Raw genomic sequence first — 71,120 nt, forward strand, 5'->3', positions numbered from 1 at the left:
GTGGAGCCCGGGAGGGAACCCCCCCCGCAAGTCCCTACTTAGCTGAGCCCCCCCGGGAGCCCCGGGAACAGAGCGCACGAACAGGTGCAGCCCAACTGGGAAGCAGCGGTTTGCACAGGAGCTCGTGCAGAAGGGCACGTACAGGGCGCCCAGAGGGCTGCTCCAAGCAAGCGGCCTGAGCCCACGGGCCTGAAGAGCAGCTGCTGAGACCAGGTAAGTACGAGACGTAGTTCGCAGCCGTGGCAGTGGATCACCATGCCTGTCAGCTTCAGCTTCCCCGCACCCAGACCCCAGGCAGACAGAGCGTGCAGCCCTGGCCCTGCACGGCGGGGGTGCCTGGGGTGGCAGCGGCGCTCCCCCACTTGTGGGATGTGCTCCTTGCTGGAGTCCCTGGAGGGCCGAGTGCAGTAGCCTGAGCAGGAGGGACGCCAGCTGTGCACATCGGGGCCTATGAAGACCACATGGACAACTACCGCCGGGCCCTACTCCAGGGAAACGGCACAGAGAAGAAGGATGGGGAGGACAAGGGGGAGGAGGTGGCCACGAAGAAGACTGGCCACAAAAACCCCCTGGAGCTACCTGGAAAACAGTCGTCTCCAGGTCCAGCGCACGCAGAGCTGGGCCACTCCTCCCTGGCACTGCACTACAGGTAGCTCCCCACCCCAAGCAGGAGACTCCGACAGAGACACCGGAGGAGGAGGTAAGTGCTCAGGGGGTAAGTATTCCCACCCAGAGGAGGGCACGCTGGGTGGGGGGAAATCTCTCCTGAGGGGCACGGAGGGACCTATCTGCCGTCCGGACCCCTTAGCCCGAGAGGTCTGCCCGGGGACTTGCACCCAGGAAAGCTGCCTTGTGCAGGACACGAACAAAACTTCTTTGCAAAATGCTAATGGCCTGGTTCTCTCACAGCGTCTCAGGACATCGAGGGGGTCAGCTGGGGCCTCAGCTGCCTGGACGCCAGTGCCAGGAGCATGGGGAACAAGCAGGAGGAGCTAGCCCGCCGGCTCCTAGTGGGCAATATGACCTGGCAGGGATCGCAGAGGGGAGGCTGCAGGTGCTGCCTGGGACAGGCGGCAGCAGCAATTATCGCTGGTGCTCGCTGCGCCCCATGCCCAGTGCTGGTCCCAGGTGACAGGACAGCCTCCTCTCGTCCAGGGCACAGATCCAGGGGATCACACCACCGGGAGGGCTACCGAGCTTTGCTGGACTCCTAAGAGATTATGTTTGCACTTGTGCCTGGCATCTTGGGCATCATACTCATGCTGGCGCTAGCACTGGGCCTCCTTGTCCACTATCCCCATCTGCGTCAGCTCCAGCTCATGCTTGAGCTTGCACTCCTCAGCTTCCAGCTGCAGCTGGGATTTGCACAAGTCCCACTCAGAGGACGGCCCCTCGGGTTCTGCATGGACGCGCGGAGGTGATCTTGTGGCCTGGTTATCATCACACAGGATCTGAATCAGGTCTTCTCTCCTCTGCTCCTTCCTCTCTTTCATCACCTCTTTCAAGTTGACCACAGTCATGTGGTCATACTCGTCAGCCATTCCAGCTATCTACACTGCCCACTTGACCCAATGCCAAATGAGAGATTGTTTGCTCCAGGGTTTCCAGCGACTCTGTTCCCTTCCCCAAATGATGCCTTCAAGACAGCAGGTTGTCAGATCCCACAGCTACCATGACACGTGGTGGGCCGGTAGCAGGTATTCCTGTGTTGAGCCATCTGCCTCACTGCGCCCAACCACCTTCCAGGCTCCAAGTGCCTCAATGGGGGCACCTCACGTCCAGCCGACCCCACTCCTGGTGCACACCTGCAAGCCTGGGGGTCATGAAGCCACCATCCACAATCTGGACTGATGTTTGCCCTGTGCCCCATGGGAAACACAGGCCTAGTAGTCCTTGATGGTATTTGATCCACTGCAAGAACTTGGGGTGCTTCCCTGTCTGAAGCAGAAATTGTGGTCCCCCTTACTCAACCAAACCAAGGGGATCCCAAGGCATAAAGTACACCCTCTCCCAATGTGTCTCCCATGCTAGGTGCAGAGGAGAACTTTATTGGTTACAAGGAGCAGGATTTAGATAGGGAACAGGATAGAGCAATATCAGAGAAAGCCCTTAAAGCAAACTGTGACATGGTAGCCTTTAATCACACATCTGAGTCACTGCACGCAACGTATTTAGTTAATAGGGCTGTGAGAAATGTCATGGGGTGTTTCATTTCAAAGCTGTTTCAAAGTGTTTCAAGCTGAAAAGAGTGAGATTGAAACAAGACAAAAGGATTCCAAATGAAAGAAGAAGCCTCTCGTCCAGGGTGGAGATCCAGGGGCTTGCACCCCTGGGAGGACTGCTGGGCTGTGCCACACTACTCCTGGGGGTGCAAGCTCCTGTATCTGTGCCGGATGAGGGGAGGCTGCAGCTGCTGCCTGGGACAGGAGGCAGCAGCATTTATCTCCAATGCTGGGTGCAGCCTGTACCCCCGGGAAGGCTGCCACCCTGTGCCGGACTCCTTCCAGGGATGCCAGCCCCAGATCTGTGAGCCACATGAAAGGAGGCTGCCCTGTCACCTGAGAGTGGTGCTGAAGCCAAGTAAGCCCAGCTTCGAAACTCAAACGACTTTGAAACTGTCTAAATGTTTTGAGTTCCCTCGTTTCCTTTTGAAGCTGTTTCAAATCCTTTTGTTTTGTTTCAATGTCACTCTTTTGAGCTCAAAACGCATTGAAACAGCTTTGAAATGAAAGACCTGGGAAAAATGTGCACAGCCCTACTAACGAAATATATAGCCTGCATTAACCCAGATGTGTGATCAAAGGCTACCATGCCACCGAATGCTCGAAGGGATTTCTCTGATACTGTGCTATCCTGTGCCTTATTCCAAGCCTACTCCTTGTAACCAATACATTTCTCCTGTGTACCAAGCGTGGGAGACTCGTTGGGAGAGGGTGTACTTTATGCCTTGGGATCCCCTTGGTTCAGGGGAATAAGGGAACCCACTATTTCTGCTTCAGACAGGGAAGCACCCCAAGTTCTTGCAGTGGATCAAATACCATCAAGGACTACTAGGCCTGTGTTTCCCATGGGGCACAGGGCAAACATCAGTCCAGATTGTGGATGGTGGCTTCATGACCCCCAGGCTTGCAGGTGTGCACCAGGAGTGGGGTCGGCTGGACGTGAGGTGCCCCCACGGAGGCACTTGCAGCCTGGAAGGTGGTTGGGCGCAGTGAGGTGGATGGCTCAATGTGAAGCACCATCTACTGGCCCACAACGTGTCATGAAAGTTGTGGGATCTGACATCCTGATGTCTTGAAGTCATCATTTGGGGAAGGGAACAGAGTCGCTGGAAACCCTGGAGCAAACAATCTCTAATTTGGCATTGGGTCAAGTGGGCAGTGTAGATAGCTGGAATGGCTGACAAGTATGACCACATGACTGTGCTCAACTTGAAAGAGGTGATGAAAGAGAGGGAAAGGAGCCAATGAGAGAAGACCTGATTCAGATCCTGTGTGATGATGATCGGGCCGCAAGATCACCTCCACGTGTCCATGCAGAACCCGAGGGGCCATCCTCTGAGTGGGACTTCTGCAAATCCCAGCTGCAGCTGGAAGCTGAGGAGTGCAAGCCCAAGCAAGAGCTAGAGCTGAAGCGAATGGAGATGGTGGAGAAGGAGGCCCAGTGCCAGCACAACGAGGCCCAGCGCCAACGTGAGCATGATGCCTGAGAGGCCAGGTTCAAGTGCAAACACGGTCTCGCCGGATTCAGCATGCAGTCAAACACTGGAGTCGCAGGAGCTTAGCCAGCCCCAGCTGCTCCCCTCAGCCCGAACACCCCAATCTTCTCTCACAACCAACACGGAGATACCCCAGAAGCGTTCCTAAATCATTTTGAAAACAAGCACGCCAATGGAAGCTGGCAGCCAGCGAACAGGGACTGCAACAGGGGAGCAGTTTGCGGCAGTTTCCAGGCCAGTCGTGGGCAGGAGCACGTGGGGGCTTATGACAGAGACTTCAGGTAAGTGAAGGAGGAGGGGTGCTATTATGGGGTGACACGGAGCGCAGCCAAGGCCCCTGCCCTGCTGCTGCCTCCAGCCAGCAGCTCCTGGGAGGCGTCCACCCAGATAGGCCCCTTGGGTGGGTCAACAGTGCCCAGACCCCTGTCTGCGGGAGGTGCCTGGAGGGACCTCTCAGGACTGGGGGTAGCGTGGGGGCTGGGGGTCCCTTACCTGTCCCACCCGTGCCCAGATTGAGGCCCTAGAGGGGCAGGAGAGGGGGCTCCAGGCAGAGGTGAGCAGGCGGCAGGGGTTCGGGGCAATGGCAGAAGAGATTGATGTCCTCTTTCATTCTCTGCAGGACAAGGGAGGAGCACCAGGAGGTATGTGGGGGTGGGAGAGGGGCTGTGGGTTGGGAGTGAGGGGCACCGGCAGGGCTGGGGGGGCAGAGGGAAGGGAATATACCCCTTCCCCCACCCGGGTGTCTGCTTCTTTGCAATTGCAAACCCTAACCCCATCCCCCGCTTCAAACAAACCTCCCTCCCATTTCCCCCTATCCCTCCCATGCCTGCACCCCAACCCCCCGCAGGTTCCCAGGGTCCCCCAGCCTGACAGCAGGATTTATGGCAGTTCTTCGTCGGATTCTGACTCTGAATCATCTCTGTAGGTGCTGCCTCTTTTTTGTTGGGCATGGTACAAACTGAAACGTGCCTTTTTTTTGAGTGAAAGGGCTGCAGGGCATTTGCTGCTCATTCCATAAAATACATTGGCTCTTTCTGGGAAGACGAGCTCTGCAGAAAGAGAAAAGCAAAGAAGCATCGAGTGATTTACTCTGGATAGTAACACTACAAGCAAAAATGGGGGAGCGTTCAGAGGTGCATTCTGGCTGGGCACGTGCCACTTGGAAGTCTAAATGAGGTTCTTTAATTGGGTTTTTACTAGTTATAACACCTCCTTTCCCACCAGCAGCAAAAGTATGAGAAGATGTTGGACCATCCAAAGTCATGCGTCTGGAAGTCTGAGAACACCAAACTTACCTGTGCACTAAATGAAACTGTTTTCTGGCTCGGAGATCACTGACTACAGACAGTAGCACGATGTATACACACAGCGCTGTACGTGTAGGTTGAAAGACAACCGTTTGATTTGCTTCCTTAAAGCATCATTTCCATGTGTGGTTGTCTACAGCTTGCACGTGTTGGGTTCTTTATTCAACAACTAGGGCAAGACAAATTCTTTTCCATTCAGCTGAGACACCCCCTTTACCTCCTCATGCACCAAGAACAGGGGTTGGACTTTGCCTTTTGGCAGCAGAGGAGATTGCTGCTCCCGGAGCTCACAGGTCCCTGTCTGCTAGCAATGGGAGACAGCTGTTTTCTGGAGAGGGGTGTGTGTGGGGAGCGGCACACTGGGGCGCTGGGTTGCTGGGTGCCAGAGGTGAGCAGAAAGAAGCCTGCTCAGCCTGGCTTTCTCCCCTCCCTTTGCATCCTCCCTCTCTTCACTGGCTCTGAAAGAGGGCTGGTAAACCCAGGGCAAGGCCTGATACTGCTGCTGATTTGATGGTGATGATATTTTGACCTCGCAATGGTCAGGGATTGATGGTAGACTCTCCTCCTGCCACTCAAGATACCCAGCAGGCTTAGGGCTTGCCAAACACTGCAAGTGCAATTCCTACAATCCAGTAGCCCTCTGTGAAGGTGAAGCTGTTCTGTGGGTAATGCTCTGGATTGATACAGTGCTTTCCCTAGTAGGGTCTTTGACCATAAGTATGGCTTTTGGCATGACAATAGTTCAAATAAATAGTAAAGATTAGCAGGGGCATGCACAGGCTCAAACAACTGGTGGCCAGGGTCCCATGGAACGTAAGTTTAAAGGAAAAAGGAATTGGGGAAATTGGTTGTACCTTCGAGGGAATATTAAGGAAAATGGTCTTACAGTAATGAAAGAATAATATAGTAGTTACAGGAGTCGAGCACAAGCTAAATCTCAGTCATCCCTGTAATATTGTTACAAAACCCAAACAAGAACAAGAGCGTGTGGGGCTGTGTTAATATGCATGTTGTATGCAAAGGAGGTGAGCCGGTTTTCAATTATGTTCAGCATCGGGGAGGCCTTAGCTGGAGAACTGGGGCCAGTTCGAGGCATCATGCTTCCTGAGAAACCGACAACCTAAAAGGAGTCCGGAGAAGAGCAACAACAACGAGGAAAGGTCTAATATTTTCCTAGACAGGAAAAGTTGGAAGACCTGGATTATGTCATCCTGAGAAAATGGAGCGGGTGTTAGAAATCTTCCAAAAGGGTTGTTACTTGTAAAGAGGTTCTTTAGTTTTCTGTGATTGTAGCGGGTACAGTAACGGGCTTACTTTCCAACAGGGGACATTGAAGCTGGAAACGAGGAAATACTTCCGAACTCACAGGTGGTGAAGTCCCGACACAGATGACTGAGAGAACTTGTGCAACCTTTGTCCCCAGTAAGGACAGGTAGTGTTTAAGTGCCAATCAGTCAATGTTTGTCTGGAAAATCCAGGCCTAAATGAAACCCTGACGGGTCTCTTCTTGGGTAGCTTTGACTAGCCACAAGGACTATTTCTCATGACAAGCACTGCCCCATCTTCAGTGCCAAGGATGCTGCCAGCGCTTTCTAGACTGAGCCCCTAAGAAGTTACTTCATGGAGAAAATGAGCTGGAAAGCAACCAGGGAGCTCTGCGTGCCAAACAGTGTACTAGCAAGAGGGAGAGCCTGCCCCGATGAGCATGTTCAGGCACACGAGGTGAAGTGGGATATAGCCCTGTGACCCAGGTCACCTGCAGGGGCAAGAAAGAAGCCATGCCCATGGCAAACATCTAGGAAACTTCAGTCTTGTCCAGGAAGTTGTTGAAGTCAAGGACGGAATAACTCACAAGGGCACTGGACATATCAGGACCAAAATTGGCTTCCGCCAATACTAAACTAAGTGGAGAAGAGGGAGGCTGTACTGTGCTGCGCCACAATGAATGCTGCGATGCTGAGATGACACAAGTCATCCCCAAGTCCTGGTGCAGAGGGCGTCGAGTTTCGAAGCAGGATGGCTTTCAGGGAGTGGATCTGGCCTGTGTCGTCCCTGTGGCTTTCTGGGCACCAGTCAGTGTACGGGTGATGCTCCCAGCTCTCTCTTCTTTGTCATTTGGCCCTGACTTCAGACAGCTGGACACATGTCAGCGCTGGATCTCCCATTGCAAGTCTTCCCCACCTGCACCCGTGCCATCCCAAAGGGGAGTAGAGGTGTGCTGACTCCTCCAGGTAATCAAGAGGGAGGTCTCCTCCACCTGGCTTGGAGGTGAAAACAGCCCACTCTTTCTGAAATGGAGTCATATGCATGTTCTTCTGCAAGCACAAGCAGGCTATTTTCACTGGTAAAAAGTTTTGCTTTCTTACCTTTGTCCTTTGACAGCACCTGCACAAGTTCGTAGTTGGCCAAGTCCTCCATTCCTCGGTTGTTCGCCTCCAAGATTTTTTTAATTACGTCTGCCGTCCTGTCCTGGCAAGTCAGCTGGAAAAGGGATTTTGCAGTGAATGATTTTGCTTCTTTGTGTATGGAAGTCTGTTTTCAGTTTCCCTTTGGATCTGGCCCTAAGTTTCAGAGTAGTGAGAAAAGGTCATGTTTTTGGAATGACTTTGTAGCTGCCGCTGAGCAGAAAACTGCGCTACACCTGACAGTGCAGTATGTTTGCATTCAAAAAGACAGGGCATGCACTAGCTGGGGCACCAGCAACTCAGAGTCATTCCCTCGACCAAACATTTGGAGACGTGACGTGCCCGTCTTCCTAGCCATCCCCTTCCACGTAAATCCTTGTCCTATATGTTGCTCCCAGGCACCAACTGAGTTACAGTCTGAGGTGGCAAATACTTTCTTTGACACCTGTGAAGTTTTTTGGCCTTGTTTCTTGCTTCCACGCTCCTGTGGAAGTGCAGTGGGTTGTGAAAAAGCACAGGGCTCAATGCAATCCCTTTTGAAATCAGCAGAAAGATTCTTCCCACCTTCAACAGGATTTGGGTCAGACCCATAGTTCACTTGCAGGGATTCAGGTCTTTAAAACTGCAGCCAAAAAATACTGCGAACTACAACTGTTCCTGTATGTCATTTATGTAGCAGGTTACAGTTACCCTTGGTGTTTGGGGCACTGGGAATAGCGGTTGTGTGGGAGGTTGGTTTGTGCAGGATTAAGACTAGCTTAGACATAACTTGAGTGGGAAGGTTGAGGCAGAACTGGTCCTGCCTTCAGCAGGGGGTTAGACTAGATGACCCCCTGAGGTCCCTTCCAGCTCTCCTTTTCTAGAAGAGAAACTGAAGGAGAATACATGAGGATATCTAGAAGTTCATGCCCTTGAGGATCCTTGTATAACTACATACTATCTATTGCTATACAGCATCTTTCAGTGACTTGCCTTCAAGCTGGTCTGCAGTGTATCTGTCTGCCTACCTGTGCACACACGCCCATTCCTACCAGTGGTGTGCGCTTTAACATCTACATTGTCATCCAGAGTGAAAATACATCCAGTAATAAATTTACACAACTCTTCCACATCACTTACCATGATTTTGCTTTCAGCGCCTTCGCTGTCATTTATAATGCACTGCACAATGCGGGTGTCTTTGTTTTGCTGGTAGTAAAATGCAGATGCAGTTGATGTCATGGTGCACAAGGTGTGTCCATGGAGGTACAGATGAACACGGTGATGAGCAGTGAGAGAGGTAAAGAATAAAAAATAAATGAAGAGAAGAAGTCAGAAACATGATGCAAGCAGTAGGAACAAAACAGCACAAACACAAGCAGGCATTTCGGGGTCTATACCTGGTTCTGCGATGTTGTTAGTGGTGGTGTCCTACCTACAGGAGGAACTTGGTCTTTGCAATGAAGTATTCATATCAAGACATCCACTTACAACTAACACCCCTGAAACTTGGAGGATACCGAATTTTCCTGTTTGCAATGGATATTTAGTTGGTGTCATAAAAGATACCACTTGTACCCAAAGAGCCTCGTCTGCTGAACAAAAGAGTGGCTTTCCAGGCTCCACAATGTGCTTTGCTCAGGAAGGAGCTCCTGCAGAGCGGATGTGCCTACTGACCGTCCTCTATTATTACATATTGGGCAAGGCTCCTCACCCAAGGAAATGGGCTGTCTCGTGATCTGAAAAGTCAAGCCAATATTCCAAACCACTGGACGCTCTGCTTCCATCTCCTCCACTCCTTTGTGTTTGCAGACTCCTCTGTCTTTTGCTATTTTTCCTGTTGGTTGCCCTTTAAATTTCCTCAAGTTTCCACTCTGAGCCTTGCCCATACAGAGCGCGGCTCACTTCATTGGAAGGTGTGAGCTGGTACCGCAGAGTCACAGAGAGAGTCCTAGAGAAGCAGGGCTGGAAGGGACCTCCAGAGACCATCTAATCCACCCCCCGCCTGAAGCATGAGCAGCTCTATCTAAACCATCCCATGCAACTCTCCTCTCAGCTCTACATAAGAAAACGGTCAGCCCTGACACAACATAGACCTCCCACCCCCACCTGCCAGTCTCTGGCATCTAGAAACCTCCAGAGGTCCTAGACAGAGGGCCATGCACATACAGGGTGTGGGGGCCGTGGGATGCAGGTACTGCTGCCTCTTGCCCAGGCAGAGTGTGGGGAGCACCGGATATGGGCGCTGCTGCTGCTTGCCCAGCCGGGGTGGTGCGGGCACAGGATGTGGGCATGGTAGTAATAGATGTGGGGTTATGCCCTGCTGCTGCTTACCCCCGTCTGCCTGGAGCAAGCCATTTCACCCTTCACCCCCATCTCAGACTCACACGTCCTCATGCCCCGGCTGGGAAGCTTGTCCAAGCCCCAGCCCCAATCCCTCCCGCACAGTGGGGGCATTGATCTGCCCCCCCCCGTGCCCTTTCCCTACCCACTCATCCCACCACAACAGACTCACCAGCTGGAGGCAGATGTGCCCAGCATCCTTGAGGACTGCTGCCTCTTTAGTTTATGGCCGAATCTCCAAATTGGGCCGAAATTTTTCCGAATCGATTTGGAGGCTTCCTATTTGATTTGGTCTCTGGCAGTGAAGATCACGCTGCCTGCTCAGAGGAGATTACAGGGACCCAGGAGAAGTACCCCGAAGACAAGAAGGAGTGCCGGAGCAGGCGCTCCAAGCACAACCACTTCTCGCCTGACGAACCAGGAGTGAGAGCTTGGGATGCGGGAGGATGAAAGACGCCCAGATTCATCAGTTCCCGTCAGTTCGGGGTGGCTGGTGCGGGACGGAGAGCAGTGACAAGCCGCCCCCAGCAACAACCGGAAGGAAGAAGGAGGAGGAGAGAGAGAGGCGCGGAGAGAGCTCAAAGGAAGTGGGTTGAGAAAAGAAAACAGGGACGATGCCCCGGAGGGGAAAAGGATGAGAGCAGGAAGCTCTCTCCTTCTGAGGCGCCGAGGAGTCTCCGTACTTACCGGGACCTGGAAACAAGAAAAAATTCTTGAGAAGATGCGACGGAAAGCCGGTTGCCTCCGCCGCACACAGACCTGCAGGGGCACAAAACCAACCGTGAGTGGCTGTGGTGCAGTACAAGGGCACCTGGAAGAAACCAGGGAGCTATCCTTCTGCAGCCCACCAAAATTAATGATAAGAATAATATAATAAGTCAGGAGTAAAATGGAGATAGAAAGCCAGTAGCCTCACGTTAACAGGGCCATGCCCACAAAGTGGAGCTAACCATGGTAAAAAAATCCAAAACAGGCCAAATGTCAACAACCATCGAAAACAGCAAGCCTCCCTCTTTTTTCTTTCTTCTTACACAAAGTCGTGGCAGCCGACGCTGCCTGGATGTGCTGGGTGAGGACCTTCATTCAAAGATTGGCTGTGGCGTAGCAGCCAGCACGCTCCAAAATCTTGACTGTTCCGTCACCATAAGATCAAATTTGAGTAACAACCCCGCTTATCTGGACCTTTTAATTGGTCTCCTGTTTTGATTTGGATTTGGAGATTCTGCCGCTGAATCGGGAAGGATCTCCTCCAAATTGAATCAGCTACCGAAGCTTCACACAGCCCTAGGAATAGTGCCTGCGTGTGTGGACGTGTCCTAAGGGTGCAGAGAGAAGTGGAGCTCCCAGCTGTAACTCAGAGCAATGTTTGCAAAGCGGTCTGAGTGACAGCGTTACCCGAGACCAAACAGAAAGTCACTGTTGGTCCCGGGGGTGGGGATCTAGCTGCCTGCTGGGAGCCTGCAAGCAGGTTCCTACAGCAAGGGCCAGGCTCTGTGCAGTGTTGGCTGTTTCAGCATGGCAGGGGGGAAAGGAAGCGCAGGGAGCTCGTTCTTGGGGCTCCTCAGCTGGTGCTGAGTGGTGGAGTGGGGGAACTGGAGCCCCCCACCTTGGGAGGCCTGCAATACACTGGGCCCAGCCTGCAGAGGGGGGCTGAAAAACCCCAAGACTCAGCTCCTTCTGCTCCCTTGTCCCCTCCCACTCTGAAAACACCCACAGGCTGGGAGCCCCAGCACACGCACGTTACAGAAGATGCCTCATTTTGAAACATCTTTATCTGACACCACATGCAATGAGGGGTCAGATTTTCACCCAGTGGGCCACTTGTGCTGTTTGCAGCCATGCACTTGTGTTTGGTCACAGCTCTGAACAGCTTTCTCGGGGACAGGAGTGAATACTGGATGTGGAAAGTCTATTTTCACATAGAATACAAATATCGGCAGTTCCGCATACCCTTTTCATATTGAATACTTGGAACAAAAGCTTCCAGACCATACCTTTTTCTGAGGCTGGACTCTGGGCTGGTCCTCAGGCAGGTCCCCGGGCTGGTCCTCAGGCAGGTCCCTGGGCTGGCCCTCCGGCAGGTCCCTGGGCTGGTCCCTGGGTTGGTACTTGGGCTGGTCCTTGGGCAGGTGCCTGGGCTGGCCCTCTGGCAGGTCCCTGGGATAGCCCTCTGGCAAGTCCCCGGGCTGGTCCCTGGGTTGGGACTTGGGCTGGTCCTTGGGCTGCTCCCCAGGCTGGTCCTTGGCCTGCTCCCCGGGCTGGTCCTCGAGCTGGTCCCTGGGCTGGCCTAGATACACCAATTATTTGGAGCTAAATGAGGCGAGTGAAAATGGCTGGACCAGCCTTAGTTAAGTGTGGATATTTGATGAAAAGAAGCCACAGAAATGACATTTTATAACAATTGTTTACAAAAATCTTCTCCCCGACAACTGGAATCTCTCCTCTCGCTCTCTTTATCTTAACTTTATGGAGTCAAATCACATCTGTCAGAGCCCTTTGGAATATCTCTTGTCCCAGCCTTGCAGTCTAATCCACATGGGTGGAGGCTGCATAGAGTCGTCAAGGGGGTCTGTAGAGTTCAGGCTGCATATAGAAAGCTCCGTCTACATGTTTCTCACTAAACAAATCCCTTACAACAATGACTCGGCACCGAGTCTTTACATGTGCTCACGGAGAAGCATGATGAACTTTTGAAAGAATAAATTGTTCAGCTTTGTATAAACACAAGCAAACCTGATGAACACATAAAATAAGTGATCGCTATCAAACTGTTCCTATCGCACTCGCAAATGAGACACTGACCTGCCCTCTCCGCACTCCCTGGCACACAGACAATTTAATGTAATTACTCTCCGTTATTTCAAGATTTGGATCATTTCATTCTCATTCAAGTGAGGTGTCTGTCGCTCAAAGTTTAAGGACCTTTTTCAAATATGACTACAAGAAATAAATGCAAGAAGAACCCCGCTGGAAACTTGTGCTCACTTTGAGCAACAGTTGGATCTCAACGTAGACCTGAACATTTTCTTGGCCCACTGAAACCAAACCCAGGACACAACCTCATTAGACACCTATTAGCAACCTTGGCCATCTGAATGTTGGTAACATTAACCCCCCAAAATGCAATTCTTTAGTGAGGTTTGGGAGATTAGGTAGTGATAGCTTGAGCAAAAATATAACTTACTCTCATTTTCAACTTGTTCTCGCTGAAACGTAACCAGCAGTTGTTCTGCCTCTTTTAATGGCTGGGAGGCAGGCATGTTCCTTTCCAGGTATGCCACAACTTTGTTCAAGGTATTAAAACTTGGTGGCTCCCTAAAATCCTCCGCAAAGTTGTGCAGCCACATGGAAAACAGCAGGGCTAGTGGGCTGAAAACAAATACATTGACAAAATCCCGTCATAGTCAGGCTTTATCACAGTGATATTTGTCATTCAAACCTGTATCAAGTAGATGAATATATCCCTTCTGCTGTGAGCCAGCAAGGAATTGTGATCTGGGCACCGTTTTACCTAATCATGGTCTGATCTCACTGACACCCGTTTTACCACTCCTAATTACTGATCCAAACTAGGGAATGAATACTGAATTGTATCCTCAAGACGCAAAATATAGGACAATTATAACTTTGTTTAGCTATAGCAGCATCCTCCAATTTGGTCCAGTATTATGGCAAACAAGTAGAGGAGACACAGGCAAAACACAAACATCCTGCCCCAAACCCAACCTTTACACAACACAAATCGCCTGGCTATTCTCGCTTCCTACTTTTCTTGCTTTCTTTTTTCTTGCTACATTTGGGCCACGTTTATTAGTGTTGAATGCTTTGTTAGCTCTCCCAGAAATGATGGATCCACAAATAAAAGACTACATCTGTTCAGTTTTGGGGCAGCATCCCAGTCTCTGGCAATTCGTGTAGGCATCATACAGTTAATTCTTTCTTTATACAAATAAGGCTGGCTGTCTCTCTCTCTCTCTCTCTCTATCTAGATAGATAGATTTCTAGATAGATAGATAGAGCCAGATAGAGAGAGACAGCCTATGTAGATAGATAGATAGATAGATAGATAGATAGATAGATAGATAGATAGATAGATAGATAGATAGAGCTGATTAAGTTTACCACATCCTCTGCATCCTGACTGAGGTTTTGCTGTACAGCAGAAAGCCACACTTACTTCCCAAGTTCTTGTCTGGCCTGGCTGGCATCTCCCGCTGCTCGTGGGATCTCCAGGTGCCCATGCCTAAATATCAAAATGGATACTTTCAACATTTATTTAAAAAACGGTCTCTGTCAGAAGAATAAGACGGTCTACGTCAGAACCTTGCCCAGACAATGAAACATGAAGATTTCTCTAGTCAAACTATGTTAGAGAAAAAAGATGAAGAACATCATTGTCTTTCATCCCCTTCGTCCGGCTCAGCCAGGGTTTTCCCTGAAAACCAAAGCTGTCGGTCTGCTGTCTCTCCACGAGAGCAGAGCTGGGGGAGCATTGTGGCGCAGGGGGAGGAAGGGACAGCGATGCTTTGTGCCTTTAGCCCTGTGAAATCCCTCTCCTGATCCAGCAGAGCCCGATTCATGGAGCAAAGAGTTCTGCGGAGGGACAGTGACCGCCTGCATTGGTGACCCTGGTTTTTCCAGCGGTGAGTCCAGCTGTTCGGAGGACTGCTTGCCTCCAGCTGTCCTACCTTTCCGCTAAAGAACCAAACCGTCCATTTTACTTCTCGGTCTCCTTCTTTGATAAATTGCTTGGATGGGGGAGGCATTTTCAACCCAGTTTCAACTGAAACACTGAATTTGTCAGGCTTGTGAGAAAAACATCCATATCATTTGGCTTCTTAATTACGCCTTCTTCAAAACTATCTGACATCATTGCTCGCAATGCCCCACCTCTCAAGGCTATTACAGCTTCCTCCACAGCTCTTGGCTCTTACCTGCTGAGGAGAAGGTCCAGGACTTGGCCTGGTGGCAGGAAGGCCCGGTAAGATTTTAAAAACCCTTCAGCATGGGTCAAATCCCTGAGGATGAGAAAGATGTCCTTCTCCAGGCTAGCTCTGCAGTCCCCCGCAGCCTGTGAAACAAAAGACCAAAAGCTTGACATGAATCAGAAAACAAGGAGAGTCCCCACTCTGAAACTCTAATTCAGTTTGGCCGTTTGAGAACACAGATGATCGGAGAGCACAAATTACTGAAGTGTCGTTATTTTGATGGCCGGTCTAGAGATGGCACCAATGGTGAACAACCGGCTCTCCTATTGGACAGTATTACCTTGACATCCTCCCTCCCCATCTCCGTAGCTAACTGCACCCCAGAGACAAGCACATCTCTCCTCTCCCAAACAGACCAGCGCTGGGACGCGCTAGCGGGGAGACACACATCCAGGACAGAGGAACCAGCACGAGTCCACAGTGGCCTCCTTTGCACCGGGTCCAAACCCAAAGTCCACCCAGCGCTGGAGCGGGGAGCTCTCTTATCAGAAGTGCATGTCGGTAGAGGAGACAGAAACTAAGGCTTGACCAAGGGGAATCAAACTCGTCTTGTGAAGGAAGGGTGTTAATCCCACGAGTCCAGGCATATCCCAGAGGTAGCAATGTATTTTGTCTCCCATTGTCCCACTTCCAGTTTTACATCTAGGTACAATATTTCTTGGCACTTTTAGACGTGCCCTTGCACTGGCTGGAGCCTGATCCAAGCCCAGGCAAGTTAATGGGAACAAGCCATCATTATTACTCGAGAGGCAAATATATGTTATTAGTGGGAAATGGTCCCTGGGAGTGATTCAGTGACTTGTGTGCGACGAGAGCCGAGGTGGAAAGTTCGAGATTGATAAAAGATAGTCCCTGCTTTGGTGATGGACAAGAGGGGGCAGCTGGGAGTGCCCGTGACTGCCCTGCGAGGGCCATCCGGGGAGCGGGGGAGCCAGCTGAAGCGCCACTGGCACTTCTGGGAGCACCGCAGCCACTTCTGAGAGTGCTGCGCCCACTTTCCAGTCAGCACAATCGGCCATGGGGGGTCTGCCCCCAGGCAGCGAGACCGGCCACTGACTGGTCACTGTCGGGGCACGTGCTCCCCCTGACTAAGGTGGCACCAGTCGCATCTCCAAACTTCCTTTTCCTTTAAGGAAATTCCTTAAAGATTTTGAGCGTTGATCCGAATGATGTTTGAGTACCCTTGTGTCTATGTACCCAACTCCGTACGTGCACATTGCCCTTTACAGAACTCGCACAAACAGGCAAGGCGACTCAAAAAGTTGGGACGTGTGGATCCACCTTTCAGGTACGAAGACATGCAGGGTCCGAATGGGAACAGGACAGGGAATCCAATCTGGAGCGCTTTGGCACTTTGTTTTCAAGTGATAAAATGACAGAAATTGCTTCGCTTTTTGTGGAGACTCACAACACATTCATCCTTGACAAATGTTGGGATAAATGGACTTCACGTCAAACTGAATAAGGCAACTAAAAATGTTATCAGGTGATTCACAAACACGAATTATAAAAATAGGACGTTTTATTCTCAGAAAACAGGTATCAGATTTACAGCTGTAAATGTGTATCGGTCAATTAAAAAGAAAACTCTTTAAAAGATCATTCTTATTTTTAAAAAAACCAACCATCCATAAAGAAGGAGATTCGAAGCCAAATTTCCATTTTAAAAAACACTCTGGGGGGTCTGTAACCCCTACGGGCTTTTGCCTACTCTCACAAGTTGCTCCCACCTTTTTCTCTCAAGGCAATATTATTCTCATTGCTGGGAACGCACATTTGGAGCTCTTAGAACTTGCTCCTCCATCCTTTCCTGGCTGCCCACAAGGCCAACGTGTTAGAAACGTCCAAGAAAAGCTTAGCTCCTGCCAGTAAACTGCCTACCTTCCTCCTGAATGTAGAAAACCTTAGAGCTGCTGTAGAGAGGAGGAGAAGATGGCGGGGATACTTCCTAAGTGCCAACAGGAGACAGCAAAAGAAAAAAGAGTTCCCCGGGAGCCACGGTTGCAGAGCAGCAGCTCCGTAACACTACAGCAGCCTCACAAAGGAAAGGACCCAGATGAAAACAAGGGGCGGAGGTCACGAGTCCAGGAACCTGGGAGGACAGGCGATACGGCCGCAGCAGCAACGAGCCAGCAGCCAGCTGGCTGGGAAGCTCGCAGGAGCTATATTGAGCCGGGAGAGACCAGCTGAAGAGGCGTCTCAGGGAACACCAGGCACCAACCGGGACTGCGGCAAGGAGCTGAAGGGCTTGCCGGGGAAGGCGGCTCAACCCCAACTGCAACAAGTAGGCTTTTTTTTCAGTTTCTATTGTTTAAAGGACTTGTTGTGCCGGCGGCTACACAGAATTGCAGACTCTCAAGTCAGAACAACACGTGCACTTTCATAGATTCATAGATTCATAGATGTTAGGGTCGGAAGGGACCTCAATAGACCATCGAGTCCGACCCCCTGCATAGGCAGGAAAGAGTGCTGGGTCTAGATGACCCCAGCTAGATACTCATCTAACCTCCTCTTGAAGACCCCCAGGGTAGGGGAGAGCACCACCTCCCTTGGGAGCCCGTTCCAGACCTTGGCCACTCGAACTGTGAAGAAGTTCTTCCTAATGTCCAATCTAAATCTGCTCTCTGCTAGCTTGTGGCCATTGTTTCTTGTAACCCCCAGGGGCGCCTTGGTGAGTAAATCCTCACCAATTCCCTTCTGTGCCCCCGTGATGAACTTAAAGGCAGCCACAAGGTCGCCTCTCAACCTTCTCTTGCGGAGGCTGAAAAGGTCCAGTTTCTCTAGTCTCTCCTCGTAGGGCTTGGCCTGCAAGCCCTTAACCATACGAGTTGCCCTTCTCTGGACCCTCTCCAGGTTATCCGCATCCTTCTTGAAGTGCGGCGCCCAAAACTGCACGCAGTACTCCAACTGCGGTCTGACCAGCGCCCGATAGAGGGGAAGTATCACCTCCCTGGACCTATTCGTCATGCATCTGCTGACGCACAATAAAGTGCTGTTAGCTTTTCTGATGGCTTCATCACACTGCCGGCTCAGAGTCCACTAGGACTCCGAGATCCCTTTCTGCTTCCGTGCCACCCAGCAGGTCATTCCTAGGCTGTAGGTGTGCTGGACATTTTTCCTCCCTAGGTGCAGCACTTTGCATTTCTCCTTGTTGAACTGCATCCTGTTGTTTTCTGCCCACTTGTCCAACCTATCCAGGTCTGCCTGCAGCTGTTCCCTGTCCTCCGGCATGTCCACTTCTCCCCATAGCTTTGTGTCATCTGCAAACTTGGACAGAGTACATTTGACTCCCTCGTCCAAGTCACTGATGAAGACATTAAACAGTATCGGTCCAAGGACCGAGCCCTGCGGGACCCAACTGCCCACACCCTTCCAGGTCGAGACCAACCCATCCACCACGACTCTTTGGGTGCGACCCTCTAGCCAATTCGCCACCCACCGGACTGTGCAGTCATCCACATCACAGCCTCTTAATTTGTTCACCAGTATGGGGTGGGATACCGTATCGAAGGCCTTCCTGAAGTCTAAGTATACGACATCCACCCCTCCTCCTGTGTCCAGGCGTTTCGTAACCTGGTCATAGAAAGAGACTAGGTTGGTCAGGCACGATCTGCCCGCCACAAACCCGTGCTGGTTTCCCCTCAGCATAATTTGCCCTGCCGGGCTCTCACAAATGTGAGCCTTGATAATTTTTTCAAAGACTTTACCAAGGATGGAGGTGAGACTGACTGGCCTATAGTTGCCCGGGTCCTCCTTCCTCCCCTTTTTGAAAATGGGGACCACGTTGGCCCTTTTCCAGTCCTCCGGGACTTGGCCCGTGCGCCACGAGCGTTCGAATATTCCTGCCAGTGGCTCTGCAATGATGTCGGCCAGTGCCTTCAGCACCCTCGGATGGAGCCCATCCGGGCCTGCCGACTTAAAGGCATCCAGTTCTTCCAAATGACTCTGCACCACCTGAGGGTCTACGCATGGAAGTCTGGCACCTTGCTGCTGCCTCTCTACAACCCCAGTGAGAGACTTGTCGTGCCCCTCGCTTAGGAACACTGAGGCAAAGAACTCGTTGAGGAGTTCAGCCTTGTCCCCCCTATCTGTCACCAATTGTTTCTGCCCATTTAGCAGGGGTCCTATTCCTCCCTGGGCCTTCCTTTTACTCCCAATATATCTAAAAAACAATTTCTTGTTGTTTTTTACTTGGGTTGTCATCCTCAGCTCCATGGTAGCTTTGGCCCGCCTAACTGCCTCCCTACAAGCACGAGCAGAGGAGGTATATTCATCTTTAGTGATCTCACCCTGTTTCCACTTTTTATGTGCTCCCCTTTTGGCCCTTAGGCTGCCCTGGATTTCTCTGGTCAGCCATGGAAGCCTCCTGGCCCCTTTCCCTTTTTTGCATCGCTTGTGGATCGTCTTGCTTTGTGCCCGAAGGATCGTTTCCTTTAGGCACAGCCACCCTTCTTGGGCTCCCATCCCTTCAAAACTCCTACTCTGCAGTGCGTTCTTGACTAATCGCCTGAGTGCAATGAGATCAGCTTTCCTGAAGTCTAGCACTTTCACCCTACTAGTTACCTTACCCACTCGCCCTCTTATGTTGAATTCTATTATTAGGTGATCACTGTCTCCCAAATGGCTACCGATCTGGAGGTCCCCTATCATGTCATCTCCCGTTGCCAATACCAGATCCAGTATGGCATTCCCCCTAGTGGGACCACGCACCTCCTGTGTCAGGTGGAGGTCCTGTACACAGGTTAGAAACCTGCGTGAGCGATGGGACCTTGCTGTCTGCGTCTCCCAGCAGATGTCTGGGTAGTTTAGGTCCCCCATGACTACCGCCTATTTAGCTTTTATGGTCTCCGAGAGTTACCTCAGCAGCCCCGCATCTATTTCTTCCCCTTGGTGTGGGGGTCTGTAGCAGACCCCTACCACCAAATCCCTTTCTCCTTGCCCCCCATGTAGCCTAACCCACAATCCTTCTACTTCCTCAACCTTGGATTCTGTCTTGATGAGGGTTGATGTATATTGCTCACTGACATAAAGTGCAACCCCCCCCCCGACTTTCTCTGACTTCAAGGGGAGTTAGAGAGGATACTGCCCAGAAGGGCTACAGCCCAAGTTTCTGGTCGGGTAGTCTTGGTTTTTCTGACTTGGTAAGGGAGACTGGAAGGAAGACGTACCTGAATTGGACGTGGCCGTCGGATTACCTGGGGATATTTAATGAGCTCCAGGTCTTGTGCCCAGAGATACGTGAGGTCCTAGAATAAAGAACAAGAATTGAATAAATACAAGCTAATTCTGAAAAGAGCGAGACCTGCGAGTTTCAGTTTACATGTAGGACTGAAATCCCAGTGTCACTACGAGGGGCTACAAGGGAAGTTCGGAGCCATAGGATTCATTGTCTCTATGACCTGATGTTTAGTGGTGTCTAGAATTCAATCCTCCTGACAGAAGACTTCTTACATCAAGACGTGGCAGACGATAGTCAGGGTCACCATATCCCCGCATCTGACTGCTGGACATTCGACCTAATCTAGAGGGCTTCGAGCAGTCACACCTTCTTTCAATAGTCCAACAATCCTCACAGCGGCTCATGCTACATCTTCAGCGTTTTCAATCCCAGGCACTTGCTCTCATAATAATGTCCCACGCTTGATGTATAGTGTGTACCAGCCACCCACTGGTCACATGAGTTCCACCTACCCAAACTACCAGATCTTCCACTTTCCTCTCTCTTCATGGGCCACCTTCCCACTATTAATCAAGAAAACACCTTCAGACCGTCGTATGCGCTCTGTATCAGCTCTACACAACATTGGCTTGTATCTACCCTCCCACTCTATGCCACAAAACACACGACATATACAGCACATTACACGGATCTTGTTTCCTTGCTTAACGTCAGGCTGAGACACACTCCCACTTCGATACTATCAGATACCCACCACGGACCTTCCCCTGTACAAACACCAACCTCAGACACAAGCCAGCCTCAGCTAAAGTGCTCTAAGCACCGGCTGCTCTCCTTAAACCACCTTAGTGAGACACAAATATCACAGGAACTGGTTTTTCTGTTCAGCAGACTGAAAGGCAGAGAAGGGGAGTGCACACAGTCACTAAAGGACTCAGTAACACAATTCAGAACGGAGCCAGAGCCCAGACGCTGTATCGCCACCTGAGCCAGGTTCTCTATCCCAATCCCCCTGACACCCCAGTCTACCCCTCTGCTCCACCAACAAATGGAGAGGACAGGGGACTGGGGGTTCAAGAGCCCAAATCCACCAAACTCTGCAAGCCCCTGCACTAGACTCCTTGTTTCCTTCACCACTACACCCCCATGCCCCCTCCCCGAGTGACCTCCTACCACACCACCACACCCCCACCACTGCCCTCCCCGCACTCCCACTCTCGAGCCCATGTCAGTAAGGGAGAGGGTTTGGGGGAGGGGGGAACGGGAGCGGAGCAGCACTGGCAGCATCCTCCGTTCCTCTGCCCTGTGGGGGGAGGCGGAAAGGGGCAGCAAAGTCACCGATTGCGACAGCCTCGTGGAGATTTCCAAGTGCTCCAGCCAAGGGCCACTGCAGGGGCCGTGCAATGTCCTGCGGTGGTTCCCTTTTTGAAACAGCCCCAAGCCAGCTATGCCTGGAGACATTTCAAATGTCATGTCTGCCTGCACCTTAAGACTGAGATGCACTGTGTCATGCGTGACTTGATCTGAGTGCTCTCCACCTCGTGCATGTGCTTATATTTTAGCTGTGGAATATCAAACCGATCCAGAAGATGTTCCATACTTCAGGAGCTATTCTCTCTGATAACGGGAAGGAGCATTTTCACAGCATACAAGTTTTACGCTATGTCCACAAAATTGCCCACAGCTTACCCTGTGAGAGCACGTGTCAAAGTGCACACGTTCTAGATCAAGGATTGGCAGTCGGGGTGCCCCAGGGGACCTTTCAGGGGTGCCACAGAGGATGTCTCCAGATCACAGCTGGTAGTCATCTCTAGCAGCAGTCCTCTGGGCAGCAGGCACCAAAGAGGTGTTACTTTTAATCTATGGTGTTGGTGTGCAACAAATGGCAATGAGTTGTGATGCAAAGAAGCACCCCATTTTTGTAGCTATGGAAACGAATGACAAAAGTCTCTGTGAATAAAGACAGCATCCTTTGCAACTGCCTCCTCAGCAATCATCAAACTCAGCACTTTGCATTCAAAATGGGGCCTCAACCCTCCGCCTCAGGATGTCTCCAAATACAACTGGTTTCTGATCAAACAGGACGGTCGTGGGGGACGGCCAAATTCTGACGGCTTCTCAAAGTCTGCAACAACTTCCGATCTGGATGGGTAAAGACAGCCCCGCCGGTACTAGCTCAATTTGCCATGTGGTTGTGATGTTGAAAGAGTAATTGGTTTTCTTACCAGTTAGGCTACAAATGGACATGGTGAGTTTGGAAAGGGTTCTTCAAAAGGGAGGATAACATCTAGGATTTTGAAATGGAGGAGGTCCCAGAGTGGGCAGACAGGGGTCTAACTACTCATTTTTGCCCCCGGGGCATAGAAGGGAGGGTGGGTTGTGCGTGGGGGAGACCGAGCAGTGGATGGTCTTACCCGCTCCTGGCCTGCCTGCTGCAGCCGCAGCTGCTGCCGCCACACAGCGTCCCAGGCCCTTGACTGTGCTGTGGCAAACATCTGCTGCCCTGTCTGGCTGCCTGCTTCGGGCCTCAGCTCCTGCGTGCGGCAGTGCTCGAGGCAGGATGGCAGAGGGATGCATCTCCATCCTTGTCCCTCCTCCTGAGATGCCCTGTTGAGGAGTTCAAAACCAAGTTAATTGGAAATTATTACTTCTACTGGTGTAAGGAGCAAAGGTGATTAGGTGCTAAGCACATCTACACCGTTCGAAGTAAAACCAAAATAAAACAGAGAGAAAAAAAGAGAAAAGAATTCAAAATGCATTTGTGCCGTTTCTTTGTATGCATAAAGCGTGGCCCGATGAGCGTGCACAAACTGCGGAAAGAACAATGGGGAAGATCCTAAAGTTAAAATTAAATAAATGTATGTCCTTACTTTAAGTTCAAAAGCATGCCGTCATGGAGACATGGACCGTGAGCACACTGGCACAGAGCCATACCTCTTCACAAAAAAAGGAAGCAGGAAGGCAAGAAGAAAAGTGTTATGATATTAAGTAGGAAGTTTTAGGAGACCGTTTGCATCAACTCATTTAGAAACTGGAAATTGAAATCCAGGAGAAGCCGACAGAGCGGGTCCAGCCCCTGCACCAGGCAGGACAAGACACCGGGGCTCAAGCCACCGCGGCAAGGTGACCGTCCCGTCTGCTCCTGAAGATTTCCAGGGGAGGTGACTGCACCCCGCAGGGTCACAGTCAGGGCGGCCAGGATCTGGAACCAGCTGCCAAGGGGAGCGGTGCTGGCTCCTACCTCGGGGGTCTTTCCAAGGAGCCTGGATAACAACTAGCTGGGTCAGATGAGCTTCAGCTTACCAGGGCTCATATGAGCCCAGTATTCATTCCTGCCCAGGCAGGGGGTCGGACTCGATGATCTGCTCGGGGCCTTTCCCACCCTGCATCTATGAACCACCACTGCGGGGAGTTTATTCCAGTCTGGACACCCAATTAAATGCATAGAAATACATTTTTAAAATAGATTAAAGCAGGAAACTTGTAAGAGAAACAGTGCATCGATGGGACTACTAAGGCATTAAAGGAGAAGAAGACCCCAAAGAAGACCCTTCAAGGCTATCATCCAACACAAAACACTTTAATAATCAGGGTTTGGTTATGTAAATCCCCCAGAGTCAATGGACGGCAACCAATGAGACTGGAAGCAGAATTTCGGGGTCAGTTCAATTACCAAAAAAAGCCAACAGAAAAACTGGTATCGCTGGGTTGAGCGCTTGGCCCTTTTCCTCAGCGCTCAACCAGGGCAAAGTTAGCAGCAATAGCATCTTCTCCTTCCCTAGAGTAAAGACGGGAATGGAAGTGAAGTAAGGCGTAGTTGCGTGTCTGCGGGCCTCGGGGCTCGGTCTTTCTGCACGAGCTCTCTCCGAATCCTGCGTGGAGTATATTGCCTTTTCTGGCCCTGCTCCAGCGCTCACTGCACCGCTATGCGCAGAGACCTGGCTGGGCCGTCTCCTTTCCAGCGCAGCTCCCTGCCCTTCCCCTCCCCTCCCCTCAGCACTGCATTCTTCAATTCACACCTGAATCTCTCAAATTAGACAGGGCAAAATGAGTGTGTGACAGTGAGAATTGGCATCTCTATTTGATTTACCTTCCTCTCTTTCCAAAGGATCCCATATTTTTCTCCCGGGATAAAAGACTGTCCAGTCTTCTGTGGCTGTATGAAAGAAATATTGAAGAGCAAGTTGAAACCACAACCAGTCATTCCCAGTTACTTGATGTCTGGAGCGAGGGACAGCGTCATGGCCGGGGGGCAGGGTACTGCAGTTTGGGGTGAGGGGCACTGGCAGGCTGGGGTCAGTGGGTTGGGGGTGAGGGGCAGCAGCAGGGCTGGCGGGGGCTCTGGCTCGGCACTGAGGGGCAACAGCATGGGCAGGGACAGGGCACTGGCATGTCTCTGCCCCCCACTGTCATATCCCCCGTCCCCCCTCCGCCATGTGACAGGTGTCCTGCATTTTGGACCTGGAAATATGGAAACCCTAAAGCAACCATCCGCATCCTCACTGCCTGCTCCGCTGCACCCCTCACCTTGCCTGCCCAGCCAAATAGCATCGCTCCAAGCACTCCCCCCGCCTCCCCATGTCAGGCCAGCACACCTCGTCTTCAGCCCTTGGCTTGTACTGAAGCAGACTGAAGTCATGTTTAGGAAAGAAACGAAAGCATAAAAGTGACAATTCCCCCAGCCACAAGTCACCCACCCCTAGGACGCCCCAAGTGTGGGTGCAAACACCCCCTCATTTGCCCACACTTACCCTTGCGGTCAGGGTGACACCGAGGACACAGGTGTGACCTGACTCCAAGCAGTGTTGGCTCGGGAGCAGTCCAACTGCTGTGCGCGTCTCCAGGAGCCGCACGGCGACGAGCCGGTTCTAGAAGGGGCCATTGTGATGCGCGTCACCTTCTCCGGGTCTCCCCGCGTGCACGTCTCGGCCGTGTCCGGCCGCACCGCTGCATCAGCCTCCAGGTGTGAGACAGGGCTGGGCTTGCATGCGGCCTGATGGTGCTCACAATGAGGGACTTCGCACAGGACTGGCCCCTGCCAGGGTTTCCCTCCAGGGCACTGTGACAGCGGGTGAGGAAAGGGACTCCAACACCAGGTCCTAACGAACACCATTTCTTGTCTGTGCACAAGAACAGACGGCCCAGGTCTGTCTCACACGTGCTCCCTGCGGTGACTCTAACCTCTATTTCTGGAGGCCGGGGGCTCCCGCTGCTCCGAGCTCTGCACTGGGGAATACACTGTATTACTTGCTGCCTACTGTCAGCCCTTTGACCGTGTGGGTCCTCCCAGTGTCTCAGCGTTGCACCGCTTTCATGGGCAACTTCCCCCAGTTTCTCTTCAAGCCTTTTCCCTTTCTGGAGGGAGAACTGTTTAACCAGATCTGTGCCCTGGATCTCCCTCTTCTGCCTTTGGTCAAACAGCCCTTGCACCAGAGCTGCGGCTGAAGAGGCTCTTTCATGGATATCAGGTGCTTACTGCGCCTCGAGGTAGTGCTCCTTCTCTGCCATCCTCATTTTACCTTTCCTGCCTGGTTCCTTAACCATAACCGCGCTATCTCTTTCGTTTTAGATGAACGGATTGGAAGAAGGACGGATCTTGGTTGAACGACTGTGTCGTGAGATTAGTCCTCGAGAGCTCGATGTCTTCAAATCCCTGAGCGGTGGCCATGGAGAGGACGGAGACGTGTCCTGTTTTCTTCAACCACAGAAACAGACTCAGAGGAAATCAAGAATTGCAGCAGGGGACATTTAGGTTCGATACAAGTCCTTTCGCACTATATGAGGGCAATTTTTTCAGGTATTTTTGAGCACGGAAAGGGGCTACCCGGAGAGTTGTGCAATCTCCATGCTTGCCAAGGCGTGAGAGCAGGGTTGATGCTTGGCTGGCCGGGTTTGTAGGGGTGATCCCGCCTCGAGCAGGGGTGACTGGATGGCCCCGACGTCTCTTCCAGTCCCGGGTTTGATGATTCGATGCCCTCTCGGTGTGCTACTAAAGGGACAGGAGCAGCAGCATAAGAAGATCAGATCAAACCCCTTTTGTCACAGAAGACCCTGCTGGGCTGGGGGTGGGAGGCACATGCCCCCCTCTTCTCCCTGCTACCAATCCCCCCTCCCCCATTATGGCTAATACACACACACTCACACACAGGCGTGCACACAGACAGGCACACACTCTACTTAGCACAGGGGCGATGGCAAGGCACTGCCCACACTGCTGGCAAGGTCTGTGGGTGGTCGCTGCCCCCTGTCCAGCGCTCGCCACCTCCCCCCACCCCCCGACGGATGCCAGCGCCAGTGCCGTCTGAGGGAGCTCCCGCTTAGCCCCGCCACTCTCCCACTACCACTGCCCCGCTCCCGTCGCCGCCGTGGGCACGTGTCCTTCATGACGCACCATCTCTCTGCACATGGGCACACAGGCACAAGCATATTCTCCCTGCCATGAACACACACACATACATGCAGGCACACGCACGCACAGACACATGCACACAGAGACAGAGATGTGTGTGCGCTCTACTCACTCGCTCTGCACGTGCACACATTAACACGCTCTCCATGCCATTAACACAGATGCATGCACACGCACACACATGGACAGACATATGCACACATGTAGGCAGGCATGCACTCTACACACTCACTCTCTGCACATGGACACGCAGACACAAATACACTCTCCCTGCCATGAACACAGACACACATGCACAGACAGGCATGTGCACATGCAGAGAGGAGCACACGCACAAACACGTGTGCACATGCATACACACATGCACACAGACACATGCACATATGCATACACGCATGCACACACACTCATGCAGGCACTCACGTGCACACAGATACGTAGACATGCAGACTCATGAACAGACACACGGAGGTACATATGAATGCACACAGACATCTCTTAGCCTGACGAAGGGTTTTTGAGCCCGACAGCTTGCTTAATAACTAGTCTCCAACTATTTGGGTTGGTTTCATAAAAGATATCCAATTCACCCAAGGAACCTTGTCTGCCTGGGTCCTTAGACCAACACAGCTTCAGCCTACACCCCCACAAACATGCACGCACACACATGCACACATGCACGCACAGGCACATGCAGGCACACACACATGCACACAGACACATTCACATACGCACACAGACATGCACACATGCACACAGACATTCACACACATGCACAGACATGAAAGAACATACATGGATGCACAAACACATACACACAGACACGCACAGACACATGCATGTAGACATGCACACACATAGATACATACACCTGCACACACATGTGTGCAGAAACCCAAAAGCACACTCGTGCATGCAGACTTGTGCGTGCACACGTAAGCATGTACAGGTGCACATGCACACACACATGCACACATATGAATGCACACAGACACATGCATGTGTATGCATGCAGACATGCACGCACATACATGTAGGCACACAGACGCATGCATGCACATACATGCACGTGCACAGACACACCTGCACACACACCTGCATGCACACAGATATGTGCCTGCACACAAACACATGGACGCGCACACATGCATGCATGCAGACATGTACACGTGTGTACGCAGACATGCATACATACGGATGCAGACAGACATGCATGCACAAACACATGTATGCACACACACACACGCGCGCGCGCGCGCACAGGATCCCGCCCGGCCCTGGGGCAGGCTGGGCTGCGCAGTGGGGGGAAGGGCCGGAGCCCCCGGGGGTCCGGGGAAGAGCCCGGCAGCGTCCTGTGCTCGGAGGGGGGCTCCTCCAGCCCCTCCTCAGCCACGTGAAGGTAGGAGACTGGGGGGTCAGGTGCTAAGGCCCCTTCTCGTAGCCCTGCCTGCCTGGACTTTACAGCCAGCACACAACCGCACCATAAAACCCAGCTGCGCTGAGGGGTCGCTGCATCCAGTGCTCCCCTGGGCTGGGCTGGGCTGGAGAGCAGGTCCGTGCCGGCTTTCCTGGATGCGCATCGGGGGAACGACGCCTGTACTTCGCCACCTACTTATTCCTGTTCACCTGACGGCTCGTAGTTCCCGAGTGGTTTGCAGGACAGCACCTCCTTTCATCCAGCCCCTTTCCGTGGATGTCCAAACGTCCCTGCCCTTCTCTTCCGCAAGTGGGTTTCTCTAACCCGGGGTTTTCTCCCCCTCCTTTTGGACACTGAAGCCTGTCAGGTTCCTCCCAGAAGAAAGGTGCAGGGAAAGACTCTGGATCTGCAGATAAAAAGTGGATCGGTTTTCTAGGATGAACCTGCGCCGTACTCTGGCTTGTCCTTTGTAGCTAGGTTGGGCTGGTGTAAATGGCAATCGCCTCTTCCTGGATCTGTATTGAAGTGCAGTGTCCCTCCAGATCCTCCTTGTGAGAGATCCTTCAGGTGAGGAGTTGCTTGGTTTATCCCTGGCAGCCAAGTGTTTCTCTTTTCTTTTCTTTTCTTTTCTTTTCTTTTCTTTTCTTTTCTTTTCCCAGGCTGGGAGGGGTTTGCAAGCCTGGCTTGGTAAAAATCAACCAGAAGCTGTGCAGCATTTTAGCAGTGATGACTTGAAACCACGGGGGGGGAAGGAGAAGGTGGTAAGCCTCAGAGCCAGTCCCGGGACGGCCCTGCCTGAGCCTCAGCGCCCCCCAGCACAGAAAGGATGGTCCCCAGGCGCCCGGCCTCAGCTGCAGCAGAGCAGCGCGCACAGGGAGCAGGGGCCTGCTTCCCCACGTCTGCTCCCACCAAGTCACACACGTGCTTTCCCCCACACTCGGGGCCCTGCTTGAGCCCGGCCTCACGCAGGTGGAGCCTGGGGTGGGGGCAGCTGGGAGCTCAGAGCCCTAGCAAGTGCTAACAAGGGGGTCCAGCCCCGCAGGCCAGGGCATGGCCCCTGCTCCTGCCCCACGGATCCAGCCCCAGGAGCCGCTCCTGTTTCCACATGGCCTTGGATGTAGCCTGGACCGGAGCCACATCCCGGGCCAAGGACAGGCGCTGTGTCCGGGCAGCACCCACGTGTCGGGGGGGCCGTGGCACCGGGCAGCAGCACCAGGGCCCAAAGCTGCTCGTGCCAAGGGGCACTGGGCTGGGCTGGGGCCGGCTGCAGGGCTGGGCGTCCCCGCTTGCAGGGGCAGGACTGAGCCCAGGACCGTGCTGGGGAGCTGCCACATGGTGCCAGACCCAGGAGGCCCTTGCCCGGCTGCTGGGCGCTGCCTCCCCAGGGCAGCAGGGGAGAGGCCCCCCGGCCGTGGGGGTGGGCACGAGGCAGGGGCTGCCCGGCGTGGGGCTGGGGGTGCCCCAGGCCAGCTGTGCACAGACCAAGAGGGCAAGGGGCAGCCAGGCCCAGCTTCCCCTCACCCAACCACACACCTCTCCCCTGGGTCCGGACTCCCTCGGCCCTTGCACATGCAGGGCACACACCTTCTCTTCTCCAGGCCTGGACTACCCCGCCTCTTGCACACTCAGATCACACACCTTCTCTCCCCCAGGCCTGGACTCCCATGCCCCTTGCACACCCCTCCACATGAGCACAGAGCCCTGCTCCTCCTCTCCAGCCTCAGTTTCCCCAGGAGCAGGGGGTGGTGCCGGCGCAGTGGGGCTTGCACTGGGGGCAGCAGGAGCAGGCGGAGGTGACGGTCTGGTGCCCAACCCCTGCCCTCTCCCTCAGCTGCCCTTCCCCTCCCTCGGCCCCACTGTCCAGTTGCACCCACTCAGGGGCAGTCTGTGGGGGAGGGGGTGGGTGTGCACCTGTCCAACCTCCTGCACGGGGTGTGCATGTGTGTGTGCTTGCCGTCCTGCATGTGGGGGGGTTGCCCATCCTCCTGCACAGGGGTATGCACATGTGTGCCTTCCTGCACGGGGGGTATATGCATGCACACATGCATCCTTTCTGCACAGGGTGTGCATGTGTGTATATGCCCATCCTCCTGCATAGGGGGTGGGGTGCACACTGTCCTGCATCATGGAGTGGGTGTGTGTGCACACCCTTTCCAGACTGCTGGAGGTGGTGAGCTGGGGCAGAGAGGGGGAGCAGGGCCAGTCTTCCCCTGAAGTGGGGCATGATTTCTACCTGGCATCTCCTGAGTTCATCTTCTGCCACGCAGCTCCAGCAGGGCACTACCAGCCCACTCCTCCTCCTCTTCAGCCTCAGTTTCCCCTGCTGCAGCTGGAGCCCATTGTTCCTAGTCCTGTCCCTGACAGCCACAGAGAAATGCCTGTCTCCATCTTCTCTGTCGTTGCCCCAAGACTGGGGTCAAACCCCGCTCAGTCTTCTCTTCTCCAGACTCAATCCCCTGAGCTCTTCCAGCCTCTCCCCCCCACCCCTGCCTCCCAGGCCCCTCATCCTTTGGGTCCCTCTTTGCTGGCCTCTGTCCACCTGCCCACCTCCTTCTGGAAGTGCGGGGTCCCGAACCGGACACAGGACTCCAGGGGAGTCTCCCCAGTGCTGGGGGATCCCTGCCTTTGGTTTGCAAGGGGCGCTCCTCCTCATGCTGCTCAGGAGGATGCTGATTTCTTTTACCACCAAAGCACACGGCTGGCTCGGATCCAGCCCACGGCCCCTGGTTCCCCCCACCTCATCTCTGCAGGGCTACAGCCTGGCTATGCGTTCCTCAGGCGAGATCGGTGAGTGCAATTATTCCCTCCCAAGTGTGGGGTTTTGCACTGGTCGCCCACGACTCAGTTTTCCTACTTTATTGGCCACGGGATCCTGATCTGAGTGGAATGGGCCAGGAACGCATTTGAATGTGAATTGTATAAATGGGACTGACACCACAACAGGCTCCATGTGAACTGTTACCACACAGGAAAGAGACCTGGGAGTGATTGTGGAGAGTTCAATAAGAGCATCAGCTCCATGCCCAGCCACCGTGAAGAAAGCAATGGAAAATGTGAGTGCTGATGAGGAAGGGAATTGTGAACAAGATCGAAAGCATCACGATGCCCCTTTATGAACCCATGGTGCACCCACACCTCGAATCCTGTGCCCAGGTCTGGTCCCCGCACGTCCAGCAGGATCTAGGGGAACTGGAGCAGGTCCAGAGACAACGGTACGGAGGGCCTTCCCTACGAGCAGGGACTAACGAGACCGGGTCTGCTCAGGTCAGCGTCCCCCAAGGTGCTGTTCTCGGACCCGGACTCTTCAATGTCTTCATAGACGACCTGGACACCCATCCCCCTACCCCATGACAGCCCCGTCCTGCTCCCAGGGTTAGCAACAACCTCTGGATTGGGGTGGATCATTTAGAAAGGGAAGGGGCTGGGAAGTCACACAGAGATCTGCCCTGGAAAGGTTGTGGGCCCAGGTCTGTTCCCACTGCACAGCTCGGGAGAGGACACAGAGATCAACCGCAGCGGGGGCACGTCCAGTTCTGGGCTGTAGTAGCAGGGAATGCATGAGAGAGAATCCAGCGAAGGGGAGGAGGGCAGGGGAGCAGCACGCACTCCGTGGGGCACAGCTCTGCACAGGCGGAGAAGCAAAACAGGCCAAAAAGGCTCCGGGGGTGGCAGAAGCAGCTCCTTGCAGACCCCACTGGGCATGGGCAGGTCTGGGAGAGGGGTGATGTGGTGGTGAGGAAAGGCGAGGTCTGGGAGGAGGGTAGGGAATGCACTCCTCCCTGCAACTCAGGGCTCATACACCAGACCCCTGGACCAGGAGGAAGGAGAAAGCTGGGAGGCAGCGAAGAAAAGTGCCCGGGTGTCACTTGAAGTCAGCTGTGTGGGGGAGGGCAGCCTAGCGTGAACGCACTTCTTCCCCTGGGAGTACTGTTAGAGACTGATGGGGAATGCACAGGCTCCAAGGCTGATGCAAAGATCACCTCCTCCTCCGCTCCTTCCCCTCCATCGGGCTGACCTCTGCCTGAGGCGTTTCCTCTTCACCCCCTTCCCCCACAATGACACCTTGGGGGCCAGCCTCTGGGCTCGGGACTCCCGCTGTGCCCTACAAGGGACAAAGCCTGGGGGACCTCCTTCTGCAGCCCACCAGCATGAGGGTGCTTGTCTGAACGCAGCCCTGCTGGGTGCTGAGCAGGCACACATCTCCAAGCCCTTCCTGCACTGCCGGCACAACTAGGGATGCTTCTGGGTGTGGATGTGCCGGTTCCAGGCTGGGTGGGAGAGGCGGGTGACGCCTTTCCAATACTCAGAGCACCCATGTCACTTCTCCCTGTGACATGCACCGGTGCTCGGCACAGGCTGCAGGAGTAGGTGAAGCTCTTCCCACGCTCAGAGCAGTGATGTGGCTTCTCCCCTGTGTGGATGCGGTGGTGCCGGGCCGGGCCGGGCCGGGCCGGGCCACGAGGGAAAGCTGCTCGAGCCCTGCTGCAGTGTGACACACAGGACACATCGGGCTCTCTAGGGGCCAGGCTGCAATGACACACACCCCCGTGCCCTGCCCGCTCCTACCCCGCGGGATGCACACCCTCTCGCAGCCCTGCTCCGACCGCCCACTACCCCTGGCCCCGCCCCTCCGCGCTGACCCGCCCCCCGCGCGTCCATCGCCCACAGCACACGACGGGGGTTCAACAGCCTCTCCGCCCCGGCCGCGCTCAGCCCGCCCACCTGCGCCGCGGCCAATGGGGAGCTTGCGCGTCACTACAGCGGGAGGGGGGCGGGGGGAGGAGCAAGGCGGTTCGCGCGTGCGCAGCGCAGCGCCGGCTGGGCGGCGGGGACGGGCCAGAGCGGCGGGAGGCGGCAGTCACGTGCCCGCGCTCAGGCCCCGCCCCGCGCCGCTGCCGGTAGGGCCGGGACTGCGTCCGTCGGCCCGGAAACGCGGCAGGAGCGGCGGGGGGCGGCGGAGGCAGCGTGTGGAGGCCGCCTCAGGCCCGCTTCCACACCCCGCCGCCCCGACACGAGGGAGGCCGGGTCTCTGCACAGTGGGGGGGGGCAGCGCTGGAGTCCGGGACCGGGACTGGCCTCGTGAGAGCGGGTCGTCCTCGGCTGCGAGGGGTTGCCCACGGGTGTGTGTACGGGGGCGGGGGCGTGGACCTCCACATATACACTTGTACACGTATACACATAGGTGTGCATGTCAGTATACATACATGGAAAGAGTGCGTGTGGCAGTGCACATACATGTCTGCCTGTTTGCGCACACCTGCATGCACACACACGCAGTATGCACCTGCAGGCACGCTGTACCCTATGTGCTACAGGTGCACTGTGTGTATACACCTACACATGCAGATGCGTGTGCATGCATGTACACACACACACACGTGCATGCATGTACATGGCTGCACGGGCTCACACACCGAGTGCGTGAGTAGGGGTGGGAGTCAGTCAGCTCTGTGAGGCATGTAAACACCTGCATGCGATTCACGAGGTTTCCGGCAGGAAGCCGTAGCATCAGAAGCCGTTCGTATCTGCTGTGGCAAGAGGTAGGGGTGGGAGTCAGTCTACTATTTTTCATAATGAAAAACAGTGAAATTAATTTTTGAAAAGCAGGTGCCACAAAACTCAGGCCAGTTGCAGACGGGCGTCTGGAGCCGAAACAGGCTGAGAAACCCCCGTGCTAGGTACAGGAAGCCACGATGATCGCTTTCTCGACAGCATCTTCAATAGCAACTGGGTATATTTTTCATGCCTGTTAATGGGGACTGATTTCAGACACGCTCCAGTGAAGACATTAAGTAGGACTGAAATTGTCTCCTTGTTTCATTCAGCGTAGGCCTAAAGGCCTCAAGTTGCAGTTAGTTCGTTACTGAACAAACTGCCGGTTTTCAGGGAGTCTCCAGCGCTCGACGCTCCTCACCTCCCGCTCCAGCGCTCGGCGCTGTCTCCCCCGGGCACTGACGCTCCTGGTTATGCCTCTGGCTTTGCTTACACAAGAAGTTGAACCAGTTTAACTCTGGTTTACTCAATCTGGTCAATTTAAGTAGTGCACACCAATTCACAGGTGCTTTTCTTGGTGTAGCTTGTGTTGATAACTTTTTAAAACCAATTTTATTTAAATAGGCACAATATCTGGCTAGGTGAGGGTTGAAATGTCATTTCCCACACCCTTTGCATAGTCATAATTCACTAATTGAGAAATTAACTTTTTTTTCTTCTTCTTTCAGCGCTACGACTTGTTGTGAAGCATTTACAGCTGCTCCACTTATGCATATTTTCCAACAGGCAGGATCTTTTGAAAACGATACCTAATGTTATATTATTAAAATGGCTATCCATACAAGGCAGAGTGTAAAAATGAAAATGCTGACAGGTATTTTTTAATCTTTTGAGATTTTAACTAACATTTCATTGATATTTATGTTTTATTAATTATCTCTGTAAGCAAATACAAATTGACGTATTATGCATCTACGAGACAAGGGTTGCTCAATTTCCATCCCCTGGGCCAAATGCAGCCCCATGGAGCCATCACATCTGGCTTGTGGGGCTCCCCATGGGTCTGGGGAATTGGCAGCAAGCGAGTGGTGGCCATGAACACAGCCTCCCCACCACTTCCCCTGCCAAATCCCCAAGCCCCAGTACCTGCATGGCTGGTCTGAGCCAAGCTATGCCTCTTTCCCCTGTGGGCCTGGGCCACGTTCCCCCACTTCGGGATCAGGGTTGGACCGTGTCCCCTTCCTTTCCTGCAGGGCCGGGTTGGGCCAGGCCACGCACTCTTTCCCTCCCTACGGGGTCACCTGGCTAGCCTTCTTTCCCTCTTGACAAGGATGGGTCAAGCTCCTTTCCCCATCAGGGCTGTGTTGAAGCCAGTTTGTCCCCCACCTGGCCAGATGGTGCCCAGCCACGTGCCAGAGCAGGAACACCTGGATCCAGCCCGTGAATGTATTGGCCACTGGCAGTCTGGCCTGCTGTGTTGGGGCTGCACTGCACTATCGGTGGTCCATTAAACCAATTTTAAAGAAACGAGTCATGGAATCACAGATTATGCGATCATAATTTTATCACTACTTTATATTTTCCTTTCAAAGGAAAAACTAGAAGTACTCTGTGACAGGCTCACAGCCACAGGGGCTGCCATGACACCCCTAGCGGCCTTGCTGCTCCTGCCTGGCTCCAGCTCTAATGTCACTCTCTCTTCATTGTTCACCAGCCGTGCCTTGCTCTTAATATTACAGGTTGATTCAAGGAGGCTGCTAGCAGGCCTTAGAGTGAGCCCGAATCCAGTAAGTTTCCCCTGGGTCTGAGGCCCCATTGGCCACTATCCAGACATCCAACCTTGGTAGGTTCCTCTCGGCCTGACTACAGGTGCCCTACAGGGACCTAGCCTTAAGGGCAAACGGTGTGGTTCCTTTTCCTCCCCTACTCCACGCCCTAAGCCTCAGAGATGTTCTCCCTTTGATTTTCCTTCTTATGCACTCTGCCCCCTTGAGCTCCCAGACCCCTCCACCGCCCAGCCCTGGACACAGGTGGCTCTGGGCCTCTTGGACCTCGTGATCTGGGTCTCAGCCTTTTTTCAGTGCTGGGACCCCTCCCTGGGTCCCACCCTCAGTGTGAGGGCTCCTGGGATACTGGCTCTCTAAGCAAGCCTTGAGTCTGCACCCCCAGGGTTCAAGGCTAAACATAAATCAATAAGAAACATCACCGCCGTCTGGCAGACACCTCAGTCTTTAGAGGTGTAACATAAAGACCACTTGCCTGTAAACCCAGTCTTCCTCAGTCCAAGAAACTTGCCTCTGTTTCCAGACCTGTAGAGTTGTTTAGCCAAAATCCAGTTCCCTTCAGGGACCCGGAGCCAGGAGTTCTGCACTGTGCAGTAGCTGGGGGGAAACGAAGAGACTGGTGCAGACTCGGGGCTCATGTAGCTCCAGCCTGAGCCCTCTTCCAGCCAGGTGAGTCCCTCATTAGCTCCCCCCTGCCCCCTAAAAGCAGCCTCTCAGGCTGCTTGCTCTCCTAAAGGGTCAGGCACATCCCAGTGCCCTGTTACATATTCTGTATACTAGATAACCATGATAGTTGATTACTGTGTTAATTATTTGTACGTCCTTCCATGAGGAGAGGTGACAATCCTGACTAAAGTTCTGTTGTAGCAGATGCTGTACAAATGCAAATAAAGACTTAGGGTGTGTGTAAATGAAATGAAAATTCCCGTTTATGTCGACGCAACTGCATTTGTCACTATGGCCTGTTTGTTAGTTCTTATCCTGAAAAGATATAGTCTGAAAAAGCTCCATTTGTATTCGAAGGCCAAGTCTGTGTGTGCATAGTTTTCGACAAATGAGCTGTTAAACTCGGTAAGACTATTAGCGCATGAGGCTAAATGTTTGCATAATCATTTGCAGAAGTGGGGTGTGAAACTAGTTTTACAAATATACAGCAAAGCTAAGGCAGGTCTTACCTTTAAAGCCGCTAATCAGTCTAGTATTATGACTTCATTTGCTTAGCTAGAGTAAACCAAACAAAGGAAATGAGACTTAATAGATACAGCATGGGATACTGGAGTTTTTACAGGTTAGTTTTATTTTGGTACTGTGTGTAGGCCACATTAGCCCACTGATTGCACTGGTTGTTGTACAAACACACATGAGCTTCATGCTGATAAATTACACTTTTAAGCCTTGGGACCGTTCTCTTTCTCTCTTGGTTGGAGGATTTGGACCAAAAAGGAAAAACACAGGGAGGGGGGACTTTGGGGAAGTGATTGAACAGAACAAAATCTGAAAAACGATTCTGCAAGAATATCTTCTTTTACCACCTGTCATGATGTAGAAATAGGCAAGAGGTCAGTTTGGCTTTTAAATTCAAATTGTAGGTGTGGGATGAAAAAAAACCACCCCATTTCTTCCACCTGTTCCCTTATATACTAAGCAAATCTGATTTAGAGAAAGAAGGGTTTTCTTTTTACTAAAACTGCACTTAACCTTGACCTGGCAATCGCATAGCATCATAGCTCCTAAATTATTTGACTATTTGATTACTGTAACTTTTAAAAAAATGAAACATCTAGGAATTAAGAACTGTAAAGTAACAGGTAGTGTGTTATTTTATCATCTCAGGTTCAAGCAGGACAGTTTCAGGAAAGTATGACTTGAGAGAGGCAGCCAGACAGACAATCCAAATGCTTCAGTTGGCAGGATGAAGTGATATGCTAATGTAAGAGAAAAGGTGGGTGTACAATGGCAAGGAAATAAATACCCGTTAAAGGGATGGGAGGTCTAGGACAGTGGTTCTCAACATTTTTTGTACCAGGACCTATTTATGAAGATCAGTGGCCAGTCCCCACCTGCCTTCCCCCAGCCCTGCTAAAGGGAGCCCCCAGCTGCCCCTGTGCCATTCGGGCCGAAGTCCCGCAGTTCGTGCGGATTTCAGCGGAGAGAGTCCAGCCCCAGCACAGGCTGGAGGGAGGAGGGGAGGCCTGTGGCGGCCCCCCCCCCCCCGCCCTGGTCTGGGGCTGCCATGCCTCACTAGGCAGCCTGGTCATGGTCCCTCCAGCCCGTCCCCCCAGCAGCGTCTCCCAGTTGCTCTGCCCATACAAGTATGAGCACCAGCCCAAGTGCCACCAGCCCACCTATGCAGCTCCCCCCGATGCCTCCTTCTCTTGCTGAAGGGGCAGGCGCCTACCCCTCCCGTCCCCCCTGCCCTGATGCAGCCTTGACGCCCGGCTATCTTCCCCCATATCTGGCAGGTACCCATCCCCCCTGCCCACGCACACACAGTCCCCAAGTCCCGGACCTCCAACCCCCACTGATCATACACTTACCTGCATCCAGCTATTGGTGCTACTCCCAGGACCCTGCCTGGGTGCATGCAGGCCATGGGGATGTGTGTGCAGAGACACACGTGTGCCTGCTGCCTCCAGTCACCCAAGCAGTGACTTGCAGGCAGGCTGGAATGAAGGTTGTGTGTCTGGGGAATGACAAGCTAGATGTGTGTGGAATTAAGGGCTAGCTCTGAAGAAGATGACAGTGGGAGAGATTGGGGGTGGAGGGGAAGAGGTGGGAGAGGTGGATTCTTTGCTAGTGAGCTTCCCTGGGAGTCAGGCAGCGTGGGATAGCTAGGATCTTCCTGCGAGCCCAGCTGTAAGTGTTCGGATTCAATGCTGGCAAGCATAATAAATATTGTTATAGCGTTTTGATGATAGTGTTAGAGCACGGGTGCTCAGCCTCTGGTCCTTGGGCCAATTGCAGCCTGTGGAGCTATGATATCTGCCCCATTGGGCTCCCCACAGTTGGGAAATTTGAGGGTTTCTCACCTGTCTAAACTCTTTCTTCTGGTGAGATACCTCCCTCCCCCTCCCCCATTGCCTTTGGATTGGTTTCTTGTCATGCCCCTACCTTTCCTCCCTCCATGGGCTTCGATTGGGGCTGGCCAAAAATCCCTGTTCATGCTGGATCAGGACTGGGCTGTGCCCTACCCCACTCTGGACAGCTGGATGGGGCCCTGTCATGAACTCCTTGGGCCCCAGATTGGAACCACTGACTGCGTACTGCTTGCATATGGATTGGGCACTGCCCATCCATCTCACCAGACAAAAAGGTTGAGCACTCTTTGTTAAGAGTGGTGTTTTAGCTGTGATGATCCAGGAAGTATGCAAAAGGCAAGGATTTTTTGGGTGTGGTGACTTTTATTGGACCAACTGTATGGTTGGAATTAAATTACTCCTCAATGTCTTCATCAGCGACTTGGACGAGGGAGTGAAGTGTACTCTGTCCAAGTTTGCAGATGACACAAAGCTGTGGGGAGAAGTGGACACGCCGGAGGGCAGGGAACAGCTACAAGCACACCTGGACAGGTTGGACAAATGGGCAGAAAACAACAGAATGCAATTCAACAAGGAGAAATGCAAAGGGCTGCACCTAGGGAGGAAATATGTCCAGCACACCTACTGCCTAGGGAATGACCTGCTGGGTGGCACGGAAGCAGAAAGGGATCTCGGAGTCCTAGTGGACTCCAAGATAAACATGAGCCGGCAGTGTGACGGAGCCATCAGAAAAGCTAATGGCACTTTATCGTGCATCAGCAGATGCATGACGAACAAATCCAAGGAGGTGATACTTCCCCTCTATTGGGCGCTGGTCAGACCGCAGTTGGAGTACTGTGTGCAATTTTGGGCGCCACACTTCAAGAGGGATGTGGATAACCTGGAGAGGGTCCAGAGAAGGGCCACTCGTATGGTTAAGGGCTTGCAGACCAAGCCCTACGAGGCGAGACTAGAGAACCTGGACCTCTTCAGCCTCTGCAAGAGAAGGTTGAGAGGCGACCTTGCGGCTGCCTATAAGTTCATCACGGGGGCACAGAAGGGAATTGGTGAGGTTTTATTCACCAAGGCGCCTCGGGGGGGTTACAAGAAATAATGGCCACAAGGTAGCAGAGAGCAGATTTAGACTGGACATTAGGAAGAACTTCTTCCCAGTTCGAGTGGCCAAGGTCTGGAACGGGCTCCCAAGGGAGGTGGTGCTCTCCCCTACCCTGGGGGTTTTCAAGAGGAGGTTAGATAGGCATCTAGCTGGGGTCATCTAAACCCAGCACTCTTTCCTGCCTATGCAGGGGGTCGGACTCGATGATCTATTGAGGTCCCTTCTGACCCTAACTTCTATGAATCTATAAGTTAGATAAGCTTTCAAACACAAGATTCATAAATTAATAGATTCATAGATGCTAGGGTTGGAAGGGACCTCAACAAACCATTGAGTCCGACCCGCTGCCTAGGCAGGAAAGAGTGCTGGGGTCAGATGACCCCAGCCAGATGCCTATCCAGCCTTCTCCTAAAGACTCCCAAGGTAGGGGAGAGCACCACCTCCCCTGGAAGCCCATTCCAAATTGTGGCCACCCTTCCCGTGAAGAAAGTTTTTGTGATGTCTAGCCTAAATCTGCTCTCTGTCAGTTTGTGACCATTGTTCCTTGTTACCCCAAGAGGCATCCTGGTGAACAGAGCATCTCCGGTTCCTTGCTGCGCCCCCCCTAATGAATTTGTAGTTGGCCACAAGATCACCTCTCAGCCTTCTCTTGTGGAGGCTGAAGAGGTCCAGATCCCTTAGTCGCCCCTCATAGGGCTTAGCCTGTAAACCCTTAACCGTACAAGTGGCTCTCCTCTGGACCCTCTTGAAGCTGTCCACATCCTTCTTAAAGTATGGTGCCCAAAACTGGACGCAGTACTCCATCTGGAGTCTGACCAGTGCCGCATAGAGGGGAAGTGTCACCTCCTTGGTTCTAGTTGTCATGCATCTGCTGATGCACGATTAAGTGCAGTTAGCTTTGCTGATGATTCGTCACACTGACGACTCACGCTCATCTTGGAGTCCACTAGGACTCCGAGATCCCTTTCCGCTTCTGCGCTGCTGAGAGGGTCATTTCCTAGCCAGTAGGTGCGCTGGATATCTTTACGTCCTAGGTGCAGTACTCTGCATTTGTCCTTGTTGTACTGCATCCTGTTGTGTTCAGACCACTTTTCCAACCTGTCCAGGTCTGCCTGCAGTCATTCCCTACCCTCCAGAGTGCTTACTTCACCCCACAATTTGGTATCATCTGCAGACTTGCACAGAGGACACTTCACGCCCACATCCAAGTCACTGATGAAGACACTGAAGAGTACAGGTCTAAGGACTGAGCCCGGTGGGAACCCACTACCCAGATGCTTCCAGGTCGATACCGACCCGTCTGCTACCACTCTCTGGGTGCGACCCGCAAGCCAATTTGCCACCTGCCAGACCGTGTAAACATCTAAGTCACAGCCTCTTAATTTATTTAAGAGAATGGGATGAGATACGGAATCGAAGGTCTTCCTAAAATAAAAAAAACCAACATCCACCTCTACTTCTGCATCAGCATTTTGTGACCTGGTTATAAAATGAAACCAGATTAGTCAGGCATGATCCACCTGCTACGGATCAATGCTGGTTGCCCTGCTGCATTATTTTTCCCGCTGGACTCCCACAAATATGATCCTTAATAATCTTTTCAAAGACTTTTCCAAGGATGGAGGTGAGGCTGACTGGCCTATAATGACTTGTATCCTCTTTCCTCCCCTTCTTGAAAATGGGGACCACATTGGCCCTTTTCCAGTCCTCTGGGACCTGACCCGAGTGCCACGAGTGCTCAAACAGCCGTGCCAGTGGCTCTGCAATGACACCGGCAAATGCCTTCAGTACTCGCGGATGCAGCGCGTCTGGGCCTGCTAACTTAAACACATCCAGTCCATCCAAGTGACTCTGCACCACGTCAGCGCCGACAGTTGGTAGGCTGGTATCCCTCTGATCCCATCTAAGAACCTGTTAGGAGACTGATCTTGACCCTTGTTCAAGGACACTGAGGCAAAAAACTCATTGAATAGCTCAGCCTTGTCCCCCCTGTCTGTCACTAATTGCTCGTGTTTCTTCAGTAGGGGTCCTGTGCTGCCCTGCGCCTTCGTTTTGCTCCCTACATACCTGACAATAGACTTCTTGTTGTCTTTAATTTGTGTTGCCAGCCTCAGCTCTGTAGTTGCTTTGGCCTTTCTAACTGCCACCCTGCAAGTGCAGGCCAAGTAGATACACTCCTCCTTGGTAGCTTCCTCCTGCTTTCACCACCTATATGCCTTCTTTTTTTTTTTTGCCCTTAGGCTCTTCTGGATGTTTGTGTTTAGCCAAGGAAGTTTTTTGGCCCCTTTCTCCCCTTTCCCTCGCACTGGGATCATCTCCCTCTGTGCCTGAAGGATCACTTCCTTTAGGAACGACCTCCCTTCCTGGACTCCCATCTCGCCAATACTCCTCTCCTGCAGTGCATCGCTGGTTAAACTGAGCACACTGAAGTTAGCCTTCCTAAAGTCAAGCACCTCCATCCTATTATTATCTTACCCACTCGACGCCGTATGATAAATTTGATTGAGTGAGTGGTGGTCACTGTCCCCAAGGTGACCACGAATCTGTAGTTCCCCTACCAGGTCATCCCCCATAGCCAACACCAAGTCCAGTGGGACCGTATACTTCCTGCGTTAGGTGAGCGGTTGGATTTGGCTGACTGCTTTTCCCAGCAGATGTCAGGGTAGTTTAGGTCCCCCATGACAACCATGTCCCTAGACTGTACGGCCTCTGAGAGCTGCCGCAAGCATTCCCAGTCTAGCTCTGCTCCTTGATGTGGTGGTCTGTAGCAGACCCCCATCACCAGGTCCCTTTCCCCTTGACCTCCGTGTGTCCTAACCCACAATGCTTTAACTTTCTCTTAAGACTCCCTTCTGTGCACTCACCTGAACACGGTCTGAAACCAATGATGCTAATGCGCAGAGTTCAGACTCCTCCTGCTCTCCCCTCAACTAAATAGGGATGGGAGAAAACCCCTTCCCACGTCCCTACAGCTGGCCCAGGTCACCTTACTGCTGCTGCTGGTTCCTTACCACGGCACAGGCGCCAAGGGCGCACACACGCTTGCTTCAGCATCCCAAGTAAAAGTCAAATGCTCTAGGTGAGGCTTGAACTCACAACCTTAGCAGCACTTCCATAGGGTTGTTTTTACAAGTACCACATGCTAACCCACTGCACCACCAGAGCTGAACTGAAAGGCTTTTTGTCACTCTTTTAGAGCATTGGTTTAAAGTAATTGTATCTCTGCTATTGGCTTTTGGATTTAATAAAGACATTTGAACTGAGTTACTGACACGCTCAACCAAATTCTAACACAACATACAGGGCGCATCTACATGTGTCACTATGGCAACTTTACTGTGCTGTGTGTGTGGCACATGATTATTTTTAGCCGCTACTTCACCGTAGTGGCGCGCTATACCAGGGGAGTGTGTTGCAATGGGGAGGTAGCTGCTGTTTGCGTGTAGATGCCCATGGATGCTACATCGCCAATTTTGTTTCTTATACTGCTGTTTTTCCAAATGTTTCTAATAAATCAGAGAAAACTAGGGTTGAAAGGGGTTCCAGTAACTCATCTAGTCCAACCCCTTGCTAAAAGCAGGACCATCCTTAATTTGATCATGCCAGAGACTTGTCGAGCCGGGCCTTAAAATCCTCCAAGAGTCCACCACCCTCTAGATAAGCCGTCCCAGCACTTCACCAATCTCTTAGTCAGAAAGTTTTTCCTAATGTCCAGCTTGTTCACATCCCTTCTGTAGTAGGGGGCACAAAACTGAGCACAGTACTCCACATGTAACCTCACCAGTGCAGAAAAGTGGGGAATAATGACTTCCCTCAGTGCTGACAACACTCCTACTAATGCAGCCCAGTATGCTGTTAGCCTTCTTGGCAACAAGCACACACTGTTGGCACCTATTCAGCTTATTGTCCGCTGTAACCCCCGGGTCCTTTTCTGTGGAGCTGCTGCTTAGCCAGTTGGTCCCACGCCTGTAGCGGTGCATGAGACTGTTCTGTCTTAAGTTCAGGACTTTGCACTTCTTCTTCTGGAGCTTTGCCTTCTTCCCCTGCATGGCTGGTTTCAGGCCTGGCCATTCTTCCTTCCATGGGACTGCTGTGGGGACAGGCATGCCCCCAACCTGCCGCTGTAGTGGGGCCTTGTCAAGCCCCTTGGGCTCGGGTTGAGGCTGACAAAGCCCCCTTTCTGCGCTGTCTTGGGGCTGGCGTGCCCCCTGCCTCCCTCTGCACAGATGGATGGGGCCCTGGCATGCCTTTGTTTAGAGCGATGTTTGAGCACCCCGTGGTTTGAGCACCCGTTTGTGTAGAGTTATGTTCTACCTGTGATGATCTAGGAAGTATGCAAGAGGCAAGGATTTTTGGGTGTGATCACTTTTGTTGGACCAACTGAATGGTTGGAATTAAGTTAGACAAGCTTTCAAACGCAAAACGTTCTTTGTCAGTGTTTTAGAGCAGTTGCTTAAAGCAGGTGTAGTCAATCTGGGGTATGCCTACCCCTGGAGGTAATTTGAAAGGTCCCAGGGAATGTACAGGGGCGGGCGCAGATGTAGCACACCTGCTGCCTCACAGGAGCAGGGCCAGGGCGGAGGGAGAGCGGGGCCCACAGAAGCTGCGCTGCCGCTGCTCTGCCACTCACCGTGCCCCTGCTCTGTCTGGCCCTTGCCACCCCCCGCCACGTCTGACCGTTCGCCACCCCCACCTGCTCCGCATCCGGCTGCTCCCACCCCCCTGGGGGTACACTTTTTAAAGAAGGGGCTGCCGGGGGTACACTTACTAAAAAAAAGGTTGAAAACTACTGGCTTAAACTCACTATATATCTGCTATTGGCTTTTGGATTTAATAAAGACATTTTAGCTGGATTTAATAAAGACATTTTTCTGACATACTCAATCAAACTCTAACACAACATGCAGTGTTGTTCTGGCTTTTGAAGACTGCCCAGAAACCTGTGCTTTTTTATTAATTGCTGATCATTTTACAGCTTTTAGAGAAAAAGGAAATTAGTTAAGCTCTTTCTGAGTAGTAAGATACTCATGTTTATTAAAAGCTTAATGAAATTTGGGACAATAACGAAATAATACCTTTAAAATATTTTTTAGAAGTTATGCATTTATATTAGGGGCGTACCGATAGAGATTTTTGGGGCCGATATTGCTAGCTGATCTTTAAGGAGGCATATTTGCTGATACCGATCTGGTTTCCGATACAGCTACCTCCAGCTGGTTAACTCCGGTCTGGTGGAAGGGGAAGGAGAAGGGGAAGGGGAAGGGGAAGGGGAAGGGGCGTGGCGGGGGTGCAGATCAACGCCGCCTATGGTGAGGGAGGAGGCAGAGGGAGGTGCTGCCCAGGCGGGGTGCAGGGGACGGAGCCAGAGTTCGTGATAGGGGGCCAGCTGTCACCGCTGCTTGCAACCCGGGAAGGCACTGGGGGGACATGTGCCCCCCTGGATCTGTGTGGGACGGGGCAGGCTGCAGCCAGGACCGCGTGGGGCTCTTCTCGGCAGGGGCTAGGCTTGGAGTGGGTGCCGGCAGTGCTGGGAGGATGCTGCATCCAGCCCAAATTTTGCCAGGGCTCTGCTTCCAGCGCCACCACTGCCAGCCACTCGGTGCAGCCCTGGCTCAACGCCCCACCTCCACCCATGCACCAGGAAAACCCGGGGCTGCATTGGGCTGCTGGCAGCGGTGGCACTGGGAGCACAGCGGTGGTGAAATCTGGGGTGGATGCAGCATCCTCCCAATGCCACCGGCGCCCTCTCCGAGCCCAGCCTCCACCGAGAAGAGCTCCACGCAGCCCCGGCTGCAGCCCACCCTGCCGTGCACAGATCCAAGGGGCGCGCCCCCCCCCGCCCGTGCCCTCCCAGAGTGCAGGTAGCAGTGGGAGCCACCTCCCCCCACCATAAGCTGGAGCTCCCCCTCTCCACCCTGCCTGGACAGCACCTGTCCCCACCCCCTCCATCACCAGCGGGAGCCTTGATCTGCCCCCCACATGCCGCTTTCCTCCCCTTCCACCACACTGGACTTGCCAGCTGAAGGCAGCTCTCCACGCTGCCAGATGTGCTCCTTGCTTCCTGAGTGCTGTGCTGTGACTGCACAGCACAGGCATTTATCAGCCAAATTATCAGCCCCATCGGGCCGATATCCGATACAGCCAGTTTTATTTGTACTGATACCGATCCGATATCAGACCAAGGTATCAGTGCACCTCTAGTTTATATGATCGCTCACAGCGCTGCTAAGTGGTGCAAATCACAAGCTCTCTTATTGTACCTGTAGGCTTTCATATATGACTGCAAAGTTGCTAACTTTTCTTATATACAAAAAACTAGAACTCTGGGTTCCAAAATGATACCTTTTATTAGACCAACTGGAAAATGGCAAGAAAACTGTCCTTTTCTGCAGGCTTTCGGGATCAAAGTCCCTTCGTAAGGCTCTGGGAAAAGTGTAGATGTTACAAGATGGTAAAACGTCCCCATAGGTAGGAAAGAAACTTCATTTTTGCACAGAGGGAGCTGAAGATGGAGGGCCGTCCCTCTGGGTCCTTGAGAATGTCTTTGTGAGCTGTGCTGAGTAGCTCTTTGATGTGTAGGAACTTTTCTTATAACCTTTCAAGTAAAAATGCGAATTAAACAGATGCTTGGCTTGCATGTTAACATCCTATTTGTCAAAGTTGTAGTTCTTGTGCTGCTCTTTCTCCAAATTTTCCTCATAAAGATTTTTCATAATCAGCTATTAATTAGTACTTTTGCTTTCAAGTAACAGTTCAAAAAAATCAAAATGTATTAGCTGAGAGACTGCTCATTTTCAAATAAGAACAAAAAATAATCTTGTATTTTAACTTTTTCCCCCTCCAGATATGTCAGTTGACCAGTTTAAAAGTGGATGGGATTAAGTTGTCCTTTTGGTGATACCAAGCGTACATTAGGTTTGAGTGTAACCTCCTAAATCCCTGTTGTGCTGTGCTCTTAATGAATAGCTTCACCAAGGTTTTGGTGTTAACGTGCAAGACTATTTTATCAACCTTTGTTAATTATAGAGTTTTGAAATTGTGCTCTGTCACGATTGATATTTTCAAAACTGTACATGTATTCTTGATGATGTACTAGCAGTAAGATGCACCGATAAAGATGTTTTGGGCCGATACCGATGGCTGATTGTAGACCATCCATATTGGATGATACTGATCCAATTGCCAAGATGCAGCCTGGCAGCTTGGAGAACGGCATTTGGCTGGTAAGTCTGTGGGGGTGAAGGGGTGTTGGGAAGGAAAGAGGCATGGGGGCGCAGATTGAGGTCCCCCGCAGTGAGAGAGGGAGTGGGGCTGGGGCAGGGGCAGGCACTGCCCAGCTGAAGTGGGGCAGGACGTGAGACGGAGCCGCAACTCATCCGAGGGTGGCAGGGAGGGAAGGGGTGGCTCCCACTCCTGCACGCGTCCCCAGGGCAGGCTTGTTTGGAGATTTTGGTGCCAGGAGATCAAGTGCTAGAATAAAGTCGTATATTAAAGACCATTAAATCACTAGTACCACGTAGCATTCATTCAGGAGCTGTAAAGAATGAAATGACTGAGCTTGTCTTGCATTTAAAAGCTTTTCTAACTTGATCTTAACTACACAGTGGATCCAGTAAAAAATATCACCCTAAGAAACTCTTGCCTCTCTCCTAAGAAAAATACAGTCTCATTAAAATCACCTATTATAACAGAGGGTTGTAAACTATACCTTACTTTTAAAACAGGGCTGAATGGTGGTCGTGGCGATTATAAACCCATAATCCATAGACGAGTGCTATCTTCAACTGTTTGAAGAAGTAAACAGATAAAAAAAGGGGGACAAGCCAGTGCAGCTTTTGTAACGGGAAACAATTTGTCTCTAGTCTTTTCTTTCATTTGAACAAAACCGGTGGATGAAACTGCAGTGGAAGAGGTCACAGAATCAGAGAAAATGAGGGTTGGAAGGGACCTCAGGAGGTCGTCTAGTCCGAGCCCCTCATGAGGTGCAACTCCAGGTGTGCTTTGGCCCTCCTGATTTCGTCCCTGCATGCCAAGCAGTACTGTTATGCTCCTTCCTAGTCGTTGGTCCAACTTTCTACTTCTTGCACGCTGCCTTTTTGTGTTTTAGCGTGCTGAGAGTTCCCTGCTAAGCCGACCTGGTCATCTGCCATTCTTGCTAGTCTTTCTGCGCATTGAGACGGTTTATTCCTGTGCCCTCCGTCAGGTTTCTTTAAAATACTGCCAGCTCTCCTGGACTCCTTTTACTTTCCGATTGGCCTCCCAGGGGAGCCCGCCCATCAGCACTTCCTGAGTGAAGGGAAGTCTGCTTTTCTGAAGGGCGGGGCTCGTACCCTGCTGCCTGTCTGCCTCCTGATCCTGAACTCAGTCATCTCGTGGTTGGTGCTGCCCACGGTGCCATTCACTGATTGATTCCCCACCAATTCTTCTCAGTTTGTCAGCAGGAGGTCAGGAAGAGCATGGCCCCTACTTGGCCTCTGCACCGCTTGCACCAGGAGGTTGTCCCCAGCACTCTCCAGCACTTTCCTGGTGTGCCTGTGCGCTGCTGTATTGCCTTCCCAGCAGATGTCGGGGATTGAAATCCCCCGTGAGAACCGTGGCCCGTGATTGGTAAATCCGCTCGCTGTTTGAAGAAAGCCTCATCCACCACTTCCTCCTGGTCTGGTGGTCTGTAGCAGACACCCACCATGACATCACTCGTGTTGCTCTTCCCTCTGACCCGAACCCAGAGACTTCCTACAGACCTAGCTCCAGTTTCAGACCGGAGCTTTGAGCCGTTGTACAGATACTTGTGCATGTGCAATTCCTCCGTCTCTCCTCCGCTGCTTGTCCTTCCTGAACAGTTTATATCCACCCATTGCAGTGCTCCAGCCATGCGCGCTGTCCCACCAAGTCTGTTATTCCAGTCATGTCATGGTTCTGTGACTGCAAGGACTTCCAAGTCTTATTGCTTATTTCCCAAGCTTCATGCATGTGTGTACAGACACCTGAGGACCTAGCTGATTGCTCTGCTTTCTCAGGAAGAATGAGAGGCTTTCCTTTTCCCTCATTTTCCTGCACTTCCTCCAGGTCACCTGCTTCCCCACTTACCTCAGGGCTTTGGTCTCCATCCTCCAGCGCACAGAGTTTAAATTTTAAAGCCTTCCTCACTAGGTTAGTGAGCCCGTCTGGAAATAAGTCGTTCCCTCTCTTCGTCCTGTGTCTCCCTAGCAATCCTTCTTGGAACAACTTCCCTTGGTTGAAGAAGCCAAAGCCTGCTGGTGTCACTGTCTGTGTCGCCATGCATTGATCTGCAAGATGCGTCTGCTTCCGATCAGGCCCTTCCCTTTGACCAGCAGTATTGAGGAGAACACCACCCGAGTCCCCTTCCTCTTCACCCTGGCACCCAGAGCCCTGTAGTCACTTTTGATCTGCTCAGGGTCGCCCCTGGCAGTATCACGGGTGCCGACATGGATGAGCAGCATGGAGGTAGCCAGAGCCTGGATGAGTGTGGGTAACTGCTCCGTGACCTCTCAGGTCCAGGCTCCAGGGAAGCAGCAGAGCTCCTGAGACAACAGGTCAGGCTGGCAGACGGACGCCTCTTCCCCTAGAGGAGGGAGTCTCCAGCCACCCCCACCCTTCACTTCCTCTTGGTGGCAGTGGTCTCGACCCTCCCTCTCTTGGAAAGGCTTGGCCTGGCCTCTGCCACCGACGGAACATGCTCCTCCTCTGCTGCTGGGGCTTCACGTCTCTTCTCCAGGCAAACCGCTGCAGGTGGGCGTGAATATTTCTCCTTGCTGCAAGAGGTCACAAGCTTTCAGCTTCTGCCTTCCTTGGCGTTCAAGTCCTCTTCCTTCTCTAGTGCCGCCCTTGGCAGTCTTGTCACCACAGTAGAAGTATCCTCAAGCATCAAATTGATGAAGTTGTCATGGTGGAGGATGCTTTGGAGCCTCGCCACCTCCTCCTGTAGCTCTCTCGCCTGCTTCCCGAGGGGCACCACCTGAACGCGCGGCTCACATCACAGGCTCCCCCATCTCGCTGTCACTGAAAGGAACCTGCCAGCGGCAAACCCCGTGGGGTAGATGGTGAGCGCTCCTGCCTGGGTGGACACCTCACAGGTAGGAGCCCAGAGAGAGCTGGCAGTGGCAGTGGCTCGGGGATTTTGATGTCTTCCAGGCGTGTCGCTGGGTTTCTTAATCCGCTCCCTCTCTCTGCTCGCCCCTCTTTCCAAGCAGACCTTTCCTAGCAAACTCCCTTGTAAACTGGCCTCTGTGCTGCTCCTTGGTCCCAAAAGCTTCCCTTTCCCCTGCTAACCCGCTTCCTCTCTCCAAGTTTACGGTGAAGGAAGGTGAGGGAGAGCTTCCAGATAAATTACCTAGCAAACGCCGCCTCCAACTTCCCTCTCACTCTGGACTCCAGTTAAGCAAGGAGCACAAGAACTGGTCTAATTGCTGTGTTTTACCGACTTACACTAAATAGATGTAGATTAGGTACTCTCAATTAAAGAAAGGTCTTACATTAAAGGCTCCCCTTTAAAGAACGGGGGGCAAACTGACCTGTGAACTAACTTTAAAAAAACATATTATTTCTATATATAAATAGCTACATGTCTATATAACTGTACCTCTAACACAGTGGTTCCCAAACTGTAGGTCACAACCCCAAATGGGCTTGAAACATCAGCAGGCTGGGGTGGCAGGGGTGGGGGGCTATGGGTGGGGAGCGAGGGGTCATGCTGAGGAATGGGGCCATAAATGGATCGTGCTGAGGAAAAGTTTGGGAGGCACTGCTCTGACAGCCTGCCTTGTGACTGCTGTGGTTTGCTTGACAGTCCAAACCACACTTTTACAGTTACACCGCTCTTAGTCTTGTTACAAAGACTGTACTGTGCAGTGTGCACACCCGTCACCGTCACATTGAAACCTGCAAACTGACTTATGAACTGTTTGCAAACTGCCCCGTTTGCTGCCCCTGGTCACGCAGAGTCTCCTTTTCTCCCCTCCTGGCCCTTGCTAAGACTTTTGTCAGACAGAGGTAGCAGTCCCCCAGCTTGCAGCACTCCCAGCTCCTTAGAGCACGTGCCCAGACATACACGCAGCCCCAGCTCACTTTCCTTCCAGGGGTTCGGGTCAGGTGCCTGGCTCCTCTTCCCTCGTCTCCTTTGCCCTGTTTGCTGCCCCTGTTCACCTTGTTTCTCTCTACTGAGCCTTTCAATGTACCTCAGTCTAACGTTTATCTTTAAATTCTCTTTTATTTAGAGCCCTTGCTTTCTGTAAGTGCCTTCGTTGCATCCCAAGAAGGAAAGCTGCTGCATCATTGAACCAGTTAGTCTCCAGTGTGCCACCCTGCCCAGATTTCTTCCAAGGAAGGAGTAGTGGATGTGATCTCTGCAAAAAGAAAGCTTGTCTGGTAAAGAGCAATTTTCCTCTTTAAGTAGCTTTTGACATTAAAGCAAAGAACTCTCAATACCATATTTTATGTACTTTTGAAAAATGGGCTGTTTACTTCGTTCTGTCTGTGCGGGATATGCAGATTGAGGACTGTACTGTGTCATACACAAACATCTGCGACCCTGGGTAGAGTATGTAATGCTGTAAACGTTACAGTCCACGTGCTTGCACAGAGCATTGCATAGAAACTAGAAGAGTTTGTGCCAGAGCCAGGGGCACAGGAGTGGCTTTTTAAGAACTGTCCTTATGTCTGTTTCTTTTAGTTTGTAGAGGTTAAAACTTTCTGAAACATTATGCAAAGCTGAGGTATAGCACCCCTGCTAATACAGTATGTAAATATTCTCATTACATTTGGGGGGCATATTTCACCATTTTGACATATAGCAGTGCTATAGAGGGGCATGACAAGGAGCAATCTATACCTGCAGCAATGATGAAGCAGTTATATTTCAGACATAACATCATTCTTTGTAAAAATAGTCCTCACTCTCTCTAGGCTAAAACATCACGGCCACCTGTAAGGTTTGTTATGCTACAGTCAAAACTGCAGTTGAAAGGGATTTCTTCTTTCCTTTTAGTTTTGTTAACTTACGGAGGAGGAAATAATTTCAGTTCACTTTAGGAATCGGTCCCGTTCCTTTGCACCTGTTTTCCCTAAGTTAGTCCTTGGAACAATACCGGCTCAATTATAGTGAAGTAATATCATGCATTTTGAGCTTGTGGAATCCACAGACCGCGTAATTCTCTGCATTTCCTCCCCCTTCCTTGCATCCCACTTTTTGACAGTGTCCTTCTGCTGGAGCTATGCTGGAAAACCTTGCAACCTTGCGTGTGCGTGTGTGCGTGCATGTGTGTGCGTGTGCACACATGCTGCATGCAAAATCCTACACTTTGTTTAGTCTGCAGAACCTCTTCTGTTAGCTAACGCTCCAGGCTCCGCAAAGGTGCAGTGAGAGAGGAGCACTAGTAAGTACCTAAGGCAGAAAGCAAACAAGGGCTTTATCACTGGTCTTTAACTCCTATCAAAAGGGGAGGGAGGGAGAAGTCATTTAAACATGAGGCTTGAATGAAAATTAGCATGGATTAGTCACAGTTGTCCCAGGAGTCCTGTTATCTCAGGTCACAGGTACTTATGGTAGGGAGTGGGGTACTTTACCTGTAGGATCCCCAAGTGAAAGACTCTTGAGGGAGCCAAGAGGGGGAGGAAGAGTCCTGGGTCTGTTTTTAGCCAAAGGGAATTCCCCTTGAGGCATGGCAGGAGTAGTGTGTGTCTCCCTGTCTTTTCCCAGTGGATGAGCTCCTGGGCAGTTCATGCATGGAGGAAGGATGACTCTCTAGCCTGTTCCCCGCAGGTAAACGGCAACAAATTGAACTGATTTGGAGAAACAAGTGGGTTACGTCTGAGCAGCTTCCTTGCTTGCTAGTCAGTTGGCTGAAGAGTGGTTGATGCTGATGTTACTTAATACTAGATTTACCCTTCTGTGGCCCCTGGCAGAGAGATCGGGGCATTCATCCTCCACTTTGCACAGACTGGAGGGAACAACCTGGCTCCCATCTTAGTTTTGAAGAACTTCATTGCTGAAAAATCAAATGCGCACGTGTTCCCTAAGGAACGTATCCATTCAAAGGCATGAAATATAAACGTATATTGTTACGTGCAAATGCTTTGCACAAGTACATTTGCTGGATGCATTTGGTATGTTCTTCAAGCAAGTAGTGTCGTTAGCTGTTAAATTCTTGACTCCTCTGTTAGGCTTGGGACAGAAATTACACACAAGCTGGTCTAAGAGATTGGAAACAGGTTCAGATCTGGAACACAACAGAAGGATGGGGCACATAAGCCACTTTCAAGATTGCCGAAACAGGTTTAAGATAAGCCTGGATGGATGTAGTATTAGACTGAACTGATTTAGATTAAACTGGTTTATTGTACTTCTGACCCAGACCCTCTCCAGATTCATATTAACACATAGTCCCCCAGCATCCCTGGACCTCTGCCAGCCTGCAAGGGAAAAGCCACCTTTGCCCACGTTTTCCTCCATTAAAAGACAATCCACCCTTAAAGTTTGTTGATCCAGTTTTAAAGTTTGTTCGTGACCCTTTCATAGGCACTTGTGACCCCCTTTTGGGACACAACCCGCGAACTGAGAACCGCTGCGGTAGAGCAGCAGGGTCGGTCGCGGAGCGCGCTGCTGCGGAGCGGAGGGGCAGTGCCGCTCAACCCTGTGAGACGGGTCCCACGTACCAGATCAGACCTCTTTGTGGGCCAGATTAAGCCTGTGGGCTGGAGATTGCCACCCCCTCTTATAGCTCCTTTTCAGCTGGGGCTTTGTAGATGCTCCTGTTACCTTGTTTCTACATCGAAAGACTCGTGCTACACGGCAGGGTAGGCTTTCACCTCGTAGACTAAGTCAATCAGAGGTGCGTAAGCTTTTGTAAGCGAGCTCGCTTCATACCCCTTTCTTTTTCCTCCCTTCCCTACCCTTTGTTTTCCAGTAACTGCTCTCTGTTTAGAACCGCTGCTTCCTGAAACGTCTTGTTTGACAACAGAGCCGTCCAGTTTCTGAGTGGCTGGGGCTGCAGCCCCCCTATCCGCATGCTGTAGGGGCTGCATGCCCACCAGAGCCGCCTCCTGCACGAGCTGAAAGGGGTCTGCAGGACCTCCCCAGCCACAGACTCCCTTGCACCAGGACTGTGCCGCCCTGCCTTGGCCCTAGTGCACAAGGGGTGGCGGGGGGAAGTGGGCACGCAGGAAGCAGATGCTGGGCTAGGGAAGGGGATTTTGGTGGCAGCAGCAGCAGCGAAGCGATGGGGCAAGCAGACTCGGGACTGGGAGTTTGGGAGCTGCACGCAGCCCACAGGCCGCCAGTCGGATGCCCGTAACTGGTTGGCTTTCTGTGGTTTACTCTCCTTATGTGCTGTCCCTATATTCATTTTAGTTCTCGTTGAGTTTTCCTTTTCTTACTCCTTCTTCGAAACATCTCCTAGGTTGATCCTGACGGTAAAACAAGCGTACCCGTTAAGATGACTGCGGGGAAAGTATCCTGTTTTCATCTACGCAGCCTGGTGAGTTCCACGATTTACATTTGAAAAGTACCTCTTACAGCACATGTCCTTAGAGCTGATTTTTTCTATTATATGATAAGCTTCTCATGGCTTTTCCCTCCCCCGATACGTGTGAAGTGGGTCTAGACTTTTGGGAGATCGCATGTTTTTCTGTCGAAAAACCACAGGGCGGGTCAGCACTGCTACTTAGGACGCCGTAACGTGCGACTTCTCGGAGCGTGTGACAAAGAGTTCCCGTTGACGTTACACGGTATTTAGTATTGCCAGCCCCACAACCAATGCTAGTTGTGCCATTGCATTGCTGCTGCGGCTGTTGCATTGGTTAGCAGCAGCCCCCGAACTGACAAGCTCCACACGTCTTCAAGGCTCCCAGGAGGCAGTTTCCGGACTGGTGTTATCACCGACCGACCGTGCTGGGCATGGCTTATGGCGCTAGCAGTGCCGCGGTGCTTGCAGCGGGCATGCTGACAGCCTCTTATCCCACGGAGAGCTCCTGACAGTCGGTCCGTTCCCGCTGGGGATTTAACAAGGCCTTGGTTGGCAGCGCCTTCCAAGACGGGCAGTTTTCCTGTGCGGGGACAGCCTCCCGCGTCCATCCCGCGTCTCCCTGGACGGAGCAGGGCCGGGCAGAAGCCACGCGCTACGGTTCGGAGGAGAGCAGTGCCGGGGCAGGGTTCAAGTCAGGATGTCGTCGTCACGCTGGGGCGTTTCTCCACCTTCCTGCCGAGAGCGTCTCGTCTCCGCTTCCTGTGCTCCAACAGCCAGCGCGGAGGCGAGAGAGGCAGGGAGGCGGTGAGGGGACGGGAACATGAGCAAGGCAGATGCCAGTGCTGTGGGCCCCACGGGGGGTGGGTGGCGTTGCCAGAGGGAGTTTTCCCTGGGGCCAGAGGCTGCTTGTGACAGCCGAGGGAGCGGGGCTCTCGTCTGACGGTCGGGTGCGAGCACGCTGGAACGATTCAAACGAGGCAAAGCACAGGCTCCGCGCCCCAAACTGGAAAGGTGTCGCTGCATTCGAGTTGTTCCTGCGCAGCGTTGAAGCGTGTTCACGCTCGGTGACGAAGCTCGTTCACCCTGCGTGATGAAGTACGTTCACACACAACAGCGAAGCACGTGGACACGCAACGAAATGTGTGCACACAAACAGCGAAGCCTGTTCACGCGCAGTAGCGAGCGGTCTAACTGTTGTTAGGCGTGAGCTCGCTGAGAGCAACCGAGATGAAGCAGAGGAGAGGCCCCACACGCCAAACTGGAAAGGTTTTGCTCTGGTTCAATCCTCAGCTCGTTCACAGGCAGCAGTTAAAGCGTGTTCACGCTCAATGATGAGGCGTGTTCAAATGCAATTAGGTGCGTTCACACTCAGCGATTTAATAGCGTTGAAACGCGTTTACACGCAGCGTTTAAGCACATTCGCATAGACGAGTGACGCGCCTTCCCTTCCTCCTCAGGATTAGAGCTTAATAGCAGCTGCCCCTTTGAACCCTGCCCCTGGGGAAGGACTCCCAGCGTGCCTGTGTGCCGCTAAGAGCGCTGTCGCTGGGAGCAGGGCCCCGCTGGACTGGAGAGGGTTGATGTGAGACGCTGCCATCGTGGGGCTGAGGCTTCCTTGCAAAGGTGTGGAGCCTCTCAGTTGTTCACAGCTAGTTCACACCCAACCACGAGAACAATGCTTTTGCGTATGGCCACCAGCCACGAGGCGCCAGGCAAGCTGTTGTAGGGGGCAGTCTTGACTAGGAGCCTTGGGCCGGGAGACGGGGCTTGTGCGTCTCCCCTGCCCACGGGGGGCGCTCCTCCCACCGCACCGTCCATCTCCCCCTGCTCCAAGGCCACGCGACGACAAAACGATGCATGCGCTCACCACGTAGTTGGTGTGTAGCGCATCGTGCTCCAGAAGCCTCGCCTTGGTGTTGTGGCGGCCTCTGGCTCTTCCCAGGCCTTCCAGCTTTCAGTTGTGGCTCGCATCTGACCTCTGAGACGTACCGTACCGTACCGTACCGTACCGCCTGTGTTCAGTTTGGTTCGTTTTGCTTCATAACAGTGACGACAACATCCACAGCTTTCCAGCATCCTAAAGCCCCCGATTTCTGCTGTGACAGAGGATTTCCGTTGTAACAGAGCTGTTCGCAGGGGGTCACCAAGCAGGCTGCCCCTGACACCCCCCCCCCTCAGCTGCACGCTGCTGACCGCGCTCTTCATCCAGGTGCAGGCAGAGGGACCGCTTTCCTCCGGGCAGGCCAGCCACCCCGTCCTTCTCGGACAAGTAGTAGCCTGCCTGCCAGACTGCCGGGGGCCCCTGCCCGGCACCAGCCCCCCCCAGATGTCTCTGACGAAGCGACGAGATCTACTTTTTGACAGCAGCAAGTTCTCCCCGAGGGGAGGTGCACCGCTCCTGGAGGCACTGCAATACCAGGCCGATGCGTGGAGTGGATGGAGCAAGCTCCGAGTCCATCTCCCAGTTCCAAAAATCCATTTAATATAAAGTCCTCACATCGAGGACATATCAGATATTAAACTGATAAGAACAGATTGACTTTTATCAGTAAATGGTAAGGATGGTAAATCCAAAAAAGATGACAAAGCCGATAGGGAAATACAGAACGCCCGGGCGAGGGACTAACAATAGAAGGATGGGGGTGAGGTTGGGAACGCACCTAGGTTACATGCGATACAAAGTTAGCCAACTAAGCCCGGGGGTAAGGGGAGAGGGGAGTGGGGAGGGGGAGGGAGGGGGGGGTTTCGCGACGCTGAGAGAGAAAGAGGATAGAAACACACATACCCGTGACAATGGTCCGCAACGGTGGGAGGAGTGGTCCGAAGATGAAGCGTCTCAGTCTAGATACAGTCTATCGCGGGGGTCCTCTTCGGGTGGCGCTGGGTCGTCGTCCGTCGTTGATGAGTCCTCTTGAAGCGAAGGTCCGTCTGTTGCGGAGGGGGGCGGTTCAGGCGGTCCCCTCCGGGTCCGGTCCGGCGGCTGTTCTCCTGCTGGGGTCCGTGTACTGGCGGTGGCCCGTGATGTGTTCCACGTAGATGTCGCGGGACCACCGGATGGTGTCGGACACCATGAGGCAGCGCATCAGCTTGGCGTAGCGGCGGGAGACGCGGCAGGCGCGCAGGACGCTCTCGTTACTGGGGTCCCAGGCTCCGAGCGTCCCCACGATGAGCGCGTCGACCGTCACGTCGTAGCCGCGGCCCCTCAGGGTGTCGGCCAGCGGGGCGTACTTCTCCCGCTTGCGAGCCCGGGCGTCGGTGAAGGCTTGGCGCCGGTTCTCGAACGGGATGGTGACGTCCACGATGGTGATCTTCTTGGCCTCCTCGTCGGTGATCACGATGTCGGGGCGCATCTGGCTCTCGCAGCCCGGGACGGTGCGGTTGACGGAGACCTGCCCCGCGGCGGCCGGGATGGCCCTCACCAGCCGGTCCTGGACGGCGTTGTGGCGGAGCTGCCAGGCCCTGGCGTGCGGCTTGCAGCTGCACAGCACGTGGGGGAGGGTCTCGGCCGCGTAGCCGCACCGGCGGCACCTCTTGTCCCGGTGGCCGAAGCGGACGGCCCCGTTGAGAGGCAGGCAGTTGAGGCGGGCGCGGTGGAGGAAGCGCCAGTCCGCGAAGCGCGTGAAGCTCCCGCTAGGCATGAAGTGGTTGCTGGCGTCCCACTTCGAGGTGACGTCGAAGACCTTGCCCTGGTCGGGTTTGGCCCTCAGGTCGCCGGCGTATTTGTTGCGGACGGCGTCCTTCAGGAACCTCTCCAGGAAGGTCCTCGTGCGGGGCGTCACGGTCACGGGGTCGGCGTGCGGGGCTGGCTGCAGGGAGACTGCCAGCTCCCGGCGCTCCTCGGTCCAAGTCCAGGCGCAGCCGATGCGCTTCCCGAGGCGGCGCGTGGCGTTGCGGGCTCGGCTCCACAGCGAGGCAAAGTCCCCGCCGTCTCGGCTGAACTCGCCCTCCAGCGAGCCGCTCAGGAAGGTGGCCAAGTCACGTCCGGTGGGTTGCCTGCCGATCCTCTTGCGGGCGGTCTCCTCCAGGGCGCTGGCGGCGATGATACTTACCGTCGCGTCCGGGCAGGTCAGGAGGCGGAAGGCGTGGGTGACCACGGCGATGTCGCCGAGGTCTCCCATGCGGGGCACGTTGGCACCCCCCTGCCGGTAGGGGATGTGCAGGACCTCGTTGCTGGCCCGCAGCGGCAGGTGCAGCCACTTCTTGAGCAGCCGTCGGATCTCGGCGTCCGCCTTCTTGAGGGGGGTCTTGGGGACCGCCGAGCCTCTCAGGACGAACGCGACGCGGGGGATGAGGAAAGTGTTCACCGCGTCGATCTTCTGCCACGGGGCCAGCAGGGACGAGTCCAGTTTGTGCGCGTCCTGCACGATGCCGTTGATGGTTTCCTCCGGCGTCTGCCTGGCCCGGTGGCCGGTGGGCGTCCCCAGGTGGCAGTAGGCCTCCCCGTCGCGCAGGTGCCGCATCGCCTGGCCCTGGATCGTGAGGGTGGAGTCCAGGACGCGGCTCTTCTGCTTCCCGTCGACGTGCAGGGAAGCGCACTTGGCGACGTTGAAACGCAGGCCCATCCACCTGGCCGCCTCCGACGTCACGTCCAGCATCTGCTGCAGCTGGGTGGCGTCGGGGGCGAGGAGCACGAGGTCGTCGGCGTAGGCCAGGACGCTCAGCTTCTCGCCGTAGAGGTCGAGCCCGCCGGGGCCGCCCGCCACGGCTCGAAGGAGCGGTTCCATGGCCAGGTTGAAGATGATGGGGCTGAGGGGGCAGCCCTGCCTCACTCCCGACCGGATGGGGATCTCCGCGGTCTCCCCGTCGGTGGCGCGGACGGTTGTGGTGCAGCCGTGGTAGAGCTCGCGCACCAGGTTGGTGACGCCGTCCGGCAGGCCCAGCTCGCGGAGGGTGTCGAAGATGTGGCGGTGGGGCACGGACCCGAAGGCGTTGGAAATGTCCAGCCACGCCACCGCGCACTGCTTCTTGGTCCTCCGGGCGTTGTCCAGGGCCATCTGGAGGGTGAAATTGTGCTCGTAGCAGCCCTCCGTGGACATGAAGCCCTTCTGGCTTCGGCTGACGGCTCCGCCGGTCACCGCCCAGTCGGCGATGCGGCCCGCCAGGCAGCCGGCGTAGAGTTTCGCGACGGTGGAGCACAGGGTGATGGGTCGCCAGTTGCCCGGGTCGTTCGGGTCTCCCTTCTTGTGGATGAGGACCGTCATGGCCCTCTTCCAGGCGGCGGGCGTGCGCCGGAACTCTCTGCACCTGTTGAAGAGAACAGAAAGAACAAGGCAGCCCGGGTCACGTTTTTTAAGGAGACCGTACCTGATCCCGTCCTTGCCGGGGGCGGTGTCCCTGGTCCTCTTCAGGCGGGCTTCCACCTCCTGCGGCGTGAAGGCGTCCTCGAACCCCTCCGCCGGGGGCACGGGGGTCAGCGCTTCGACGGTCGCGGGGCGTGGGGTGGCGGCATCCGTTGGAGGGTTGAAGACCCTGCTGAAATATCTGAAGAGAGCCTCCCGGGGGACCTGGCAGAAGGCCGAGGGTCCCTCCAGGATTTCTCTCACCGCCTTGGGACGGTTGGCCCGGTACAGCTTCTGGATCCGGGAGGCCGCCGCCGGGTCGTAGCGCTGGCGCCTGGGTCGCCTCTGCGGTTGGGGCCTGTGGTCTCGTCGCGTCGCCGGTCTGTTGTTGTTTCCTCGGGGTTGGCCGGGCCGGGCGGCCGCCGAGAGCTCCTCTGTGAGCCGGGCCACCGAGGCCTCGAAAGCCTCGAAGGTGGTGGCCTGGGAGAGCTCCTCCAGCCAGAGGGTCTGCCACGGAGAGGGCATCCTCTGCTGCGGGGAGGGCTCCGCACCGGGAGATTCCGGCACGCTCGGGGGCCGGAGGGCGCCCGGCGGCTCGGTTCCTCCCGGCGGCTCCGGAATCCTCGGCGGGGCGGGGGCCTCGGGTGGCCCCGGGGGTCCCGGTGGAGGGCTGTCCGGTCGGGGCGTCGCGTTCGGTCGGGGGACCCTGGGCGGAGGCCTGCACGGTGGCGTCGTCGGGGCAGGTCTCTCCGTAGGGCGGTCCTCGGAGGTCTGGTCCGGTGGGGTTGTCGGCGGGGTGGCCGGTCTGGCGGGTCTCCGCGCCGCGGCCTGGGTGCGCCGGGCCGGGGCGGCGGACCTCACCAGCGTGCCGGGTCTCCTCTCTGCTCCGTGGCCTTGGCATACCTTCTGGTGGTTCTTGAGGAGCTTCAAGGCCTCGTATTCGGTGCCGCAGAGGGAGCAGTAAAAAGCTAGGCGCAGCTGGTGGAAGCGCCGCAGGTGCTTGTTCATGTCGCCGTGCGACCTGTACTGTCTCGGCGGGTGGCAGGTCGGGCAGAACAGCTTGCCCGGAAGAGGGAAGGGGAGGAACGTGAGCGCCGTCACGTCTGCTCCTTCCCCTGGGTCGTCCGTGGGGGGGTCCGGCCTCGGGGGGGTTCGGGGCTCCTCCACCAGCGTGGGGAGACCCTTGGGGGGGGCGTCCTCGGGGCCGCCGGGGTCCGGGGGCCGTCGCCGTTCGGGGCCCGTCGTCGTCACCGAGGCGCCGTGGGGGTCCGGAGGGCTCCGCTGTCGCACGGGACGCTCCGTCGTTGTCCGGGGGGCGTCCTCGGGCTCCGGGGTCCTCCGCCGGGAGGCGGCTCTCGTCAGCCGGGGTTCCGGGCTTTGAGAGTCTCTCTGCCTCCGGGGGTGGATCGATGGTCGGGGGTCCGCCGCCGCCTGTCGGGGTCCCGACATCGTGGGGGGGGTGCGTCGGGGTTCTTCGCCGGCTCGGGTTCGCTGGTCTACCCTCCTGGGAGGGTCCTCCGGGATCCGCAGTCGACGTTCCGCCCTAGCTGGGGTCTCCGTGCCTCGAGCGTTCTCGGCAGTGGATCAGGGCGTCCTTGAGACCTGGGGGTGTTGCTCCACGTTCCGTCCTCCGAACCCTGGCGTTCGCCTACCGACCGAGGTCTTCGGCTACTAGCCCGAGCTGGGGTTTTCGCTTTATCGGGGTCCGGCGAGCCAGAGCACCCTTTGGCTACTAACCTGGGAAGCACGGTCGCTTGCGCAACCGGATACCCTTTCGGACGTACTGGCGGCACCGCCTTCTCTAGCCCGTCATGACTGACGAGAACCCTCGCTGCAGCAGGAGAAAGAAAAGCAAGCTGCTAGTCAGCTCACTTTTTGTCTCTATAATTCCGGCAGTCTGCCGGACTGGGTTGGCGCCGGTCCTGGAAGTACTGCAATACCAGGCCGGGCGCGGGGCGAAAGTAAGTGTTTCTCTGTCTTTTTCAGCAATTAAACTGCAAAACCGGGCCGACGTGTGGAGTGGATGGAGCAAGCTCCGAGTTCCGCTCCCGGCACCGGAAAATGCGTTCAATGCGTCAGTCCTCGCATCGAGAACGTAAGAACAGATTTTTTTTTTTTTTTTTATTAAAAGCATCCTTCCTTCACCACCACCAGGAAAAACCTCTCTCCTTCACATCACAGCACAACAAACCTTCCCGTACAAAACTGGAAAGCGCTTGTCTCTTTGTTACAGGTTCAAACTACAAAACCATTTTAGCTCTCCCTTAAGTAACAACGCTGAACATAAAATAACATCACATAACATAACATCTATCCAAACAGTTGTTTACTCCACCTTTCCCACCCCTTTCCTGCCCTCTCACTCCAACAGTTTCTGCCACTCAATACCTTCCCACTCTCCTTCTCCTTTCCGTCGATAGTACCCCAACTCTGCGTACGCTAAATACACACATTCCCGTGGCGCGAAATAAAGCCCCTTCTGTACCAATAAACATCGCGTTTTCCACAGTGCCATCCTTGTACACAACAGTAAAACCCGAATCTCCCATTCCCACGCTTTATGCCTCGCCAGTCCGTACATCGCTCCCTCGTAGCTCACGCAATCCCCCCACCCTATCTCTTTACAAAACTTCGCCACCTTCTGCCAAACCTTCTGTGCATATGAGCATTCCCATAGCACGTGGAACACCGTTTCCTCCCTGCTGCACAGTTCCCTCGGACACTCCCCTGACCTTAGCAGACCCCATTTCCGCTGCTCTGCCCTCACCGGTAGCACTTTCCTGACCGCTCGCCACGCAAAATCCTCGTGCTCCCCCTTCCATCTTTTCCCAACTATCCCCTTCCAGGCCCTTCCCACCTGCCCTTCTGACAACTCTCCTATATCTGCCATCTCATCCTTCGCTCTGATTCCTCTCAGCACCTTCTTTGCTTCTCTCAGTCCCTCGCACCCTAACTCCTCCAGCCCCTTCGCTCTCAAAAAGGCCCAGGCCCGTGCATACCACTTGGGCGGTCTCTCGGCCCACAAGCCCGTCCACCTCTCTCCGTATAATCCCAACCTCCTTAAAAACCTTCCCGCCCAATATCTGCACAACGCCGCCACTTTCCTTCCCTCCAAACCCGCAATTCGCACCACCCCTTTCCAAAAGTGCACGTACAGGAACACCTCTAGTTCCGGCACGCCCCAGCCTCCCAAGTTCTCCCCCTTATATATCTCCCTCCTCGCCACCTTCTCCGTCTGCCCACCCCAGAAAAAGAGACATATCTCCCTTTGCACCCGCCTCACCTGCAACCAGGTAGGCGGGTATACCGTTGCCACAAACAAAATTGTTGGCAGCAGAAACTGTTTCATAATCCCCACCTTTCCCCGAAACGTCAACTTCCTCGTTCGCCACAGTCCTACCACCTTCCTCACCTGCCCTCGAAGCGCCTCCCACGCCCGCTCCCCCTTCCCCTTCACATCCATATAGACTCCCAACACCTTCAAACCCTCCTTCTCTACCTGCCACCCCACCTCCTCCAGCCCGGCCCATTCCCCCACCGCTAACAAACTGCTTTTCCCTGTGTTCACTCGTGGCCCCGCTGCTTCTCCATATTCCTTAATGCTTTCCACCACCCTCTCCAAGGACCCCCTATCCCGCACCATAAACATCACGTCATCCATATACAGAGTCACTCTCACTTCTCCTCCCCCTGGCACCGGTATTCCTCTCACTCTCCCATCTCTCCTCACTCTCTGTGCCAACGGCTCTATGCCGCACACAAACAGCTCCGGAGATAGGGGGCACCCCTGGCGCACCCCTCTCTCCACCCTGAATTCCTCTCCCAAACAGCCCTTCACCGAGATCCTGCTCCTCGCCCCTCTATACAGGGCTCTCACCCACCCCACAAATTTCCCAGGGAAGCCCATCCGGTCCAACACCTTAAACAGGAAACCGTGCTCCAAACTGTCATATGCCTTCTCTAGATCTACACTACCCATCACCACTTTCCACCCCCTTTCTCCCACGTACTCCAAAGTATCTCTCCATACCCACTGCGTATCCCCCAGCCTCCTACCCTTCACTGCACACGTCTGATCTTCCCCCACCACCTCTCCCATCACCTTCCCCATCCTTGTTGCCAGCACCTTTGAGAACAACTTGTAATCCACATTCAATAAAGTAATCGGTCTCCAGTTCTTCAACACTTCCTTGTCCCCTTTCTTATGCAACAACACCACCACCCCCACCGCAAAGCCCTCCCCGACCACCCCTGATTCCATCACCTCCCGAAACATCTCCACCACATCCTCCCCCACCACCCCCCAGAAACGCTCGTAAAATTCAGCCGGCAACCCATCCAAACCCGGCGTCTTCCCCTTCTTCATCTGCCCCAACACCTCCTTCACTTCCTCCTCCGTGACGTCCCTCTCCAAATCCACCCTCTCCCTTTCTTCTACCCTCTTTTCCAGCTCCCCCAAAAACCTCTCCCCCGCCATCCCATCCACCTCTCGCTTTTTATACAGCTCCGCGTAGAAACCTGTCACCTCCTTTAACACCTCCCTTTGCGACTCGACCCGCACTCCCTTCCCTGTCACCACCGCCCCCACTTCCTTGCTCCCTTTTCTAACTCTGCCTGCAAAATACTTCCCCCATTCCTCCCCCTCCCCCATCCACGGAGCCCGTGCTAAAAACATCCTTTCCTGTTCCTTCCCCCGAAACCATTCCTCTACCGCCCGTTTCGCCTCCCCCAGCTCCCGCTTCACTTCCTTTCCCCCCATCGCTTCTCGAATCAGCCCCTGAACCTTCCCCTGCAATCTCCCCAGCTCCTTCCTCTTCTCCCACGCTTGCCGTTTTCCAACTCTACTAAACCACCCCTTGATCTTCTCCTTCATAACCCTCCACCAATCCCAATGTGATTTAAACAGCACTCTTGTTGTTCTCCACCTCTCATATTCCCTCCCAAAGGCTTTACACACCCGTTCGTCGTCCAGCACCCTCGTGTTCAGCTTCCACACCCCCTTCCCTCTCCCTCCCCCGACCTGTAACTGTACCCTCAACATCTTGTGATCACTAAAACCCACTTCCACCACCTCCTTCCTTTCCACCCCCACTCCTTCCGAGACCAACACAAAATCAATTCTCGAAACCTTCTGTCCCCTGGGGTCAATCCTCGTTCCCACCCGCTCTCCCTTCCAGACATCCACCAGCCCCTCTTCCCGAATCCAATTCCCCAAACACCTCCCTGTACTATCCAAACTTCCCCCGCCAACCCCCCCTTCCCTATCTCCTTCCTCGAGAATGCAGTTGAAATCTCCGACAAAAACTTTCTTCCCTCCCCCTCCCCCACATATCGCCAATCTCCGAAAGAATTCCCTCCGTTCCTCCTTCACCGCCGGGGCGTAGACATTGAAAACCCCCACCTCCTCCCCCCCCACCTCCACCTTCATGTGTTGCAGGCGCCCCTCAACTAAGACCTCCACCCCGGTTACTGTTACCCGTGTTTCATCCACTAAGATTCCCACCCCCGCCGCTTTATTTCCACCCGCCCCCGCCCACCACGATCTTCCCTTGTCCCATCTTCTCCGTAGCACCCCGTAATCTTCTTCCCACCCGATCCCACACTCTTGTAAACAAATAATATCAGCCCTCACCGCCCTCAAAAACCCTCCCATCCTTTCCCACCGTTTCTTAGACGCTAGACTCCTCACATTTAAGGAGACAACACACAATGCCCCTGCCATGGCGAGTAGCAACAACAAAAACTTCCCCTTTTTCACACTTCTTCCCCACTCTCACTCTCCGATGTCTCCAGCACGGATTCCACCCCTTTCCGCCATTTCCCAGAAGTTTTCAAACGCTCCCCCACTGCTTTTGGGTTCAAAAATCCCAAAATGTCTGCCGTTTCCCTTTCCCCCTCTCCCTTTTCTTTCTTCTTCCCTTTCCCTCTTTCCTTTCCACCGTCGGTTTGTACCCCCGGCTTCTTCGTCTCCTTTTCCTCCCCGCCGGAGTTCTTCCTTTTCTTGAGATTCCCGTCTCGCCCTTGCTCAATGGCCTCCATCTCCTCCAGTTGTTCTACCCACGCTTTCTCTTTTATACGACTCGGCTTTTGTCCCTTTCCATGTTGCCTTTCCAAATCTGCTACCATACCCCTCAAGTGTTGCAATCCCTCAGCCTCCCTTCCTTCCTCCTCTGTTTTCTGTGTCCACTTCTCCACATTTTCCTCCTCCACCAGCTCTTTGGCTGCCTCTTCGATCCCCTCGTAAACCTTCTCCTCGTTCTCGAATCTTTCCTCAACCTGCGTTTCCTCCACGCACATCTCGTCCCCTTGCTCTGGCACCAACCTCTGCGCCTCCTCCTCCTCCTCCAGTATTCTCGTTTCCTCCCGGGCCTCCTCACGACTCCCCGCCATCCGTACGCGGTTAGCGTAGGACGAGGGGCACGCCTGCTGCGTGTGTCCCTCCTGCCCGCACCCTGGACACACAATGCTCCCTTTACAGAATTGGGCTGTGTGCCCCAGGCCCCGACAGCGGTAACACACAGTAAGGCGACAGAACGCCGCCAAATGCCCCTCTTGCCCGCACCGGTTACACAACTTGGGCTGATCGTGATATACCACGTAACCTCTGCATGGCCCAATTTGCACCGCCGAAGCTAAGTGCTTGACTGCCCCGGGCTTTCCCACCACCTCGCAGAGCGTCACCTTTGCTTTCCATGCCCCGGTCCACACCCCCCAGCGATCACACTCTCTCTCGACAACAGCCACCCGTTCCACCCTCTGCTCCAGCCATCTTTTAACTTCTTCTTTTTGGTCCACCTCAGTAAACATCTTGATGTAGAGAATTCTCTCTCGTGCTCTCCGCCCCATGTCAAAAACCAGGCCCTCCAAATCCCCTCTGTTCTGGGCCTCCTCATGTGCCTTCCAAAATGCTGCGTAACTGCTCCCATTTTCGAACGTGACATTCCAAACTTTTCTGTTATCGAAAGCAATTACACAGTACAAGTCTCTCGGGTTCACTTTGAGAAGCTTCAGGAGCACCTCTGCCATGAACTCCCCACGCCTCAGTGTCTTACTTCCTTTATAGCCCTCAGGGCTGAGGGTTATTTTCACCCTCCATTTTGTGCCCTGGCCACCATTTCCTGCTTCTTCAGGCTCTGCTTCTGCCTCTGGCCCTGGTGTCTCCCGACGACTTCCTGCCGCCGGCGAGGCTCCTCCTCCATCTTCAGGGGTCTTCTGCCCCCCCGCTCCCACGTGGGCCTTCCCTTTCCGTTGAACGCGGGTCCACCCCTCCTCCTCCTTCTCCTCCTCCATCGCCATTTGCTCACCATCTCTGGTCTCCGCCCAGTCACCGATATGGTTCGCCAACCGACGTCTCTGCTCCCGGACTCTCTCCGCCTCGGTTCCTGCCTCCGCCGTAATCTGCATACTCATCTGCATATTCATCTGCATATCCGACCTCGCCTTCGAAGCAGCCATTCCACTCTGTGTCACTGTCTCCTCCGTCTCGTGCGCTGCGCTGCTCATGGGTGTCTAAAGACCCCGCATGCCTAGCACGTCAGTTTTTCCACTGAAAACAGCCGATACTACACTTGATCTGAGCCTTCAAGAGGCCGAGAAGCGATACCGTGAGCCCCTCGGAAACCTCGGGGCCCCCACGGGCAGCCCCCCCAAACACACCGCAAGCTGCCACGGAGGCCCCTCCGCTCACAGTCGTCACCTGCAGCTTCTGGCACCAGAAACCCACACGGAAAAGTCCTTCCGCAATATCTCGTGCCCAACTGGTCCGAAGCACCCCCCCCACCCTCCCCCACGTAGCCCAAAGGCCCCCCCATTCATGCCCTCTCAACACTGCCCTGCCTCTCGCCTCCTCCTCGCTGGCCATGAGAGGAGAGATGATTTGCTCAAAGCCGGAGTGAGCGCGATGACGACAGCGTCTCGCGGGGCGTTCCTCCAGCCCTGATCTCCCCGCCAGCAGCAGCACAGCAACAGCAGCAGCAGCAGCAGCAGCAGCAAGCCCCTGAGCAGAGACGGGTACACTGGGAGCCCTTGTCAAAGGGGCAGGGATCAAAAGGGCAGCTGCTGATCCCTGAGGGGGAACGGGCTCTAATCCCCGAGGGGCAATGCGCTTCACTGGTCGGTGCCACCGTGCTTAGTGGCAGAGCGGGAATGTGCTTCAGTTGTGCTTGAACACAGTTAATCACTGAGTGTGAGCCCAACCGGTTGTATTTGAACAGGAACACCCTTAATTGTTGCCTGTGAGTGTGATTGTGCTTCAGTTGTGCTTGAACACCCGTTGATCACTGAGTGTGAGCCCACGCACCAGTATTTGAACGGGAACACCCTTGTTGCCTGTGAGACTGTGATTGTGCTTCAGTTGTGCTTGAACACCCGTTGATCACTGAGTGTGAGCCCACGCACCGGTATTTGAACGGGAACACCCTTAATTGTTGCCTGTGAGACTGTGATTGTGCTTCAGTTGTGCTTGAACACCCGTTAATCACTGAGTGTGAGCCCACCCACCAGTATAATGGGAACACCCTTAATTGTTGCCTGTGAGAGTGTGAATGTTTGCAGTTGTGCTTGAACACCCGTTAATCACTGAGTGTGAGCCCACCCACCGGTATTTGAACGGGAACACCCTTAATTGTTGCCTGTGAGAGTGTGAGTGTCTGCAGTTGTGATTGAACACCCGTTAATCACTGAGCGCAAACCCACCCACTGGTAGTGGAACAGGAACACCCTTAATTGTTGCCTGTGAGAGTGTGATTGTGCTTCAGTTGTGATTGAACACCCGTTAATCACTGAGCGCGAACCCACCCACCGGTAGTGGAACAGGAACACCCTTAATTGTTGCCTGTGAAGGAGCTGCAGACGACCGAAAGAGAGCAAAACCTTCCTTTCCGGTTTCGGCTGCGGCGCCTCTCCTTTGCTTCGTCTTAGTTGTTCTCAGCTAGCTCACAGCTAACAACTAGAACAGGCTTGCACGTGATTGCGCTTCACTGTTTCTGTGCACACGCTTAATTGTGTGTCAGTGGACATCCCTGTTGCGTGAAAATGCACTTAATCGCACAGAGCGAAGGCTGAGTGAACACGCTTAACGGCTGTGCAGGCACGAGCCGAGAACGATTTGAAGGTGGCAGCTCCTTTCCAGCTTGGGGCGCGGAGCCTCTGCTTTGCCTCATTTGAGGCGTTCTCAGCGTGCTCGCACCCCGCCGTCCCAACGGAGCTGCTGCTCCCCTTTGGAAAAGGCCCCTTTCCTCTCGGCTCTCACGAGCAGCCTCTGGGCCCAGCAACCTGGGGAGAAATCCCTCTCGCAACACCGCCCTCGGCACTGGCGTCTCCCTCGCTCGTGTATCCCAAAGATTCCTGCCCCCTCAACGCTTCCCTGCCTCTCGCCTCCTGGCTGGCTGCGTGAGGAGAGGAGACGAGACCGAGACAGAGACACGCAGGATCTGCATGAAGGCAGTGCAACGCCCCAACGTGATGACGACATCCTGACTTGAACCCTCCCTTGGCGAGGGGACGTGCCTCTGGCCGCCCGCCCTCTCCTCTGCCCGGCCCTACTTCCTCCAGGAGCAGGTGCGACACGAGCAGGGGACCGACCCCACGCAGGGACCCTGTGCTTACTGGAAGGCGGTGTCAACGCAGTGCGCGTTAAATACACAGCTGGAACTGAAAGTCAGAAGTCTTCAACGGGACGGGAGGCTGTCAGTCTCCCTGTACGCTGCACATACCGCGGCACTGCTAGCACGGTAAGCGGGGCCCGTGAAATGCCCAGAGCTGTCAGCGATAACACCAGTTCAGAAACTGACTTTTGGGGGCCTCGAAGTTTCGCGGAACTCGTCACTTCAGGACCTGCCAGCAAACGTCACAACCACAGCAACAAAAATAACAACAATTCACAGATTCATAGATGTTAGGGTCGCAAGGGACCTCAATAGATCATCAAGTCCGACCCCCTGCCTAGGCAGGAAAGAGTGCTGGGTCTAGATGACCCCAGCTAGATGCCTATCCAACCTCTTCTTGAAGACCCCCAGGGTAGGGGAGAGCACCACCTCCCTTGGGAGCCCGTTCCAGACCTTGGCCACTCGAACTGGGAAGTTCTTCCTAATGTCCAGTCTAAATCTGCTCTCTGCTACCTTGTGGCCATTATTTCTTGTAACCCCCTGAGGCACCTTGGTGAATAAAACCTCACCAATTCCCTTCTGTGCCCCCGTGATGAACTTAAAGGCAGCCACAAGGTCGCCTCTCAACCTTCTCTTGCAGAGGCTGAAAAGGTCCAGGTTCTCTAGTCTCTCCTCGTAGGGCCTGGCCTGCAAGCCCTTAACCATACGAGCGGCCCTTCTCTGGACCCTCTCCAGGTTATCCACATCCCTCTTGAAGTGCGGCGCCCAAAACTGCACGCAGTACTCCAACTGCGGTCTGACCAGCTCCCGATAGAGGGGAAGTATCACCTCCTTGGATCTGTTCGTCGTGCATCTGCTGATGCACGATAAAGTGCCGTTAGCTTTTCTGATGGCTTCATCACACTGCCGGCTCATGTTCATCTTGGAGTCCACTAGGACTCCAAGATCCCTTTCTGCTTCTGTGCCACCCAGCAGGTCATTCCCTAGGCTGTAGGTGTGCTGGACATTTTTCCTCCCTAGGTGCAGCACTTTGCATTTCTCCTTGTTGAACTGCATCCTGTTGTTTTCTGCCCACTTGTCCAACCTGTCCAGGTCTGCTTGCAGCTGTTCCCTGCCCTCCGGCGTGTCCACTTCTCCCCATAGCTTTGTGTCATCTGCAAACTTGGACAGAGTACACTTCACTCCCTCGTCCAAGTCGCTGATGAAGAGGTTAAAGAGTATCGGTCCTAGGACCGAGCCCTGCGGGACCCCACTGCCCACACCCTTCCAGGTCGAAACCGACCCATCCACCACGACTCTCTGGGTGCGACCCTCTAGCCAACTCGCCACCCACCGGACCGTGCAGTCATCCAAGTCACAGCCTCTTAACTTGTTCACCAGTATGGGGTGGGATACCGTATCGAAGGCCTTCCTGAAGTCTAAGTAAACGACGTCAACCCCTGCTCCTGTGTCCAGGTGTTTTGTAACCTGGTCATAAAAAGAGACTAGATTAGTCAGGCACGATCTGCTTGCCATGAACCCGTGCTGGTTTCCCCTCAGCAGAATTTGTCCTGCCGGGCTCTCGCAAATGTGAGCCTTGATAATTTTTGCAAAGACTTTGCCGAGGATGGAGGTGAGACTGACTGGCCTATAGTTGCCAGTATAGTATTGCGGGGCTGGTATTAATACTGCGTGACGTCAAAGCGAACACCTTGTTATACGTTCAAAAAAGTCGCACCTTCCTGTATCCTATAGAGAAGCGCTGACCACCCTCTTATCTGCTGAGCACAAATCGTGACAGAAAAATCTGGTCTCCCCAAAAGTCAAGGCCCAATTCAGAAATAGGGAAAAAACCAAAAAAGCTACAAAAAGTCTCTGGTATAAATAAAAGTATGAGGTCTACGGAGATGAGGTGTAAGAGGTGCTTCTGAACAACTGGACAGCCCTGCTGGAAAACACGATACGTTTCTGAAAGTCTTTTAAAAACACAATGCACATATTAAGTAATCAACAGCACCCATTTCTAAGGCGCGGCTTCGTCAAGTAACCAGAGTATGAGCATCCACCGTACTCTGATATGCCGTGGCATCAGGTTTCACTCTGGCCTGCAGACCTAAGGGCCTGCCTTCGGCCTGCTCCTTTAAGGATCCGAGCAGGGAGAGGAACTGGCCGCGCTAGCCTGGATTCAGGGAAGATTTGCAGTGCGGATCTGCCCTTCCTAGAGTCACTAAACCAGGGATGCATCAGCTTTCGCAAGCAGCAGCTTGCTTCCTCGGATGCTGAGATGCAGCTGGAGGAAGCAATGATGCTAAACCGAAAGCAGGGATTGGAATACCAAAGGGTAGGGAAGGGGAAGGACAAAGAAAGCGGGGCCGCGAGCCCCGCTGACTGACACCTGCAGGGTACCGCAGGCCCTGCCGGCACCTGCTTTTTCCTCCCCTCCCATTCTCATCACCGCTCGAGACAGAAGTGCTGCTTCCGGCACTCCCGTCTGACCAGCCGATGAACAGGGCCTCTGATGAAAAACAATTCCCCAATTTTCAGTTAAAAAAACACTAACCTCGAACCCCCACATTTTCCCATTATGATTAAAATGAAACCCCACTATATAAAAATATAAA

At 53.8% G+C, this 71,120-nt stretch overlaps 2 non-coding genes across 2 annotated transcripts; both read right to left on the reverse strand.

Annotated features, from left to right (window-relative positions):
* Window positions 1–42,227: 42,227 nt before the first annotated feature.
* TRNAT-UGU (transfer RNA threonine (anticodon UGU)) lies at window positions 42,228–42,321 on the reverse strand. The gene is made up of 2 exons: window positions 42,284–42,321; window positions 42,228–42,263 (listed from the first exon to the last, which is right to left on the reverse strand). It is a non-coding gene; the product is annotated as a tRNA-Thr (tRNA).
* Window positions 42,322–56,018: 13,697 nt separating this feature from the next.
* On the reverse strand, window positions 56,019–56,204 carry LOC132247817 (U2 spliceosomal RNA). The gene has a single exon (XR_009459256.1). It is a non-coding gene; the product is annotated as a U2 spliceosomal RNA (small nuclear RNA).
* Between the last annotated feature and the right edge of the window lie 14,916 nt (window positions 56,205–71,120).

Source organism: Alligator mississippiensis, chromosome 1 (assembly GCF_030867095.1).
Source record: "Alligator mississippiensis isolate rAllMis1 chromosome 1, rAllMis1, whole genome shotgun sequence".
In the NCBI taxonomy this organism is placed as follows: domain Eukaryota; kingdom Metazoa; phylum Chordata; order Crocodylia; family Alligatoridae; genus Alligator; species Alligator mississippiensis.